General features: G+C 38.0%; 2 protein-coding genes across 3 annotated transcripts; one reads left to right on the top strand and one right to left on the bottom strand.

The window, feature by feature from the left end:
- Positions 1-30,638: 30,638 nt before the first annotated feature.
- On the top strand, positions 30,639-35,151 carry LOC110878679 (glutamate receptor 3.6). 2 transcript variants are annotated; one of them, XM_022127034.2, is made up of 7 exons: positions 30,639-30,829; positions 30,936-31,045; positions 31,341-31,551; positions 31,637-33,236; positions 33,325-33,356; positions 33,711-34,117; positions 34,513-35,151. In XM_022127034.2, the coding sequence occupies exons 2-7, from the start codon at positions 30,956-30,958 to the stop codon at positions 34,975-34,977; spliced, it is 2,805 nt and encodes a 934-aa protein (XP_021982726.1). In that variant the 5' UTR covers positions 30,639-30,829; positions 30,936-30,955; the 3' UTR covers positions 34,978-35,151. The 2 variants fall into 2 exon arrangements, with proteins under 2 accessions (XP_021982726.1, XP_021982727.1); XM_022127035.2 differs by having other exon boundaries at positions 30,687-30,829; positions 30,946-31,045.
- A 5,809-nt stretch (positions 35,152-40,960) lies between these two features.
- Positions 40,961-47,936, bottom strand: LOC110878678 (trafficking protein particle complex subunit 11). Its single transcript, XM_022127033.2, has 9 exons — positions 47,451-47,936; positions 47,213-47,277; positions 46,669-46,783; positions 46,458-46,581; positions 46,274-46,354; positions 45,629-45,961; positions 44,348-44,508; positions 43,422-44,254; positions 40,961-42,661 (listed from the first exon to the last, which is right to left on the bottom strand). The coding sequence occupies exons 1-9, from the start codon at positions 47,798-47,800 to the stop codon at positions 41,196-41,198; spliced, it is 3,528 nt and encodes a 1,175-aa protein (XP_021982725.1). The 5' UTR covers positions 47,801-47,936; the 3' UTR covers positions 40,961-41,195.
- Between the last annotated feature and the right edge of the window lie 24,153 nt (positions 47,937-72,089).

The following is a 72,089-nucleotide window of genomic DNA, read 5'->3' as shown; positions in this document are numbered from 1 at the left end:
GAATGTCTGATATACCCTTATTTGTTAAAATTGAATCAGGACATGTGTATGGCTGCTGTTGTAGCGTACATAATGTACGATAGTGAGATTTGTACCATACCTTTTACCTATATATATAATTTTTTGCATGGAGTGTTAGAAGACCACTAGAATATGTACATACATGAATTTTAACAAATATAGAAACTTTTTACATTATTTTAACATATGTGAATTTTAATCTCCAAGTTTTTTAAATTCATCAAGTTCTAGAATTATGTTAATTTTAATTTATTCGAACCCTAAAAAATTGGCCAAAAGCTTATAAAAGATTTAACATCTAATTTTATCTTATAGTTCTATAAAGTATTTTAAATAATACCACATGTTCGCAAGAAAACGGATATTTGGATCCCAAGGGTTCATATTTTCTTTTGATAGAGTATTGATTTTGAATATGTGTTGTGGTGTAGAAAGTTGTGTAATTTTGATCTGGTTTGATTTGTATTTATAAAAAACTAAGATTTTTTTTTAAATTTTAAACCCAACCCAATGGCTACCCCACCCACTCCAATGTTCTTTTTTTCCTCAATTTTCACGCCCAACGATTTGATTTTTCAACATTGCCTTCGTCAACCCATTAACCGAAACCCTATTAACGGACCCTATTAAGTTGACGATGTGGTGTTCCCACCGTTAACGGTTGAGGTGACACGTTAATCGCTCAGTCCGTTAACGGAAAATTAGTCTAACCATAAGCAAAGTGACATTGAACTGGGTGACGCCGTGACCAAGGTTACCCTTGACACGGTCAACTCAGCTAGTAATCAAATATTAATTATTTTCATTAAAAATATATTTTATCTATTTATTTTTCCTTTTTAATTATTAACTAATTTATCTAAACAGATAAAAATTATTATTATTGTTATTAGTACTATTGTTGTTGTTATTAAAACTTACTAATACTTGTAACACTGGTAAAGATTTGAACAAACTAATGAACAAACACTTTTCTACTCACATCGAATGTGTCTATTAATTTAGAAGCATGCTTGTATAGAGAGAAACACGATGATACTTTTAATCTTCCTTATCTTAGATGTGTTCGCTTTAATTTTAAACTCTATTTTTCTATGTCACGTGTCACTGGTCCACAGTTTCTTTCACGACTTCTCCAAACTTTTCACCCCCTTCTTGTGTCGACATTCCTCCTTTCGATGCTCCCATTTCATCACCAGCTAAAGTTTAAATTGCATCTCCATTGCTACCTAAATTTGTCATTCTAATGAAGCTCCCACCGCTTCATATCCATTTATCGCTTTTACTTATACAATTATACTCCTCTTCCTCCTAGCTCTACACCGAAAACCACTAGTATAATGCAAATCGTCATCATTGTATCTTGTTTTTGTGGTCTTAGTCACGACTTTGGTCATATCGACAACTTTTCTTTTGTTAATTTTATTTGTTCAGCAATTGCTTTGTCTGATCTAATATGCCACCTATATACCCAATGGAAAGTTGTTAGTGCCACACTATAAAAGTGAGAATCAAATCCTTCCACCGCATTATAAAATTTTTAAGACATCATCATTTCCATTTTGAGTATAGTGGTAAAAGAACTAGAATAAAAGGAATTAATAGTTATAAATTAGCTTTTTATGATTTAGAGTAAAGTTATTGTATAAATTGGCTTAACATATTTAACGTTGGAAATGACGGAAGAGGTTTTTTTATTTTTTTATTTTTTTTCCATCTTGTCAAACACGTATTTAGTCTCAGAATCTAAAAGAAAAAAAATCGTGTATTTATACATACACGATTTTTCTTTTTACATTTTGCAATACAACTAAACATCATGCCTAAGTAGATGAAAAAAATTAGAAAAAAAGGAAATCTTATTTCATTTCTCATGTTTCGTTTTGTTAAGACTCATTTGTATTTGATTTTCATCTTGCTTATACTTTATATGCATTTATATTTTCATAATTTTATATAAATTCTGTAATTTTGATTTGTTTTTATTAAAACAATCAAGGCGCTAATAAATGTAGGGCGAAAGATGACGTACGTAAAGAAATGATGGTATTAGCATTTTGCACATATTTAAACCCCTTTAATCGAAATTGACGAAATATTATAGTTGATATGATTATAAAAATAAAATAAATAATTAATATAAATACATATTGGAGTAGTTTCTCCAAAGTTGATATGATTAAAAAATAATAAATAAATAATTAATAAAAATACATATCGGAGTAGTTTCTCCATATTTATTGTTGTTTCATGATTGTCCCCACTCATTCGGTAATCATTTTAAGGGACCCATCACACAACGAAAGAAACAAAAACAATTATGAGAAGGCGGTTTCTATAGAAGATATAAGAAATAGATATACGTTGGGACTACACGGTATGAAGCGCGCGCTTAAAGGAAGAGTGTCGAGTGATATGTGGCAACCACGTCAGTATGATGGTGTGGAGAAGAAAAAACAGGGTAGAAAATAGCGTGGAAGAGAATACAAAAATTTAAAAAGAAAAGAAACATCAACTGTTGATGCAATAAATAATAAACCAAGGATAGTAGCTGGGCTGGTTAGGCAGAAGGGTTCAACTTTGCCTAACGCAGGTCGTGGTGTCCCCCCACGTTTGCAAGACGTGGGGAGAGGTTCACTAGTTTAATTTTGTTGTTTGCTCAAGATCCTCCACTGAAATGTGTTCAGTTTCGAATGTAGGAGCAAAGGGAATGTGTTTGTTGAATGTGAAAGAAAGTGACTTGCATGAAGCAAGTATTCAAGAACAATGACCAGAGATTTGCCAGGAATCAGAGCTGATCTTGTAATGTTTTTCACACTTAATGAAGTGTCACATTTATAGGAAAAGCCATTGCTCAAAGAGGAAGTTATTTGACTAGTGAACATGCTTGCAGTGGGGGTTTTGCCCTTTTTGGGTTTGAAACCTTTTGACCTGCGGATAAAAGGTTGTGCTCTGTGGACTCGTGTTACTTTTGCGGCTGGGGAGTTTGGTGAAGCAATCAGAGATGTGACTACCTACTGTTCACGTATTGTTTTATCTAAACTCCCGGATTTCCAACCTTTGAACCTTTTAACCTTTTAAGCTTTAATGTGTCCAAGTCATTTTATTTGGTCTTGGGCTACCCCCGTCATCAGCCCCCCAAGTCAGAGGTTTTTGGCAGTGAGCTCAAATACTTCTGACTTTTACACATTTGCTTTTATTGCTTAAAGGCTTGAAGGCTTGAACGCTTGAAGGCTTGGAGTTAGTTGAGAATTTTTGAATTTTAAAAACTGACAACTGATTTGATTGATGTGTGGCAGTTTATAGGTCGACGGTTTTTGCAGAGGTTAGGTTAATAACTATTATGTAATCATAACTTCTATTTGGGTTTTATTTTCATTTATTATTCAAGGCAAACAATCAATCTTTCATTTTCTCTCAAGTTTCCTCCACATTTCCTTTCCATTTTTCAGGTTAGTTCCAGTTTCCTTTGTTTGCTTTACTTGTTCTTTATTTTGATCATGGGTGCACGGAAGGATCTTTCCGTTAGTTTTTCACGCCTCACTCAAGAGGAAGTGGAAAACTTTTGTATTGAATGAGGCATTGGCCTTAAGTTCAATCCGGTTGCACCGGCTTGTGATAAATCCGTTGATCAATGTCCCCCTGGTTCGATTGCTCTGTATTGCCGGGACTTTGAATTTTCCAACCTTCGAATCCTTTTTCTCTTTTTGTGTTGAATGTTTTGGAGTATTACCATGTTTCCTTTGGCCAAATTCATCCGAAGGGCATGGCTAGGGTTTTACACTTCGAGGTTTTATGTCGTGCCCTTGGTTATGATCCTTCATTGTTGCTTTTTCGTCGGTTTTTTCATTTGGCAAAAAACAGTGATTGGTTCACCTTTGAGACATCCAAGGTTGATACCTGTCTCATCTCTTCCATGGTTATCACACTTGGTACATGGAAAGATCGTTTTTTCTGGGTCTCTGATTCTATTATCCCCTTCAAAATGGTGTGGAGGCACCCGGATGCTGTTCTCAATGAACCGGAACCCTCCGAATCCGATTTGAATGATGCTTTTCTTAAAGCCATCCGAGAGTGCCCTTCAAGGGTTCGTCCCTTCCCTGAACATTTGCTAGTTCTGTTAAGGGTTAGTAAATTGTGGGAAAAGAACAATCGAGATCCGGTTCTTATGAGGAATGGCCAGAGTATGCTTTTTCCTTGTTATGTCTTTTTGGAACATCTTTGTTTGGCGACTTATTTGTTTTTTTGTTTTTGAAACATTTTGCAGTCATGTCTGCTTTGGACTTTATCAAGAGTGATGATACATCTGATGTGGCTTTTACGGATGCCCAAGCCGCTGAAGGGGATGATGCTGTTGCTAGGGGTATAGAACAGAGTTTTGAGGGTGCTGGCTATGTTAGTGTCTCCAATGTTAAGGGTTTTTCTAAGCCTGCTGCTCCCAAGGCTTCAACCCGTCGATCTACTCGCCGTTTGCTGAAAGGTGCTCCTCAATCCACTTCTTATGAACCAGTAGAATTGAGTGATGATGTTGAGGTTTCTGAAGATCAAGGTGTTGATGTGGATGTTGAGAAGGAAAAGAAATTGGTTGTTCATGGCAAGAAGAAAACTCCAGCCAAGAAGGTTATGGATACTCCTGTTCATGGTTCCTCGAGCAGGGACGTTGAAGGGTTGAATGAGGATGAGGTTTATGTGCTTGATTGGTCTGTAAAGGTTGATGATAGTTTTAAGGATGCTGCTGTTTGTGAGGATGTGTTGAGTCATATTGCTCCTCCTTCGGTTCATAGTACCATTGCTGAGATGGATGATGACATGATGCTGTCTCATATGATTTTAAGTACTTGCAACCTTGCTTCCATGCTTCCTCAAGGAGTTGCTCGTTTTCGTAAAAGGATGCATGAGTATGAAGAATTTTCTAAAAAGAAGGAGAAAATGAAATCTTCGATGGCTGCAATGAAGAAAGAGATTGGTGGGTTTGCTGAGAAGGAAGAGGCTTGGGTCAAAAAGGTTGGTGAATTGACTAGAAGGCATGAAATTGAGGTAAGTGATCTTAAGAAAAGCTTCGAAGCCGATCGGTTGAACCTAAAGGCTGATAGGGAGGCTTTGTCTGTTCAACAGAGAGCCTTTGATGAAGAGAAGGCTTTGGTTGCTCAAGCCACCAGTGATAACCAATGGCTAATTGAGCAAGGTTTCCAGCAAGTTATTACTTACCTTCTTCATTCCAAGGAGTTTAATTCCGCTCTTGGTGAAGTTTATACTAAACTGCTCAACTTGGGGAAATATCAAGGTCTCATTGCCGGTTACAAGCTTCATGAGTCTGGCCATTCTTTATAAAAGTCTCCCTTATATCGTCCTGAAGCTTCTGAGGTCTTCAAGGGTTCCATTGAACAGATGGAGATGCTGACCTACCCGTATGTTAATCAGGTTTCTACTTGTTTTGGTAAGCCTCTTATTGTCTTGCAGGAGCTAAAACCGGATGGTCTTAATGAAAAAGTTTGTGCTGAAGTCCTCGGTTCCCTTTCAAGGAAGCGATCTTATTCGGGAGATAGTGATGATACCCTTTCAGGAGGACCTGCTGCTTCGAAGGATGCAAGCTTGGAAGCTTCAGCAGTAGGTGGTGATGGTGGCTTGAAAGCTAAGAAGTCAAAGAAATCAAAGAAGGTTAAGAGTGATGGTTCCGGGGCTTCCAAACCTCCTGCTGATGCTTGATGGACATTCGTAGCTTTCTTAGCATCCTTGAAAACAATTTGTGGTTTGTAATGTTAACTTAAACAATTTTAGGTTTCACAGGAACCCTTAAGGTTCTTGTTATGTGGTTGTGGTTAGGCATGTATAGCCATTTGAACAATTTTTAAGCTTACAAGTCGCTAGGGCTTGTTTTAACTTCGTTTGGATGTTTGGAAGTCTTTAAGGCTTCCTTTATTATGCTACTAAGTTTAACTATTTGCCTTGTGTTATGTTTGTTATGCTTGTGTCTATTTTGTTAAGGCAGCTTGGTTAGCTTCAAGCCTTCAAGGCTTCTGGCTGTCATGCATGTAGGTTGAAGCCTTTGAGGCTTCTGGTTGTCACGTATGTAGCTTGAAGCCTTCAAGGCTTCTTTTTACTACTTTAGTTTCATGACTTGGCTTTAGTTTCATGACTTGGTTTGTATCTTTGAGTTTTGTAACCTTTTTGTTCATGTTGTTGTATTGTTCCTTAGATTATTTCTTTTCCTTTTGGCTTTGTCTTTGTTGGGTTTGTGTTGCCTTTATGTTTTTCATACCTTAAAGGGTTCAGTGCTGCAGTCACTTAGCCTTGGTATTTTTAACAAGAAGACATAGCACCTATCCTATTCATTATTTTTCTTATTTTCATTTGATTTCGTAAGCCTGTTTGTTGATTATTTTTCTAAGGCTTAAGGAACATTTGGTGTAGGCTGTTCGGACCCGTCTATGAGACAACTTTGTTTTTTGATTATAAGTCTCATGGAGTTGTATTGATTTAGGAACACACCCCTTATATAGGTCCATTCAACCCTTGAACCTATTGAGCCTATTGAGCGATGTGGCCTGGGAGCTCATCCCCTTACATGGCCACTGCCATGGAGTTTTTTGCTAGGTTCTCAACCTGATTTTAGGATAGAAAGACAAATTTAATAAAACAACTTTATTCATTCAAGACACATTGTGTTACAAAAGGTGGTCAACTCTTGAAATACAACTTTATGAAATACAAACCAATCTTTCTTGATTAGACATGGAACCTCTTCAAGGTTTTTCCATTACAGTGTCTTGGAAGCTTTTTACCCTCTGAGTCTGCTAGCTTGTAAGATCCACCCTTATGTGCTTCAAGGATGGTATACGGGCCTTCCCATTTTGGGTCGAGCTTTCCTTGGTTCTCTTTTTTACTAGCTTCATTGTTTCTAAGCACCAGGTCTCCTGGCTTGAAACGTTCATTCTTGACTCTTTTGTTATAGTAAGCTTCCATTCGTTGTTTGTACTTGGCCTCTTGAATTGCAGCTTGTTCCTCGTGCTTCCTCTAGGAGTTATAAGTTCAACATGGTCTCCTTTTGGTTTGTTTCGGGATCCATGTTGACAGTTCGTTGTGTTACAACTCCTACTTCAGCTGGAATCACGGCTTCATACCCAAATACCAAGCTATAGGGTGTTCTTTTGTGGCTTGTTTTTTCGGTTGTTTTTATGGCCCATAGAACACTTGGCAATTCTTCAAGCCAATTGCTTTCATACCTTCCCAATCTGGCTTTGATTCCTTCAACTATGCTTCGATTCATCCTCTCAACTTGACCGTTTGACTGTGGATATGCCACTGAGCCGAAAACCTGAGCGATTCTGAATTCTTTGCACCAAACGCTGAAAGGCTTCTTGGCAAATTGCTTTCCATTGTCGGTGACAAGTACTCCCGGTAATCCATAACGGCAAATAATGTTTTCCTAAACGAAATTAATGTCACACCCTAGCTTTGCGGAAGCGTGGTTAATTTGGTGTGACTTCTTAATACCATAGCTTAATCATAACAAAGCTATATGAAAATAAAACCATGCAAGATCATCCATTGAATTAAGTTTTAAAACAAAAGTAACACAACATTGTCTTACGGCGTTGACTCATGCAACGGAAACTACAACCTGATAACATAAAACATTGTTTGAAAGACACAAACATCGACATGAAATAAACGCAGTTTAAAAACTGTGACTCGTCCAGGAATAAGTCACATCCCTTAAACTTGGATGACCTCATAACCCTTATGCAGCGGGAAAACGTAACATACCGCGCCAGATCTTTAGTTCCCTGAAATACATGTAAGTTGGAAAAATCAACAATAATGTTGAGCGAGTTCATGTGTAAGTGAGTAAGTAAAACCTTTGTAAAATGTCTGTATGTATGAAAATTCCTGGTATGTAGCAATAAGGAAAAAGAGATCAATTAATGTGTAGCTAATACATTAATAAGTGAAATGGCATAGGAAGCACTCAAACCTGTAACGCGTATTTCATACCGGTCCTTCCGGCGGAACGACATAGTCACCACATGCAGCCACACGTTGGCTCATGCGTGGGGCTCGCAACACCCGATAGATCTATCACTCATGCCTCTCGGTCCTTATACAAGGATTAATGGTCTTACGATAATAGCCTACCTATTCACATGATCTAGGTAATAACCCTCCTTACGCTATCCATACCATGTAAAAAGTACTTGTAATCATAGTAACATGTATTTCACCCCCGCAGTTTAGAAAACTGAAAACAGTTAAGAGAAAAGGGGGACATGAACTCACCGAAGTACGTCTCCAAAAAGTATCTCCCAGTCAACCTGCTGTGCGACGACCTACACGTACTAACTTCTATTAGACGGACGGCCGTGCCTTAGCTTAAGGGTTTAAGTTTTTGGGAAATAGTTAGACAACTATTTCGTAATTACACTTTGGAATTATTTGGTAAATATATTCCTTCCCAAGGATGGGGGTTTTAATACATGTGTGTTTATACAATTCCAAGACTTTATTATTAAGTCCCACTTAATAAATATACTCTAACTCTTTTGTCCAGAATATTCTACTTCCAAAATATAAATATTTTTCCCAAAAATATTATATTTATTCCATATAATTTTACCCAAAATAAAACTTGTCAAAATACACACTTATGAGTATTTTCTAAAAATGCGTAAGTTACGTTGTAAGGTTCGGGTGGTATTAATAATACCGTTGTAACTTAAATATTTATTGAAGGCGTTCGTATTATTTTGGAGCCGTGAATATTTGGTAATATTATTTTTACCCTAAAAATAATATTTACGTAGTTCACAAAATAATCACAAAAATTTACACAAGTGTTGTTATGAAAATATATGTTATAAATATATATTTTAGCAAGTTTTATTTTGTGAAAATCCCACCTCCGACACTTAGAAATTTTGTAATAAAATCATGGCGAAATTTATTTGGGAAAACAAGTTAAAAAAATATATTTATAACACTTGTGATAAAAATATTTCCAAGTGTTAGATTTTTGGAAAAATTTCGCCAGAGTTTCCCCTGTAACCGGAGGTGGCCACGCTTTCAAGCGTATCATTTTCTTTTATAAATTCAAACAACAATTTTTCTCAATCAACAACAAACAATATTCCAACATCGTACTAGTTCAAAAATATCACAAACACATGAACTTCTGGGTTGTGTAAAAGTGTGTAGTAACTTCCCATTATTTTTTGTAGATCTTTCTACTTTTATAAATAAAACCGGTTTCTCAAAAATAATATTTTTACAGAAAATGCATCTGTACATCTTCTAGTAAAAAATACAAAAATAATTCTTTGTTAAAACTTTTTGTTACACAAGTGTCTACACACTTGTGTGTTCACAAAAATCACCTTTGTTTAGGAAAGGATCCGGCTTTAAAAATATGATTTCATTTGACATTTGGTTCTTTAAAAATACCACTTGTAGATCTGTAGATCTACTAGTTTAGAACACTATTTCGTAAAAAAGGTTGATTTTACACAAGTTCATGCTTAGTGTGTAGTAGTGTTTCATCATTTAACCCTTTTCATACTTAAGCATACTCTATGTCATGATTCATGAACATGACTAATCCGGGTTAGATGATGATCCGAGCTACCACAACATAGATCGGCACTAAATAATCATCACAAAACAAGTCTTACAAGTTTTACACAACTCTTATGCCTTTATCCAACATATTTCTCATTCTTGTTAACTTTTAGTATGTGATCTTGCAAGTTCATAAATTTTAACCGACTAAGTTCATTTTAACCACTTTAGAATAGATCAAGAAGTCGTTTAGAGTCACTTACTACTAGCTCAAGGATAGGGAAGAAACTAGTCGAAAAACGAGTGGATAAAAGCAATGTAGCGAGGTCCTTCGCAATCCGAGTGCACCGAGGTTCCTTGTACGCGATCCTTAACCCTTGTAGATACTTGGAATTGGAAGATGGAAATTGAAAGTGGGTGGTGGATGTGGGTATGGTTTTGGCCGATTAGAGAGAGGAGAGAAGGAGAACAAATTTTTTTGTTGTTGTGTCTAATGAATGAAGTAATGGACTTAGAGTTCCATTTATAATCCATATTGGTGAGTTATCCATAGGTTAAAGTATTAGCTAGATATTAAGCATCAAAGAATAAAATATTCAAAAGAAGTGGGGTGTTGTCCCCTTGGGACCGAATCGGTTAGGATGGGGGGGGGGGGTACCCGGTTGGTTTCTAACTAAATGTATAAATATTAGTTAGTTAATTTAGGAGGTTAGCTAGTTACTAGTGTGTTGTAAATTGTGGCGGGTGTTAGGGTATTCGGGGACCCTAACTGGCTCAGAAAAAGAAAAGCAATGTCAATGATAATATTTTTGTGTTCCGGATAAAGTCCGGTTGTTCGGTTTGATAGTGATCCGTTAAAGTGCTTAACAAAGCTTTAAAGTGTCGTTATTATTATTTTTAGTGACACAATTTATTCCCGACACTTTGGAAAGTGTCTAGTAATATTTTCCTCATGTTTTGGCACTTTATTAGTTAGCTTAATGCTGAATTTTTATTTAAAGTGCTGAATTTTAGTTAACTAGTGCAGAATTCTGCACTTTAAGTATGTTTTAGACACATCCGGTCACTATAACTATCACCTAGTGACGCAGTCCTACAATCCTCACTTCCCTACACTTCCTACTAGTGTAGTAAACTATTTCCGGCTCATACTGGCCTTAGAGACAGTGTCTGTCTGGTGCTGGCTATGTCAGCACGTTTACTGGGTTATCCGTTCATTGTGCTACTGTGCTTTTGTGCATCAAGTTGGTCACTATAGTTCTGTGTAAATAATGGAGTGACAGTAAATAAAGTATGATGCATGTATGTGTATGTATCAGAATTCAAGTAGCAGTATATCCACAATTGTAAGCAAGCACAGTAATTAAACATCAATTAAATATTAATTAATTCGTACGGATACCTGGTTTGGTGAGGGTTGTCACATTCTCCCCCCGTTAGAAAAATTTCGTCCTCGAAATTTGTACTACCTTAACCCCCTTATGGTTTCGTCATACGTGTATGTATATGAATAATATCAAGGTAGATAATCTTCAATCTGAATCAAACCTTACCCACATTTGGTGAGTCCAAGAATATATATAACAACCCGAATCCTAGGGTTAAAAAGGTGTGTGCTCATAGCAGTTGATGTCAGAGGTACAAGACGTACTTGACGTATAGCCTAGTGTAATCCAGCTAGTAGGGGGGTTCCATAAAGAGGAGCCTTGACTAATAAGACTCTCAAACGATCGATCGCAATATGCACGCGAGTTTTCACGAAACATAGCACCCGCTATATAAATTTAAAAATCAACAATTCAATTGAAATAATAAAATGATCTGTCAACTCCTGAGTAGACGAATGGTAAGATTCAGTATTTTGAATTGCGAGAATACGTCGAGTGAACACAAGCGAATCTGGTGTATCCTTGCCTTGATTTGTAGTTGCATCAGAAATGTTAAAATGATAAGTCAACAAAAGATGATATAGTTTTACGCAAAATGGTTGACCATGATTAGCACAAGCTACAAGTTTGTAATGACACCACAAGGTGTCGCAATGACATAATTCCATAATGGCGGTGAATGAACAAGTTTACTGTGTTTGAGACCAAATGAAAGTGTACCGAAACAAGCCTGAAGAATTGATTTACACAATGTTATAAAGTTTTCAGTTGAACACGGAATCATTAAAGAGCCACTGTTTTGATTAAAGATGAAAATAAAGTATCGAGTACCGCAAGGCATTTGATTGACAATGAAAGAATCGTTAGGAGGTACATGCGGCTTATGAAATGAATCTATGTACCATTGTTTTAACACCCAATTGTGTTGAGACCGATTTAATCGTGATAAGCAAACGGATTTAGAGCGAGTCAATAAACAATTAAATCCGGGTATGAGGTGCGTAATCAAATTAGCGCAAGCTTCAATTCTGAGAAAGTATCACTGTAAGGTGCCGAAATCTATCAACAATTTAGTGGAGTCGTAGGCCAACCAAATCTACTACGACTCAAAATGAAAGAATCTCTGCAAAAATAGTTGAATATGATGCTCTCAATACATCATATGGCGTCTCAAATCAAACATGTAAACTGGATAAGTTCAAGCAATCGAACTTAGTTTCAGCGTAACCCGTCAAGAAACGTACGTATCAACAAGGGAATCTTGGCATGGTAGCAACCATAACCTTAAACGTAGCTTGAAAGAAAGCGGTTTCAAGAAAGTGTGTGTCGACTTAATAACAAAGGAGCCAACAATAACAATAATGTAGGTCGTTCGAATCACGAATCAGCAATTAGGTTTAGCAAGGTAATTTTAAATTTCAATGAAGTGTTTGTTTGAAACAAAACCACATGCGTAGCAAATGATGCATGGGTTATGTATAAGTTTTCAAGTGATGAAGCGTTGTGTTTCCACCAAGAGGGAGAAGTGACCAAGTATACGAAGCAAACGTGCGTTCGCTCTCAGCGAATGAAATCAACGTGATGCAACTACTTTGAGGGGGAGTAGAAATGCAAATATCTACTCGTTAGAAGTGAAAGTGAAGACTTCAACGGAAGAAAATTTAAGTACCTTCGGTTTTGTTAACTGCACTGACAAGTTGGTCAAGTTAATGATGTTTGATTGAGTTGACAGATATGGTTCCTAGAGGTAAGGCTTCTAGTTTCTCCGGATTCTACATCCCTTGTGGATCTGGTTTATACATTGTGTAGGAAGCTCCATCTTGGTTTTGTCTAAGCACAGTCATTGTCCCACAATTTCATCCTGGTATACTCTCTGAATTTCTCCGCTAACGATGTTCGATCGTCGATCAGTCGTGTAGTAGTAGTTGGGTCCTCATAGTCAGTTATGTACGGGGTTCGTTAATCCTTAGCAAGAGTCACTGACTCTGGTGGGTTAGCTCGTTCGGCTCCTGGTAGTTGATGTTTACTTGAAAATCATCATCCTTCTTTTTGACGAGTAGAAATGGGGTTACCCAACAGGGAGTCTTGGTCTGTTATCTTCCTTCTCTAGCAACCACTGAGGTTACACTGGCAATACCTGTATCTCCGAAGGTGTATGTCGCTAAAGTGCATCAACAGCAGACGCTGCGTCTGGAATTTAATCGGTGCGAAAATCAACTTGTCGTTGAGGAGATAATTCTGGCTAGTCTTCGAGGAAGACTCCTGGATATTCTCCGATCACGGGGGTATCTTCGAGTTTTGTTTCTTCGGCTCCCTTGTCCCCGACATGAGCCAGAGAACAACACATTCTTCCTACAACATCTTTCGTGCCTTCAAACAATTCGTGATCCGTGGGGGTGTATCCTGCTTCGTGAGTCCCGATCGTTTCTTCGTTCGTCATTTGGTTGCGAACATCAATTTTTGTTTGATCGCTTGGCAACTAACCCATCCCAGTTACCACGTTGCAGCTTTCCAACTCAACTGGCAATAGATCTAGCGTAAACCTACGCTCTCCAAGTTCTCTCTTGCCAATTCCACCTACTTCGTTGGCTTTCACTAGCTTCCCGTTAGCTAGTACTATCGTGTGCGGGTTATTTATCTTACTTGCTACTAAACCAAGTATACTCTTACTCTAGAGGTACGAAGCTAAAATTTACAGCAGTATCAAGTAGCGCAATGCATAGCATTGAGTAATATGGGACGTACCGATATCCATGCTTGGATTTCTGGCGTGCTTCCCTAGCCCGGTGTTAGACATCTTTCCCATAATTTTGTTTAATCTCCCTTGGGCAATCTTTCCTATAGTGCCTCATATCCCCGCAGTTGTAACATCCCTTATCTTTTCCTTTTCCTTTCTTTCCACGCTTCGTCTCACGCCAACACGTTTCCCTGTTGTGTCCCACTTTGCCACAGTTGCCACACTTCCCATTTTTACATCGCCCGGTATGATGGCGTTGGCACCTGTCGCATTTAGGTAGTTTACCCATGTACTATTTTCTCTTTTTGGCCTTGTTGTCGCTACTCATTTGGGTACCCTGTTTGAAATTTGCTAACTTTCTCTTGTTATCCCCAGTTGACTCTTCATGAGTCTCCTTCTCCTCCTCAGAGGTTGAAAATTTGTTCATCCTGATTGCCTCTTCAGTCAAGGCCACACTTAGATTGATGGCCTCAGCGATCGTTGCAGGCTTTGATGTTGTCACCATGCTCATGATTTGAGGTGCCAATCCCCAATGAAACGCTCAATCTTCTTAAACTCTGGATCTACCATGTATGGAACAATACGCGACAGAACTTGGAACTTCTCCACGTACTCAGCTATTTTTGGACCTTCCATCTTCAAGTTCCAGAACTCAGTTTCCACCTTCTGGCTTTCTGTTCTTGAGCAGTACTTTTTATACATTAGCTCTTTCAGTTCGTCCCATGATAAGGCATATGCAGCAGCCTCGCCCATCGTCTGAACCTGGAGTTTCCACCATGACAGAGCCCCATCCCGGAACAGCCCGGAAATGTATGTGACCTGATCCTCTGGGGCGCATTTGCTTGCACGCAAATCAGAATCCATCTTCTCAATCCAGCGCATGAAGGCTACGGCACCCCCAGTGCCGTCGAAATGTAGGGGCTGGCAGCCCAAGAACTGCTTGTAGGTGCAGCCGTTGGGTGGTTTGTTTCCGGGGCGAAAGGCCTCGTACTGTGCGATGAACTGTAAGAGGCGTTCTTGAAATTCCGCCTCTGTCGTCGGCAGAGGGTTGTTGGTATCGGTGTTCCCTAGAGTCGACATCTTCCTAGAAGAAAGTCAGTTAGGTCGGGTCTTAGTAAGGACACGAGCACATAAGTCTCTATTTAATGAATAAGACCTCAGAGGTATATTACATTTACGTAAATACGCAGTTGTTTAACAATTAATCACATATCATCATGGTTATAGCACAGCTTGCAAATAGGAACGTAGCAAGTAAACATGCGGTATTATAGTTATAGCATAAATATGTAGATCATCAACGTGCTTAGTGAGAACATAGCGACGATATTTTTCGTCAGTCATCAGTCATAAGTATTGTCGCGTGTTTAAAGATGATCGGGCTTTCATTATCCTCTGGCCACAATCACTGTGTCTTACCAAAATGCATCACATCAGAAGGGACACAGGGTCACCCTACCCTTGTCCAAACAAGTATATCAGTGCATCACAATTACGTGGTCAGAAGTGATCCTCAAAAGTCTCCGCAATCCCCGCTTATCATTAGCGTCTTTTCCCAAGCGTAATGCAATCCGCTTAATCCAGAAATCAACTATACTGGTGACTGAGGTGGAGGAGGAAAGAAAAGTATACTGTTAACGTGCGTGAGTCCCTCCTCGAGCTTGTATATACGTTGAAGTAACTATTTGCTCTGTCGCCCGATAGTTTAGAAATGAACATCAGAATCCAGGGAATGGTGAAAGAACAAAGGTCAAGAGCACAAAGGAGTCTTGGCGTATGCGGCGGATCAAAGCATGCTGGTGATAGACAGGCTGGAGAACGTGGTATTTTGCATAAACTTTTTAGACAATATGTGGTCTTGTGATGTAGACACTCAAGTCCTGTTTTCGGTTATGTAATGTTTCGCATTTGAAGTTGCCAATTGTGGCGTCAGCTCAAGCTCCAACATTCTGTGACTCATATCCTTAACTGTAGTTGATGTTACAGGAGCACTCATCTCGCGTGTGGCCTTTATAATGTAAGGGTCTAACTTCAGCACAGTGTACAATAGGAATCATCAAGATGGCTCGTCCAACGTTGTAGAGGTGAATGTAGCAAATGGTGCGACCTGTGCAGTTGGGAATATGCTGTTGTAGCAGATGAATCGTTATGCGGGTGCTGACCTGAAGTACCTCCCCGAGGTGCGGTTATATTCTGAAAGAAAGCTATAGGCATCTTGGCGCAATGGACGTTGGTCTTCATAGGGGAAAGGAGCAATGTCAGCGGTTGCGGGTGTAAAAACGAACATTTCACAAATGTGGAGATTGGCCGATGCAGGTAGATATAAGGGGTGCAATGTATGGCAGACCAAAAAGTAACAGGACCGTGATCACGTAAAGGTGTAGGTTCAGCAGGCACAGCATCAAGCTGACCCAAATGGTGTAGCAGCTGGCTCGAGTGCAGGCTCCGGGTCATGTAACGGTGTGTTGAGCATCAGTGGTGAGTGTGGGAACAAAGGTGCATCCATAGGAACTGAAACAGGGGCTAAAACAGGAGTCACAAGGGGGCGTCACAGGAAACTCGAAAGGTGGGTGACCATTAGCATCGTTTATCCACTCACTTCGGGTGTGCGCGTGTCGATGACCTAAAAGGTGCATGATCGAACTGTACGGGCACAGGGTCAGGAAGAGGGGCGACAACAACAGGCTCAATGGGAATATCAGCAATGTGAGGGGCGTCAACATGAGTATCAACAGCATGCTTATCCTCCAACAGTGGAGCAACAATAGGATGATCATCGATAGGTACATCATCAATCAAAGGATCAACAGCGGGTACATCAGCATGAATAGGTTCATGCTTGAATACGGGGTCTGGAGCAACTACTGGCTCGGGGTCACTGCAGGCTCCGGATCGTCAAACTTCATCTCAAAAATCTGCGGGATCAGCAAACATGGGGTCAACAGGGTCCCTCATGGGCTGATCTAAGTGAATAAACTCAATATCATGATCGGGGTCAAAGCCCGGTGGGAAAACAGGATCCGAATCGTCATCAACGTCATGACCATACTCAAAGCTAGGGGCAGGGGCAGGTGCAGCGAATGATGCCATATCAGGGTCCGTGTCGTGCGAATGATGCTGCCCTCCCTGCGCATGTGAAGGTGCAGATGTCACGGACTCAAAGGAGTCGGGGTCGGTGAGTGGATGGGTGCCTCCTCCGCAGGAGCATCAGCGAGAAGTAGGAGATCACCAGCAGCAATAAGGGCCTCACCCTCCAAGTCATCCTCGAGTGGGTCCTCATCAAACAAGTCGACGTTGTCGTCAGCGATTACGTCAAGGGCATATCAACAATAGGGTAAGCGGCAAGGGGTACAGGGGCAGAGATCACCGCGAGCGGCAACTCCCTAGTGATAGGGCCATCAGCGGGCTCAGCCACGTCATTGGACAGCACAAATGGCTGGAAATCATCTTTGTCCGTGCTGGTAGTATCTGAGGTATACACCTCGTGCTCTGATGAGACTATGCCGTCTGATACTATGGGCATGGGGTCTGTGGTGTCCGGCTCTCCAAGGCCGGATGAAGGCAGATCGTCTGTAATACAAACACGCATATGCACAAATAATCAATCACATAGTCAAATAAACATATTAGTCACCAATACGCAATCAAATAGTTCTCCTAGTCCCACTAGCCTCCCAGCCTCCCAGACTGATCTTCCTAGTCCCACTAGCCTCCCAGCCTCCCAGACTGCTCTTCCTAGTCCCACTAGCCTCCCAGCCTCCCAGACTGCTCTTCCTAGTCCCACTAGCCTCCTAGCCTCCCAGACTGCTCTTCCTAGTCCCACTAGACAACTACCTCGGTTTCCCAGACCGAGCCTCGGCCTCCCAGACCGAGCCTCGGCCTATCCTATTCATTATTTTTCTTATTTTCATTTGATTTCGTAAGCCTGTTTGTTGATTATTTTTCTAAGGCTTAAGGAACATTTGGTGTAGGCTGTTCGGACCCGTCTATGAGACAACTTTGTTTTTTGATTATAAGTCTCATGGAGTTGTATTGATTTAGGAACCCACCCCTTATATAGGTCCATTCAACCCTTGAACCTATTGAGCCTATTGAGCGATGTGGCCTGGGAGCTCATCCCCTTACATGGCCACTGCCATGGAGTTTTTTGCTAGGTTCTCAACCTGATTTTAGGATAGAAAGACAAATTTAATAAAACAACTTTATTCATTCAAGACACATTGTGTTACAAAAGGTGGTCAACTCTTGAAATACAACTTTATGAAATACAAACCAATCTTTCTTGATTAGACATGGAACCTCTTCAAGGTTTTTCCATTACAGTGTCTTGGAAGCTTTTTACCCTCTGAGTCTGCTAGCTTGTAAGATCCACCCTTATGTGCTTCAAGGATGGTATACGGGCCTTCCCATTTTGGGTCGAGCTTTCCTTGGTTCTCTTTTTTACTAGCTTCATTGTTTCTAAGCACCAGGTCTCCTGGCTTGAAACGTTCATTCTTGACTCTTTTGTTATAGTAAGCTTCCATTCGTTGTTTGTACTTGGCCTCTTGAATTGCAGCTTGTTCCTCGTGCTTCCTCTAGGAGTTATAAGTTCAACATGGTCTCCTTTTGGTTTGTTTCGGGATCCATGTTGACAGTTCGTTGTGTTACAACTCCTACTTCAGCTGGAATCACAGCTTCATACCCAAATACCAAGCTATAGGGTGTTCTTTTGTGGCTTGTTTTTTCGGTTGTTTTTATGGCCCATAGAACACTTGGCAATTCTTCAAGCCAATTGCTTTCATACCTTCCCAATCTGGCTTTGATTCCTTCAACTATGCTTCGATTCATCCTCTCAACTTGACCGTTTGACTGTGGATATGCCACTGAGCCGAAAACCTGAGCGATTCTGAATTCTTTGCACCAAACGCTGAAAGGCTTCTTGGCAAATTGCTTTCCATTGTCGGTGACAAGTACTCCCGGTAATCCATAACGGCAAATAATGTTTTCCTAAACGAAATTAATGTCACACCCTAGCTTTGCGGAAGCGTGGTTAATTTGGTGTGACTTCTTAATACCATAGCTTAATCATAACAAAGCTATATGAAAATAAAACCATGCAAGATCATCCATTGAATTAAGTTTTAAAACAAAAGTAACACAACATTGTCTTACGGCGTTGACTCATGCAACGGAAACTACAACCTGATAACATAAAACATTGTTTGAAAGACACAAACATCGACATGAAATAAACGCAGTTTAAAAACTGTGACTCGTCCAGGAATAAGTCACATCCCTTAAACTTGGATGACCTCATAACCCTTATGCAGCGGGAAAACGTAACATACCGCGCCAGATCTTTAGTTCCCTGAAATACATGTAAGTTGGAAAAATCAACAATAATGTTGAGCGAGTTCATGTGTAAGTGAGTAAGTAAAACCTTTGTAAAATGTCTGTATGTATGAAAATTCCTGGTATGTAGCAATAAGGAAAAAGAGATCAATTAATGTGTAGCTAATACATTAATAAGTGAAATGGCATAGGAAGCACTCAAACCTGTAACGCGTATTTCATACCGGTCCTTCCGGCGGAACGACATAGTCACCACATGCAGCCACACGTTGGCTCATGCGTGGGGCTCGCAACACCCGATAGATCTATCACTCATGCCTCTCGGTCCTTATACAAGGGTTAATGGTCTTACGATAATAGCCTACCTATTCACATGATCTAGGTAATAACCCTCCTTACGCTATCCATACCATGTAAAAAGTACTTGTAATCATAGTAACATGTATTTCACCCCCGCAGTTTAGAAAACTGAAAACAGTTAAGAGAAAAGGGGGACATGAACTCACCGAAGTACGTCTCCAAAAAGTATCTCCCAGTCAACCTGCTGTGCGACGACCTACACGTACTAACTTCTATTAGACGGACGGCCGTGCCTTAGCTTAAGGGTTTAAGTTTTTGGGAAATAGTTAGACAACTATTTTGTAATTACACTTTGGAATTATTTGGTAAATATATTCCTTCCCAAGGATGGGGGTTTTAATACATGTGTGTTTATACAATTCCAAGACTTTATTATTAAGTCCCACTTAATAAATATACTCTAACTCTTTTGTCCAGAATATTCTACTTCCAAAATATAAATATTTTTCCCAAAAATATTATATTTATTCCATATAATTTTACCCAAAATAAAACTTGTCAAAATACACACTTATGAGTATTTTCTAAAAATGCGTAAGTTACGTTGTAAGGTTCGGGTGGTATTAATAATACCGTTGTAACTTAAATATTTATTGAAGGCGTTCGTATTATTTTGGAGCCGTGAATATTTGGTAATATTATTTTTACCCTAAAAATAATATTTACGTAGTTCACAAAATAATCACAAAAATTTACACAAGTGTTGTTGTGAAAATATATATTCTAAATATATATTTTAGCAAGTTTTATTTTGTGAAAATCCCACCTCCGACACTTAGAAATTTTGTAATAAAATCATGGCGAAATTTATTTGGGAAAACAAGTTAAAAAATATATTTATAACACTTGTGATAAAAATATTTCCAAGTGTTAGATTTTTGGAAAAATTTCGCCAGAGTTTCCCCTGTAACCGGAGGTGGCCACGCTTTCAAACGTATCATTTTCTTTTATAAATTCAAACAACAATTTTTCTCAATCAACAACAAACAATATTCCAACATCGTACTAGTTCAAAAATATCACAAACACATGAACTTGTGGGTTGTGTAAAAGTGTGTAGTAACTTCCCATTATTTTTTGTAGATCTTTCTACTTTTATAAATAAAACCGGTTTCTCAAAAATAATATTTTTACAGAAAATGCATCTGTACATCTTCTAGTAAAAAAATACAAAAATAATTCTTTGTTAAAACTTTTTGTTACACAAGTGTCTACACACTTGTGTGTTCACAAAAATCACCTTTGTTTAGGAAAGGATCCGGCTTTAAAAATATGATTTCATTTGACATTTGGTTCTTTAAAAATACCACTTGTAGATCCGTAGATCTACTAGTTTAGAACACTATTTCGTAAAAAAGGTTGATTTTACACAAGTTCATGTTTAGTGTGTAGTAGTGTTTCATCATTTAACCCTTTTCATACTTAAGCATACTCTATGTCATGATTCATGAACATGACTAATCCGGGTTAGATGATGATCCGAGCTACCACAACATAGATCGGCACTAAATAATCATCACAAAACAAGTCTTACAAGTTTTACACAACTCTTATGCCTTTATCCAACATATTTCTCATTCTTGTAAACTTTTAGTATGTGATCTTGCAAGTTCATAAATTTTAACCGACTAAGTTCATTTTAACCACTTTAGAATAGATCAAGAAGTCGTTTAGAGTCACTTACTACTAGCTCAAGGCTAGGGAAGAAACTAGTCGAAAAACGAGTGGATAAAAGCAATGTAGCGAGGTCCTTCGCAATCCGAGTGCACCGAGGTTCCTTGTACGCGATCCTTAACCCTTATAGATACTTGGAATTGGAAGATGGAAATTGAAAGTGGGTGGTGGATGTGGGTATGGTTTTGGCCGATTAGAGAGAGGAGAGAAGGAGAACAAATTTTTTTGTTGTTGTGTCTAATGAATGAAGTAATGGACTTAGAGTTCCATTTATAATCCATATTGGTGAGTTATCCATAGGTTAAAGTGTTAGCTAGATATTAAGCATCAAAGAATAAAATATTCAAAAGAAGTGGGGTGTTGTCCCCTTGGGACCGAATCGGTTAGGATGGGGGGGGGGGGGTACCCGGTTGGTTTCTAACTAAATGTATAAATATTAGTTAGTTAATTTAGGAGGTTAGCTAGTTACTAGTGTGTTGTAAATTGTGGCGGGTGTTAGGGTATTCGGGGACCCTAACTGGCTCAGAAAAAGAAAAGCAATGTCAATGATAATATTTTTGTGTTCCGGATAAAGTTCGGTTGTTCGGTTGGATAGTGATCCGTTAAAGTGCTTAACAAAGTTTTAAAGTGCCGTTATTATTATTTTTAGTGACACAATTTATTCCCGACACTTTGGAAAGTGTCTAGTAATATTTTCCTCATGTTTTGGCACTTTATTAGTTAGCTTAATGCTGAATTTTTATTTAAAGTGCTGAATTTTAGTTAACTAGTGCAGAATTCTGCACTTTAAGTATGTTTTAGACACATCCGGTCACTATAACTATCACCTAGTGACGCAGTCCTACAATCCTCACTTCCCTACACTTCCTACTAGTGTAGTAAACTATTTCCGGCTCATACTGGCCTTAGAGACAGTGTCTGTCTGGTGCTGGCTATGTCAGCACGTTTACTGGGTTATCCGTTCATTGTGCTACTGTGCTTTTGTGCATCAAGTTTGTCACTATAGTTCTGTGTAAATAATAGAGTGACAGTAAATAAAGTATGATGCATGTATGTGTATGTATCAGAATTCAAGTAGCAGTATATCCACAATTGTAAGCAAGCACAGTAATTAAACATCAATTAAATATTAATTAATTCGTACGGATACCTGGTTTGGTGAGGGTTGTCACAATTAATGACCTGCTTGCCCGTGATTTTTGCAAATGGTTTAACCTCAGGCCACTTGGTGAAATAATCTATGGCCACCAACAAGAATTTTACTCCGCCTTTGGCTGGTGGGAATAGACCAACGATATCCATCCCCCATTTATAAAATGGCCATGTTGAGGTTATCGGGACAAGATCATGCTTGGGACTTTTCGGGACTAGTGCATGAATTTGGCAGGCATCACACTTCCTTAGTTGCTCAGTGGTATCTCGGTGCATTGAGGGCCAAAAATACCCAAGGTTCATTAGTTTAGCAACCACCGATCTAGCTCCAAAATGAGCTCCGCATATATCTTCGTAGATTTCTTTGACCAAATACTGACTTTGCTCGGGACTAACACATCTTAGCAATGGTGCAAGGTAACCCTTCTTGTAGAGGATTTCACCTTGCAACACGTACTGCCTTGCCTTGATCTTAACCCTTTCAGCCTCTGTTTGATCAGCAGACAATTCACCATTTTTAAGGAATTTCTTGACTGAAGTCATCTAATTTGGATCTTCTTCGGTGATTACGTCTTGAACTTTCAACTCATCAATTGACGGAGCTTTTAACACTTCTACCAGTACCTTTTTGGTAAGGTGGGCAAAAGTGAGAGATGCGAGTTTACTCAAGGCATTCGCTTTCTTGTTTTGAGACCTGAGAATTTGCTTGATGGTACATGTTTGGAAGGTGTTCATCAATTCTTTGGATTTTTCTGTGTACCTCTTCATGTTGGGCTCCTTTGCAATGTAGCTGTCATTCACTTGGCTTGACACCAGCAACGAGTCTGTGAACACTTCAAGCTTTTGGACCTTCATTTCTTTAGCCAGTCTTAAGCCGGCTATCAACGCTTCGTATTCAGCTTCGTTGTTGGTGGTCTGAAAATCAAATCGAAGAGCATACATGAATTCTAACCCTTCTGGGTTGATCAGAATGAGCCCGGTCCCTGACCATTCAACGCTTGAAGCCCCATCGGTAAAAAGCTTACAGGCTTCAAGGTCTGAGGGTTCAGTGGTAGCTGTGTTTACTTCAGTGATTGTTTGTTTTGGGACTTCCACAATGAAATCAGCCAATACTTGGGCTTTGATTGCTTTTCTTGGGACGTAGGTGATGTTATGTTCACCTAGTTCCACTGCCCACTTAGCTAGTCGCCCCGAGTTTTTCAGTTTTTCAAGCACACTCTTAATAGGTTGGTCGGTGACCACTTATATAGGGTGTGTTTCGAAATACCTTCGAAGCCTTCTAGCCGTTTGGACTAGGGCTAGAGCAAGTTTTTCCAGGGGAGGATATTTGATTTCAGCCAATTTAAGAGTTTTGCTGAAGAAATAAACGAGTACCTGAACTTTTTCTCGTTCGATGGTGATGACCGCACTTATTGCTTCTTCGGCAACTGAAAGGTATATCGAGATCAATTCTCCTGTTTCTGTGGCTGCAATGTCAGGTAGGGAAACTAGGTGTTGCTTCATCTGGTTGAAGGCTTCTTTAGCCTCCTCAGTCCATTTGAAGTCCTTCTTGTCGGAGCATCCCTTGAGCGTTTTGAAAAAAGGCAAAGAACTTTCAGCCAATTTTGAGATAAAACGCTTTAAGGATGCAAGCTTCCCGTTTAAGCTTTCCACCTCCTTTTTGCTTCGTGATGGTTTGGTTTCAAGAACAACTTTCACTTCGTTTGGATTAGCCTTTATGCTTTGTTTTCACACAATATGCCTCAGGAACTTTCCTTCCTCAAACCCAAATGAGCATTTCTCGGGGTTGAGTTTCATGTTGACCTTCCTTAGGTTTCTGAAGGTTTCTTGGATGTAATCGAGCATTTGATATTCCGTTTTGCTTTTGATCATCAAGTCGTCGACATATGCCTCCATGTTTCTACCAATTTTACTTGCAAAGGCCTTGTCAACTAGGCGTTGGTAGGTTGCTCCAGCGTTTTTGAGGCCAAAAGGCATCTTTTGGTAACAAAAGATCCCTTTGTCCGTGTGAAAGGCGGTCTTCTCTTCATCTTCCTCCTTCATGAGGATTTGGTAGTAACCCTTGTAAGCATTAAGAAAACACTTGAACGGGTAACCGGTGAGGGAGTCGACCTTGAGATCAATTTCTGGCAACGGGTAACAATCTTTAGGACAAGCCTTGTTAAGATCCTTGAAGTCCATGCACATTCTACAAAAGTTGTCCGGCTTTCGAACCATGACCGGGTTTGCAACCCAGGATTGATACTTGACTTCCCGGAGAAAGTCGGCTGACACAAGCTTTTCAACCTCTTGCATGCAGCCAAGCTTCTTTCGGGTGCTAAACTTCGCTTCTTTTGGACAACAGGCTTGATATCGGGTGGTATTTTCAACTCATGTTCAGCAATGCTTCGAGGGATGCCCGTCATATCTTCCGGGTACCAAGCAAAGACATCACTATAATGTGTCAACAACTTTTCAAGATATGAGAGAGTTTCTTGTGAAAGGCTTGGATTGACCCTTATGCTCTGCTCAGGATACCTAGGGTTTATAATTAGCCTTTGTTTGTCTCCTTCATTTTTGGAACTTTCACCTTCAACCATATAGGCCTCTTGAGTAGGTTGAAGGGTTGCGATTCCTCTCTCGGTAGGAAATTTGACAGTGCCATGGCCAACAGACACAGTCATGTAAAATGCACACTGCCCCGGCCTTCCAATGATTACGTCATAATTTGAAGGTATGTTGATGACTACAAAAGTGAGAGGTTGGATTCTCTTCTTCTGACCTTCGCTGAAACAGACATTAAGGGTCAGTTGCCCTAAAGGCTTAAGAGGTATGTCAGCAATACCTTTTATGGAGGTTCCTGAGGGTTGAAGCCTTGAACGCTCTTCATTGCTTAAACGGTTGAATAACTTTTCAAACATGATCTCGGTGGCGGCACCAGTGTCTATGTATGCTCTGTTTGTTTGTAATGTTCCCACAGTAGCCTCAACCACAAGAGGGTTTGAAACTGGGTCTTTTTCTGTTGGAGGGAAACAAACACACTGAAGCTCCCAAGCTTCCAACCGTTGTCTTTTGTGAGGAACTGTTCCATCAAAATCCACCATGTTAACTTCCTTGCCTTTTCATTCGGCCATCTTGTCCCTTACTCCCTTCCCCAAGTGAGCAAGTTCCCCGGACTTAACGGCCTCTTCAATCCTTTTCTTAAGCTGGAAGCAGTCATTTGTGTGGTGTCCCTTTTCTTCGTGAAATTCATAGTATTGGGTGGAATTCTCGTTTTTCCTGCTTTTAGGGAGAGGTCTAGGAGGCCGAAAGCTTTGTTTCACTTCTTCCGTGGCAAGAATCTCTTTAGATGTCTTGGTAAGGGGTGTAAAGTTTGTGGTCCTTTCACTGCTTGGAGGGCTTCGGCCTTCAAACCTTCGTTGCTCTGAACCCTTTTGACGTCTGTCATAGGAGTTAAAGTTTCCCCTTTTTCTAACTGGGCTGTTTCCTCGCCAGCTTGATCCCCTCTTTCTTTGTTCTTTAATGTCTACAGCCTCCTATCCCCGGATGTGGGCTTTAGCCCTTTCGAGAGCTTCTTCCAAAGTCTTGGGCAGGGATTTGTTGAAATCTCATGTGAGATATTTGGAGGTAATGGCGTTCATAAAACCGGCCACTCTCATTTTTTCATCTGCCCCAACATATGTGAGACCTTCATTTTTGTACCTTTCGATGAAATCTCGGAGACTTTCATCATCCCTTTGTTTTATCTGAAAGATTACCGTAGCATTTTTAACGTATCGCCTCTGCTGGGAGAAATTGGCCAAGAACCCCTTGCTGAGGTCATCAAAGCTTCGAACGCTTCGAGCAAGTAAATCATTGAACCATATCTAGCTGATCCAACAAGGGTTTGCATGAACATTAGACAACATTCAGCATTCGACCATTTCTCGATTCTAGCTGCACTAGTAAAGATATGAAGATGGTCTTCAGTCCCATCATATGTTTTGATGTGGGATGGCATCTTAATCTTCGTTTAAAAATCATAATCGGCTATTTGTTGTGAGAAGCATGAGAGGTTACTCGGCTTGTAAGGCTTGGCCAAATCTTCTTCAACCCTTGCACCCATGTTGCTGCTGTTATTGTTGTTCCCTTGAGTGGCCAGCACTTAATTAATAAAGTGTTGCCACAGGAAGCTGGCCATCATCTGGGGCATAAGGTTGAAGCCTTGAAGGCTTCCGGGTGCCACTGGGCAACTAACTCTCATAGGAGTGCTCATAACGGCACTTCGTGGCAAAGGGAGTACGGACAAAGCTTGTTCCCATGTAGTTGCTATTGAGGGTGGAAGACTTGTCACTGGAGACTGTAGGAGCTGGTCAAGGGTCAGCTCATGGCCCAAAAGGAGCATCGTTTGTAGCTGGTTGGGACGAAAAGAGAGGAAATGTTGTGGGATTTGGCATTGCGGACAGATGCGGGTTAGGGTTTGGAGGAGGATTACTGGGACCAGCCTCATCCCTAGATGCAAGAGGTTGTGAGTTTGCGAAAGGAGGGATGGGAGGTCCAGGAGATAGTGTTGGTTCTGGCTCGTCATAGTCTAAACGAATCCTCACTCCCTTGTCTCTCTCCCTACTCACATATTGGTTGAGGAGAGACCTCAACTCAAGGAAATTGTTGGCGACCCCCTCAGGGGTAAGTTCAACATGTGATGGGGTACTAGAGACACCGACATTAGGGGAAGGGACCCCTAATCTGGATGGAGTTGGAGTGTTGAAAGTGAGAAACTCGGGAGTGCTCCCCGGTGTCGAGAAAGACGTTGGTATAGCCACATGAGCTTGGCTAGTGCTTGGGGTAGAGGTATTTGGAACCTAATTCACTTCACCCGGAGATTCACTTTCCGACATGGCAATTTCAAGAGAATGGAGCTACACTACTAGGTTTTTTGAAGAAAGTTAGTGGCGTAGTCCCACGGATGGCGCCAACTTGTTGATGCAACAAATAATAGACCAAGGATAGTAGCTGGGCTGGTTAGGCAAAAGGGTTGAAGGGTTCAACTTTGCCTAACGCAGGTCGTGGGGTCCCCCCACGTTTGCAAGACGTGGAGAGAGGTTCACTAGTTTAATTTTGTTGTTTGCTCGAGATCCTCCACTGAAATGTGTTCAGTTTCGGATGTAGGAGCAAAGGGAATGTGTGTGTTGAATGTGAAAGAAAGTGACTTGCATGAAGCAAGTATTCAAGAACAATGACCAGAGATTCGCCAGGAATCAGAGCTGATCTTGGAATGTTTTTCACACTTAATGAAGTGTCACATTTATAGGAAAAGTCATTGCTCAAAGAGGAAGTTATTTGACTAGTGAACATGCTTGCAGTGGGGATTTTGCCCTTTTTGGGGTTTAAGCCTTTTGACCTGCGGATAAAAGGTTGTGCTCTGTGGACTCGTGTTACTTTTGCAGCTGGGGAGTTTGGTGAAGCAATCAGAGATGTGACTACCTACTGTTCACGTATTGTTTTATTTAAACTCCCGGATTTCCAACCTTTGAACCTTTTAACCTTTTAAGCTTTAATGTGTCCAAGTCATTTTATTTGGTCTTGGGCTGCCCCCGTCATCATCAACCAATCAAAACAAACCGAAACCACATCCACCAATCAAGAGCCTCCACCTCACCCACGTATTTGCCCTCACGCAGGTGGAAATCCTTAAGCCCCAAGCACAACGTGGGCCACGGGGTGGTTTTTTGGGTGTGGATTGACAACAACGCTGTGTTTCCACACCCACACCCAGGGGCAGACCCACATAGAGTGGGTCGGGGTCCCCGGACCCCAATATTTTTTTAAAAAAAAGTAGTAGATTCGGTATATAAAATTGTATAAGGACCCCATAAAAACAATTAGGTGGACACCATTAAAAGAAAAGGGAACCTGGTGTCGTGGTAAATCCCTTACTTTACCAACAAGAGGTCATGGGTTCAATCCTTGTATAGCTTGTTTTTCTTGTTTTTTTTTAAATCTACTTCAAACCTCGCTATGACCCGACCGAACGACGACCGACCCGAAAATTTTAACGTTTTGTTATGAAAATTTTGAATACCGAAAAAAGTGGACCCCATTAAAAAAAATCCTAGGTCCGTCACTGCCCACACCGTATGGTCTGAGAAGCGTACGTATAAAGTGGTCATATCACACTTTATCTGAGCCTATACGCGATATCAATTTTGAAAATAACTTGAAAAGTAATTGACTCTTAATAACACGAAGGAGCATTCAAGTCAACTGTTTCTTAATTTAAGAGAAATGTTTGAATTGAGTGTTTCGTGTTTACTAGGGTGTTTATGTTGATTGAAACCAAAGTACTACCTCACCTTTTCCTATTTGGAGGCAGCGTAAAGATGGTTTCGTCATCAAAAGCAAGTTGTACTTTTGAGTCCTTTGGTTTTTCCCCAAAAACATTGTTGTTCATAAGTTTTGTCTTGAGTTGGTTGTATTTTCTAGTAGGATTTCTTGCGTGTAAGATCCTTTTCTCATGATTGCTATTGTTGTTAATAATTGGGCACGCGATTTGGTTCTTAAATACCATTCTTCGTCCATTCGGACGTGATATATATGTCTGACCCTTATACATTCGGAGCTATTTATCCGACATTGGTACATGTGGGCCATACCTGAAACGTCCATTTGGACTTCATATGTCTGACCCTTATACATTCGAAGCTATCTCTCCGGCATTGATACATGTGAGCCATACCTGAACTGAAACATCCAGGTAGAAACAAATATTTTCATACTTGGTACCTCTATCTTTCAAGACCTCCGATATTTAAAAAGCTTTTCAAGTTTTGAATATATAATTTAAAAAATTGAATGTCCCTATCATATTTAAATTAAACGTGTTAATATGCGATGAAGAATTTTCAAAACTTCTTTGAAAAAGAGTAGTTAGAAAGTTGAATGGACTAATACTCTCCACTTGAAAATTGCTTCGAATATATGTTTTTATTTAATTTACATTAATTGTCTCAATAAATTATAACTCTTTGTGACAAAATATCTCATTATGAATCTGATTCCAATATTCGTAACTTTTAAATATGTTCTTTTTATAGCTTAAAACAAAGTTTAGTAAAATGTCGCACTAACCCTTTAATCCATATAGATAAACACATGTATCGTATATGAGTTAAATATAAAAGGTTGATATCCAGGGGAGGGGGACCCTCCCGAACCAGTGGCGAAGATTGAAAAAAACGTTCAGGGGGTCGGAAGGTTACGGACCTAAAAAAAAATTTCTATCGCATAGTTTCGAGTGTATGTTCGGGTCGGACGTCGGTGATTCGATTCGGGTCGGGTCGGGTCAAACATTAATATCAAATAAAAAATGTTCTCAAACATTAAAAAAAAAGTTATCATTTTATTCTTCCCCATAGCATAATCTAATAACAAAACAAGTTAACAAATCACCCTAAATTTCAAACTCTAATTTCTATCTAAATCAAATCACAATAAGATTAAACAAATAAAATTAGACATAGTTACAGAAAGATTCAAAAGGTTTAGGGCAAAAATTCGGACCAATTTCACCCCTAATTTCAACCTAAATCACATAATTTGTAGCCCTAAATTAAACCTAAAGATAAAAAAACACATACATTTAACCTTATGAAGACTGAAAAAGTCGAACAAGAGTACAAGACCACAACAACGAGCAGCGTTTTGGCTTCTGTTCTCGAACAAGAAGCTGAAGGCGAACAGTTCTGGAACCTGTGTTTTTCCCCCTTCTGCAGTTCTGGCTTGTGTCTTATGTTCTTCTGGTCGATGTCCCAAAGTAAACGAATTTGGATTTTTTTATAGGGTGGGCTTTTAAGTTGGGCTATATAATGATTTGATTTGGGCTATATAATATACATTCTAGTATTCTATCAAAATATAATGATTTAGGCTATAATATTTGGGCTAATTAAATATTTTATTTGGGCTATATAAATAAAAAAAAATTAAATCCGGGGGGTCGAAAACGTATATACCTAATTTTTTTTTATAAAACCGGAGGTCGAAAACGTATATACCTACAAAATCATATACGAAACGTACATATATAACACTACTGACCGAAAAGTTCGGGGGTCGGACGCCCCTCCCCGCCCCTTAAATCCTGCGCCCCTGCCCCGAACTTTTCGCTCAGTAGTTGAGAGTATGTAATTTCTGTATAGACATTTTTGGGTATATATATTTTCGACCCCTGATTCTATAATTTTTTTTTATATATACGTTTTCAAACCTCCGTAAAAAATCTCAAATTTCGCCACTCTTCATGTCACAAGATAAAATGTTGATATCACTTTAGACAAGAATACGACTTTGTTGACTTGTTAGTAGAGGAAGTTGAATTGCCCGCGTATAGTAAACGCATTTAATATGTGCTATCAACCACCCGCCCTCTTTATTAATTATTATTAATTAATTAATTATTCCATATTCCATTTGTAGGAAATTTCTACAACCTCTGCTGCTGCTGCCATTCCTTTGGCTTTCTTGCAAAAAAAAAGAAAAAAAGAATTGTTGGTTTTGTTTATTCCTCCCGCTTTTCTATATGAATTTGGAGTGATGGGTGATGTTTCATCATCTTTTGAAGTTGCTCACAAGGTGTTCGACGGTTTTCCTGAACCAGGTTTTTTTTTTTAAACCCATCTTTTTTGTCAAAATTTGTGTTTATTCGAGTCCAACGGCTTTCACCCTTCTTGTTTTTCTCATCAAATTTTGAATTTTCTGATTAGGGTTTTAAAGACTATTGGCTATGAATACAGTTTGGGGGTTATTGGTAGTGATTACTTTCTTCAATGGATGTATCATTAAGCAGCAGTGGTGGACCTATGCTAAATCTCAGGTAATAGTTGCCCTTGTGTTAATACTAGATGTTCAAATAACTCGTAATTCGAAGCTCGCTTTTAAAAAGCTAGCTCGAAATCGGCTGGTTTAGATGTTTATAAATGGAGACAGCTCGGTCGGTTTGTTTACAAACCAATCGAGCCGACTCTGGCTCGGCTAGTGAACATCCCTAGGTAGGTAAGGTGCTCCAAACTTCTTTTCCTAACGGTTAAAAAAACATTTTTTTATATATTTTCGTGATCACAGTATAACTCTGTTTTCTTTCCTTTACGGTAGTTCATATTGTATTTCAGATTACTGGGAATGCTAGTATACCTTCAAGACCGGAAGTAATAAATATTGGGTCCATATTGACTCTCGATACAATCATAGGGAAGGTTGCGAAGATCGGTTTAGAGGCTGCTGTAGAAAATGTGAACAATGATCCAACTATACTTAAAGGCACTAAGCTGAAACTAATCGTTCACGACTCCAATTTTAGCGGCTTTCTTAGTATTATGGAGGGTAGGCCTTTTTAATATATGAATCAACAAGTTGTATCATTTATTGCTCATCGAATTATGATAGTGTGGCTTTTGTTTTGCAACAGCTTTCCAATCTCTGGAGACTGAAAGTGTGGCCATAATAGGACCGCAAACGTCGGTCTTAGCTCACATGATCTCGCACGTTGTGAACAAGCTCCAAGTCCCACTACTATCTTTCACAGCGACGGACCCCACGTTATCCTCACTACAATACCCGTTCTTTGTTCGAACAACTCACAGTGATGCTTTCCAAATGGCTGCTATAGCCGACATAGTGGGCTACTATGAATGGAAACAAGTTGTTGCCATTTATATAGACGATGATCACGGGAGGAACGGAATAACGTTCTTAGCAGACCAATTAGCGACTAAGAGGTGTAAGATCTCCCACAAAGCCCCTATCAAACCTGACGCAAGACGAGCAGACATACGAGAAGTATTGCTTCAAATTGCTTTAATGGAATCTAGAGTTATTGTCGTTCACACTTATGCGAATTGGGGATTAGACGTACTTCAAGCCGCGCATGATCTTCACATGATGGATAGGGGGTATGTTTGGATCACAACGAATTGGCTCTCTACCGTCATTGATATAAGCTCGTGGGTGAATCCTACGAAATTCTTTTCTTCTATGCAAGGAGTTATAACGTTGAGATCATACATAAAAAATTCACCACTTAAACGCAAGTTTGCAACCGAGTGGAAAAACATGACGACATTGGGCTTGAGTACGTATTCTCTGTATGCATATGATACCATTTGGTTGCTTGCTCGTGCTCTTGACAATTTCTTCAATCACGGTGGAAGCGTTTCATTCTCAAAAGATCCTGAACGGAATGACTCACGAGGAGGGTTCTTGAATCTTGATTCGTTGAGAATCTTTAACGAAGGGAACTCGTTGCTTAACAACATCTTACAAGTCAAAATGAACGGAACAACTGGTCCTGTTGAGTTCACATCTGATAAAAATCTGATTTCTCCAGCGTTTGAAGTTATTAACGTAATAGGTACTGGGTTTAGGAGAGTAGGGTATTGGTCAAACTCTTCACGCCTCTCAACTACTCTTCCGGAAACACTCCCAAACAGAACTAGTTCACCGAAGCCGTTGCGTAACGTAATTTGGCCTGGTGAAACACTTAAAAAGCCCCGTGGATGGGTCTTTCCACATAACGGAAATCAGTTGAAAATTGGTGTTCCAAAACATGTTAATTTTAAGGAGTTTGTGGACCAAGTTAAGGGAACTGATATGTATGAAGGGTACTGCATTGATGTATTTACTTCTGCCGTAAACCTGCTACCGTATGCTGTACCGTATAAGTTCTATCCATACGGAGACGGTTATCATGATCCAGATGCTACCCATCTTGTGAGCTTGATAAGTGCTGGTGTCTATGATGCTGTTGTGGGAGACATTGCTATCATCACTAACCGGACACAGATGGCAGATTTTACGCAGCCATATACGGAGTCGGGGCTGGTTGTGGTGGCACCAGTGAGGAGGCTCAACTCTGGAACATGGGCTTTTCTCAGGCCGTTCACTGCGAAATTGTGGTGTGTTACTGGGCTCTTCTTTATTGTCGTCGGAGCGATTGTTTGGATTCTAGAACATCGTATAAACGATGAATTTCGTGGCCCTCCTAAACAGCAAATCATCACTACCTTATGGTAATTGTCTATCATAACATTCAATACGATGCCCATTTTGATCTAATTCTACATAGTATGGTAACAGTTTTTGCTTTGTTGTTGGCAGGTTTAGCTTTTCGACCTTATATTTCTCTCACAGTAAGTTACTCTATACGATATCGGTATAACAACTGTTACTCCTCCATCCATTTTTAAAACCAGTGCATTCTACAGACTTTATGATATGCAGTTGATGGGTTGAATCGTTGACCCGGAACGCGACCCGTATATTTATTCGTATCAAAAACATAAATCTTATCCCGGACATACTTAAAATTCATGTAACTCAAACAGGGCTCGTAACCCATTTATCTGAGTGATTCAAACGGGTTGTAATAAATGTGTTAAACGGGTTAGCGAGTCGACCAAATTAATTAAACGGGAAGAAATATTGCTTTAAGTTAATGATTTACTTTTATACCGTATGATGTTAGTTAACCATGGTTAATGCAGAACAGAACATGATGAGCTCTCTTGGTCGACTCGTACTAATCATGTGGTTACTAGTGGTTTTGATAATCAGTTCCAGTTACACTGCAAGCCTCACCTCAATCTTGACGGTCCAGAAACTTTCTTCGCCTATTGAAGGGATCAGTAGTTTAATGTCAATCAAAGATCCCATTGGCTACCAACAAAATTCTTTTGTCAGAAACTATCTGGTTGACGAGCTTGGCATTTCGGAAACTAGACTTGTTCCTCTAAACTTGCCGGAAGACTATGAAAAAGCATTAAATGATGGTCCTAATAATGGCGGTGTTGCTGCGGTAGTTGATGAACGTCCGTATATTGAACTCTTCCTTTCCACCCGCTGCCAGTTCAGTATCGTTGGGCAACAATTCACCAAAAATGGATGGGGATTTGTAAGTGAAAATATCATTACTAAACTTCGAACTCAATATAGAGTTATTAGTACGGTGAAAATTCTTGACACAGACACGAAAATAACCAGGTTTTGGGTTGTCATATCTAACCTGTTTAATAAACAGGTTGTGTTCAGGTTGACCTAGTTTAACCTGTATAATTAAACGGGCGGTGTTTGGGTTGACAACATGTTTACGACCCGTTTGAATATATGGGTTAAAGGGGTTGTGTTCGTGTTACACGAGTTTAAATGCGTCAGGTCAGGGTTGATACTTTGGACACTAATAAATATACGGGTCGTGTTCGAACGATTCAACCCGCCAACCCAACACGACTTGAAATCCTTGGTCAAAATTAGTGGACTTAATTTTCCTGAAATGTTGATTTCTTCTAGGCCTTTCCGCGGGACTCTCCTCTTGCAGTAGATATATCGAGCGCCATTCTGAAATTGTCAGAAAACGGCGAGTTACAAAGGATCCACGACAAGTGGCTAACACGAAGTGCTTGTAGTTCACAAGGAGCAAAGACTGCAGTTGACCGGCTCGAGCTAAAGAGCTTCAAAGGCCTGTTTTTCATATGTGGGCTAGCTTGTTGCATTGCTCTTTTTATATACTTGGGGCTCACCATACACCAGTATGCTAAACACAAACCCGATCTTTTGGAGCCATCTACACGGAGCCTCAAACCAGGACGCCTTAAAACCTTCATTTCGTTTGTTGATGAAAAACAAGAATCCGTTAAAGCTCGTACCCAGAAAAGGCTTGAAGAAGCTAGATCACGTGCAAGCCTTGACGGAAATGATTTGTCTGTTAACGGGTCTAGAAGCTCACGAAGAGTCTCGGTTTCAGACACGCCATAATGGTCACGAGATGGAGAATGTTCCTAGTCGTAATGTGAGAAACATGCTTTCTCTGAACAAGATAGATGATTGTATGTATATCCGTGAATGATTAGATACAACTTTCAAATGCATGTACATATATATATACATACACCTTTACAGTTGAATGGAGTTGCAGGGTGTTGTAGTATATAAGCTAAGCCTACTTGTTTGCTTTAAAGCACAAAATCATTATTACTACATTTCAATCTTATAACAAATGTCGCATAAAAATACCACTTTTTCATATTTCAATCTCCCAAAAATTCAAATCAACCAAAGTGGCCAAAACAAATCAATTCAAGTCAATATCCAAAAACAATATGAAGACACTTTTTTTGGGCAAAGTTGAAAGTTTACATAATACAAGAATGTCACCCTTCAAATTATTTTATTATATATTACTATTAAAACCACATGTTGGTCTGGTGCACACACAAAATTTACTATTTTCTTTGTCAGTTGAATTTACATGTAGCTCTCTTTTAAAGTTATAATATGGCTCTTTCAACTTTAGGCCGTGGGGTATGGGACGGGGGTTTGGGTGTGGGTTGGGGTAAAACGTCTAAGGCATCACCCCGGGTGGGCTTGGGTTGTGGCGTGGCCCCTTGGGGCTTGGCTTTCAAGCCGGGCGTGGGGCGGTTTGGCCAAGCTAGCTGGCGGACTATTATTTGCTCACCCCGCCACGTCAGGCGGTCAAAATTTCAAATTTGTAATTATAACCTTATAAAGAAGCAACAAACTTATGCATATCAAGGTTGTACAATTGGCTTTGGGAGATTTTCAAAAAAAAATTGGAATTTTCCTTTTTAACCCTAAGGTTTTAATCTTTCACAATTTAAGTTTAAAGTTTTAATCTTTGTTTCATTTTTAACCTTAAAGTTTTAATCTTTGACAATTTAAGTTTATAGTTTTAATCTTTGTTAATTTAACCCCTTTGATTAATTTTATTTTTCACTTCTAATTCAAAAGTTTTCATCTTATACAATTTAACCCCTTTGATTAATTTGATTTTTCACTTCTAATTCAAAAGTTTCCATCTTTTGCGATTTAACCACTTTGATTTTTTTTACTTATTTGTTGTAATCTTGCCTTTGAGAGTTTTCCAAAGAAAAAATGGTTATGCGTATGGTTGTTGTAACCTTGGCTTTGAGGGTTTTAAAAAAAAATGATTTTTTAACTTTTCACTCAAATGTATTTCATATGGTTATGCATATGATTGTCGTAACCTTGGCTTTGAGGGTTTTTTAAAAAAATGATTTTTTAACTTTTCACTCAAATGTATTTCATAAATTACCTTTAACGCAAAACTATTTGTTTTTTACTTTTAACATAAAACTTTTTATCTTTTGCAATCTATCCTCACAACTTTTTTTACTTTCAACTTTGGTCCTTTATAATTTTTATTTTCCGCAAATTTTTTCGCATTATGCTTCGTTCAAAAATTTTGTGACTAAACACATCGAAACGTGCGTCTTTTGTTTAACATTTTTATGTTTCGTTCTAAATTTTGCGAGTTAACACGACGCAACGTACATGTGTGGGTGAACGTTTTTACATCGTCTATTTTTTCCCGTTTGAAAGGTTCAACATAACATGCGCCTCCTAAATCGACTTAGTTATAACTAAAGAATCCCCGCCGCATTGCGGCGGGTCGTAATTCTAGTTTTTATAAATTATGTCATTTTTAGGATTATGTAATTTTAAATTTTAATGAAGTTGTAGGTTCTTTTAATAAATGTTGTGTGATTTTTTTTAAATTTTTTGTAAATTTTTTTTTTAATTTATGCCACCGGTGCACCCAACCCAAGCCCAACCCACGCCCCGCCATACCCCGCGGACACGTAACCAGGCGGTGGGGGGGCTCCCTTTACACGTGTCACCAAATGCCCAACCCAAGCCCCAACCCAAGCCCCACCATACCACACGGTCTTAACTTTAAGTAGACTTACCATTTAAACCATATACTTTATTTATTTTTTTTTTAAGAGTAGAATGTCATTTTTGTCCCTGAGGTTTAGTCGGTTTGGCGGCTTTCGCCCAAAGGTTTGTTTTTCCGCATATGGATTCAAAAGGTTTGAAATCTTGTCATTTTCATCCGGCTCGTTAACTCCATCCATTTTGCTCCGTTAAGTCAGTGATACATTTGTCTTTTTTGTTAACTTAAAGGACAATTCAGTCTTTTTCATTTTATGTACAAGTATTCAAAATGCCCTTACTAAATAAAAAAACAAAAATAATATAGGTAAAAAGACGAAATTACCCTTGACTTCACGGAGGAAATTGGATGGAGTTAACTAGCCGGATGAAAATGGCAAGATTCCAAACCTTTTGGATCCAGATACAGAAAAAAAATCGCAGAACTAGCCAAGCCTCATAGAAGAAAATGACATGTTGCTCTTTTTTTAAGTAGACCAACCAGAATTTGCCACACGACCAACTCATAACTTTTTTTTGTATTTCTTTTATAATTTATAATTATGATGTTTTATAAAGTTCCAAATGTCCCATTGAAACATGCTTATTTATATCTATGTTTTTAATAGATAATGTATTTATGGTTATTATTCTGTTCAATATTATGTTTGTAAATATCCCTAAAGTTACGGGATTGTATTTTCTATATAATGGAAACTCATTCATGCGTAGTGGTTTGATGAATACTGTCCCCACCCTAGGGCGTTTTCTGTAAAAGTGGGCGTTTTTGCAAAAGTGGCCTAGTGAAATAATGCCCAATAACGCCTCATCCAATCATTACACAATTATTTATTTTTTTTAAATTAAAAACTTAAAATACTTCATTAATTTAAAAAAAATTTACAATACTAAAAAATTACATTGCAAAATTTTAAGTTTTATAAAAAATCACAACACTTTCACTCAACTTTTGCACTTAAAAAATATACAAATTACTGCTTATTTTGAAAATCAAGATAAGAGAAGGTTGGCTAGACTAGATCTTTCACGCTCGTACACTTGTAAAATATCATTAGAGAAAAGTTGTGACGTGATGATCTCTTTAGAAAGAAGACCGTACCCTTATAATTGTTTTATAGGGTAGTTAATATTCACATACCCCGCCCCTCTATCTCTCTCTCTATATATATACATAGATATATAGTGAGAGATAGAGTGAAAAAGAGTGTGAAAATAAAATATAGGGATGTGGGAATAATGAGAGCCTTTTATAGAGAACCTTTTGTGAGTGAAGAACAACTCATGGTGGAAGGCCAGGAACAATTAGTGACAATATTATCATTGACGAATAAACATCTGAGCAGTACGACCACTATGGTGTAGGAAACTAAACAATTCATAACTCACGAGAGAATATAGAGCTCATGAGGGTAGCTTAAAGCTTACCTACAAGAATGTTCCACGAACATATCTAAGACAATAAAGGCCAAACGCATGGGTGAGTAGCCGCAATTCTCGACAAGTATATGAAAACGGGCCAAGATCATTCATGAGGAGGTCAATGGAGAGACGAGATATGACATGAGAAAAGAGGAGTGCAGTGTATGTCGTGAGAATAATATCATCAGCGTATAAGGAAAGACATATAGTGGACGGACCACAAGGATACATAAAGAGGGGTGTTATTTGATGCTAAAGAAGTTTAAAGATGCAATATAGCCATCAAACCGCTATACCTTTCATAAGGTCATGCTTAAGGTGATAAAGAGACTTTTTTAAGGTGACAAATATGATTGGGTATGTAAAGCACTTTAGTCAATCCGTCTTGGTCTTTTAGAGTTTTCGTCCAATCAAAACCATCAAGTGTGTGTATATGCATATATATGAACCATGTTTGCTCTAATACTAGTACTACTATGGATATATAGAGTTGATACAATCTATATCACCCCATGCATTAGATTCAAATCATAATACACCTTTCAAGTAAAACCCAAATGGATCTGTTTGATGAATTCAAAACGATAGCATCAAACGGTAGGGTGTTTTAGAACTTTCTTTTAAAACCATTGATGTAGGGTTGCAAGATGATTGCTATCAGTGTCCACAAACAAACTAACATTAAATGTGTTTCTAGTCAACACAAACCCCATATTGGGAACACCTTGATGAACCTAGTGAAAAATCGATGACAACCTTAATTCTTCCAAGGAGATGGGAAAAGAGAGATTATTGTTTTCGGTAAAGAAATCTTCAATGATTATGAATGTAGCCAACGGTTCTGTTGATAATAGGAAATCCTAACAATTGTCCAAAAAGTATGAAATCTTGCAGAAATTAGCTAGTATTTATAAGTATAGAATCATTTATAGACAGATCAATTCAACAATTGAAAAGTTAAAATAATTTTAAGTCTTATGAAACTATAGGGATGAAATTTGGAGATTTTTGGTATCCCACATAGGAGGTGAAACCTATTGCAAGGGTTTATAAGTAGAAGGTGCAACGCTTTCGCGTGCATTGTGACCTAGACTGAAGGCAATGGGCGTTAATTATGTGGCAGTTTTGATAGAGCACTTGGGATCACCGCATTGTGACGGTTCGCAGATAACACACTACAAAAGATGCAATGGGTTGTTGCATGGCATCATTTACACACCAAAATGGGTGTCTCGTGGCTTATAATACATACCCGCCCCTTTTTTTGCGTCAAAAATCAATACAGAAACCTCTACCCTTTTATACCAGAATTACATGCAACTATAGCAACATGTTTGGTGTAACCCAAAATTCTTGTAGCACTCACTAGTTTCGTCCAGGTTGTCTTCTCTTCATGCAGAGCTGATAGGGGGGGGGGGGGGACCAGCTATGAAGTAACAGGTGGTAGAGCTTACGGATTAGCAACTGGAAACAACAGTCCTAGCATGTCGCAGCTGTTTGTGGGTGATGAAAGACCTGTTTAACAGACTCTACCCAACCAGTTGTGTCTAAGTTACCAACTACTTTAAGAGGTGGAAAATTTGATCTAAAAGTTTTCCTGTGCTGTGTTCTCCTACTTAGTTCTCATGTGCTACTTTTATAATCCAAGTCTTGTTTATTTATATGCAATGAATTCCCTTGTGAATCTTTGAGCCCATTCTTGTATTCGAATAGAGATGTGGGCAACAAAGAAGACTTGGGGAATTGGCTCGTTCAAACCACGCCACTTTTTCCTCAAGATTATGTGTTTCCTTTTATTGGACAGCTATTTTGAAACCCATATAGCGGTCGTAGCATTGATTTTAGCGGTTTTTCTTATTTCAACCCAAAAGTAAGGTAAAGCCCACATTATTTAACTTTTTGTTTATAAATAAACCCAAAAGTAAAGGCCCAAACCCAAAACTAAACCTAAATCGAGACCAAAAGACTTTATTCGTTGGTTCTTCATCAGTTCATCATTCAACAAATTAAACCTAAATCTCTAAATTGCTAGACTTCCCCGGTTAATGTTTTGGATTTTGATATTGCTACTAATATTTTGCATGATAATATGATATTACTATAAATTTTGATATTATTATTAATATTTTTCAATATATATATATTTATATACATATAAATACATAAAATATGCATGATATAAAAATTACCGCTATACCACCGCTATGCGCTATAATCTATATATCATATAATGGACCTTGACCGCTATTTGATTTTGGACCGCTATAACTGCATAGTTTGTGGCGTGCTTAACGAGATGATTCCCATTACACTCATACCCCCATCCATGCTAGCCGTTGCTTGCCATTGATTTCAAGTCTCAAAAAGCACCTGTGCGACACTTGGATCTCAAAGTTGAACACTTCAAGGTGCAACGATATGAATTCCTTTGGACTTGTGTAGAAGCTTCTGGATTCTCGAGTTAACATGTCCGAGAGTCATGACAATAAGAACTTATGTGCTCTTATGAAACTAGGCCTTTTTCGGAATAGTTTCAGCCCGCATCCAGAATTGGCCTCGGGTTTGATTAATTTTTTGAATTGTTTTCTTGCATATAACATAACAATCAAGAAAACATTCCCACATTTGTAATTTATACTTAGTTTCTATAAACATAGTAACAAGTTTCCTTTATTAGCTATATTCAGAACAATCATGGCTAATTGCAAAATTGAGTAAAAAAATTTAGTATAGTGTACTTACACGACAACCATAAACACTAACAACCCGACCACACGAATCCTGAGCAGCTACTGGTAAATTTAGCAGTATGCAAAAACAACTAACCTCAGACAAGATCATCAAGCAGGAATCTGTTGAGGAACCTGGTCAGCTGAATTGGACTTCTTCTCGGGCTCGGATAATTGGAATTGTGGTTTTGAGGGGAAGATGAAAATGGTAGATGCAGCAGTTGTCGGTTGGAATCCCGCTGAATATCGCACCGAGGTTATTGTGACCCTCGGAAGCTGCAAAGAACCTGAACTTAGTGGCACGAGTTTATAACTTAGAATATACTCTGATAATGGTAGAACAAATGTCGTGTCGTTGTGGGGTCCAGACAAAACGAAACTTTGTGAATCTGATAGCGAGAACTTAACCTCTTGTAACAATTTCGTTTGATTGCGAATTCGGGCAAAGTATGTGAACGGTTCACCAAGAACTCCATGGGGAGGACACTCCAAAGTAATGATTAATGGCGGAAACTCTAGGTTCACATCAGGTAAACTTTGTTTTGTAACAACCTCTTTTGATGATTCATGATCCCGTCTCCATCTTAAACACACACTTCCCAGGTGAAGTTTCGAAACATTTAACTCAGGTTTCACGGTAAAAACTTTTTTAAACTCTTCCCCTGGGACAAGAAGAGTTGGATCATTGTCAATTCCTGACTGAATCATGCATGTGGTTTTACTTTTGTTTATTGAAGTAACGTCATCTTCAGAGATAGACATGGAGAGTAATCTCAACGGAACCTCGGTGCAGTTTGTGGCGTTAACGACAAGTATGCTTGTTTCGTTGACTGGAAGTGATGCTGTTTGACCAGATTCAGGGGAACGCTTAAGTCTTGAGAGCAACAATGGATCACGCCGGAAGGGTAGCATAAGACGGTGGCTGATGACAACAGGGGTTTTTCCTTCGATTTGCAGGCTCTTATGGATATGAACTTTCGGAGCGCCACTGCTTGGAGAATATCCGAGAGACACGTACAACATGATCGGTTTAGGATGGTGCCATTGGATCTCTAAATTGCATGACCATGAATCACCCACATTCAGAAACGGAACAGAAACCAATCCAAATGACTGTTGAATTTTCCGGATATTGTCATTATTATCTTGGGTGGGCCCACATGATACACCAAGAAGCTCGACGTGAAGATTGTCAGAAGACGAAGAATGTTCAGCCTCTCGTGGACTGAGCAAACCAACACCTCGGGTATCAACCAGATTGATTTTTAATTCACCCGACTCAACTGAATGGCCCTTGGAGGTGAGAGTCACTGGTAACAAGAAGTTTTCTCCAACTAAAGCGGGGCCCGCTGCCCCTAATTTAAGGTCAACTTGGGGATCTGGTTCCTCAACTTGGGTAACCTTCATACCCGAGAATGCAATAGCGGGATCTTTAGTTGGGGATGCTTCAAAACGCTCCTCAAATTTCCACAGAGGCAAATCATTCATATTGGCGGGACTTTCAGCCCCACAACAGATGCTGAAGTGGGGCCCAATTCGAGCAATTACATATGTGCATTCCAGTTTTCCACTATTTACTGCAACATTAGATACAATGTCAGTTAACAAAATACAACAAATAACAAAAGTGAAACATCGTAATAAAATAATGAGTAATTTACAAGGATGGTCCCTGTGGTTTACCAAAACTTTGGATTTGGTCTCTATTTGTTCAAAAGTACACGGATGGTCCCGGTGGTTTGCACTTTGTAAAACAATTAGTCCCCAACCAACAAATCTAAAGGTTTCAGTAGGTCCAAGTTAAGGGCTAAATGCGTTACAAAATGCAAACTACAAGGACCGTCCATGTACTTTTGGCAAACTTGGGGAATAAATGCGTTACAAAGTACAAACCACAAGGACTATCCGTGTACTTTTCGAAAGCTAGGGACGAAATCCAAAATTTTGGTAAACCACAAGGGCCATGCGTGTACTTTACTCAAAATAATATAATAATGATTAACGACAAATTTTACAAGAGGCATGTTGCGCGTCAAAACAGGTTTGGGAGGAACCAGTTTATTTTTAATACAGATCGACATGAACCAAGTTTTGCGGGTTTAACCCGCAAACACTGTTTATTTATTTAAAAATATATATAAATATATCAACACTTTAAATACGATCACAAAACAATATTATTACTACACTACTAATCTGAATCTTGGAATAATACGAATTATGAGGTTGTAAGCATTAAAATAGACTTTAAACGACTTTCAACCCGTTCACGTTCCCCTTGTTGACCCAGTTTATAAGTAACCTGGTGAAGTGAAGTGCCTGTTTTACATGTCTTACCTGACTTGATATCATACGTTAACCGTAGCCACTTATTTGTAGAGAGTTGAATTACAGGAACAGTCTCGACTCTGCGATCAGGATGGATATTAGAGAGTGATGATGACTCACGCCTTTGAGCATTTACAATTATAAAATTGCACTCAGTCTGATTAAACTGGATCTCTAACTGATCTATTTCAACTGGAGACGGAAGTTGTGATAAAAGTGACAACGTAATTAAAGTAGGCGCGTGAGGCTTAACAATCTGTTCATGAAAAGCTACTGACGTAAGAAGCGCCACTCTGAGAGGACTCACGAGATCAATTTCAAGATGAAGTGGGTGATCACCGTTTACTTTCATACCACCCATGATTTCTTCTTCGTTACATATTTCTTCTCGAACAATAGCAAATACTTCCTTGTGTATATTTTCTACTTGTTTTAGACTCGGTGAACCACCGGGCCCACAGTCCTTCAACTCTTGAAGGCCGGAAATTGATGAGATTGGCAACGCAGCCATTTCAAGTGAATATGAGATAAAATCTTGAGCTGAACCGAGTTTCCGTGAGCACTCACGGAGATAACCGAGTACCTCCCATAATAAAGTGACCCAACCCTCCTGCCTGTAGAGACTTGTGAGTTTATCAAAATGGAGTTTTGAATTAGTATAATCACTTGTAAGGAAATACTCCTTTGCCATTAAAAGCATGCAAAAAGAAGCCGTCCTTTGAGATTTTGAGTTATTGTATGCTTCATATGCGTTTTTTAGCAAAGCAATGATTTCAGTGGAGTCCCCCAACTTCTTCCTTTCAGCAGTAAGAGCAAAGAGGACGTAATCATCATCTGTGATTCTGGAAGAGCATCAAAGAATAATACATGTCATTTAACCATTTTAACGAAAAAATAATAAAGAAATGAAACAACAAAAAAAGTTTGTTACATACAGTTGCATTACAGATGTCTCCCCAAGGTCTAGTAATCGAGCAAACTGACCCACATAAAGAGAAGGCACGATAGAATCACAACTCTCATCAGTCTCGGTGGGCGCCGTGGAAACCGCACTTTCTACACACTTCTTCTTCTCCTTTAAGAATTGAGCAGCAAGCTGTGTCATGGAAACATGTAATAGATTATGTTGATGTCTGAGTGGGATGATACAGCCATTTTGATAAAATAATATGAGCAAAATGTCAAGCTAAATCAATCATACAAATATAGACTAGTAATAAAAAATGCTCACTCTTTATAATATGATACTTATGAAACACTTTGTATTTGTAAAAATGGGTTAATTGATTGAAGCTGAATGTGACTTCAGCCCTTCACCAATGTACATTTCAGTTTGCAACAGATATGGAAGCTAGGTACGTGATGACGCTAGTTCCAAAAACTATATAATAGTAAGTGATCATTTTTTGGATAGTTGATGATACATAGGTGGAGCTAAAAGACAGTTAGCTTTCCTATCAACTAAATAAAGAATTTATTAACAGATTAACTTGCTAATTCCTGTATCCATAATGGATAATTATGGCCTACAAATTAAATATTACAAATCTGTGAAGGAACACCACAGGACAGATTAAAAGTGTGTGCGCACACACACACACACACACATATAGGGTAGGTATCCTAAAAGAAACACATGCTAATTGAAAACGGTGAGAACAATTCTGGACCACGCATTTTCTGTAAGCCAATTTTTTTTGGGATATATAAAATATGTGTATTTTGTCAAATTTTTATTTATACACATGTGTATATTGTCAATTTTTAAATTATACATGTGTATATATTAAAACATATATGTACAATACTTATTTTTCAACTTTAAACACGTATTTACACATATGTACACCAGAAAAAAACATGTTTAGAACCATAATCTTCCTTTATATACATATATGTACAATCATTTATACACATCAGTACATATATGTACATTATCAAACATAGATGTACAATACTTACGTTTTAATTTTAAACATGTATATACATATATCTATAGTTAAAGATTGACAATATACATGTGCGTATATATCTATACACGTGTGTATACATCAAAAAAAACTGACAGAAAAAGCTGCGATATTTCCAAAAAAAAATGCATTTTTTTGCATTTTTGCGTAGGAAAAATGTGTGGTCTAGAATTATTCTCAAGGTTCTCGATTACCCTAGTGATTCTCACATTATCCTAACCCTATATATTGGTTAAAGCAACTTGCCTGATAATAGTATGCTGGACGAAATTCCCAATCAGACGAGGTTCTATCTGCAACAGTTAACGCGGGAGAGGAAATGGTAGCACTGGTAGTTTCAAGCAACTCAGCAAATACTAAGAACTGCCTGCTCAGCCATTCCCAATGAAGAAAATTCACTTGTGTAGGGCCTGTTAGGTTCTTATAAGAAGCATTATGCTGCCGAAACCATTTAATTGCTTCTAGAACCTTTCCACCATGTAAAAGTAATGTTGATATCTTGAAGTGGAATTGCTCTGCAACCATCTTGATCTCAACCAACCGTTGGATCGCTGGCAATCTCGTAGATGTCCCAATCATCTGTAGTTCAAGTTGGATTGTTAGTACAACTGTACCTTGTTACTCAGGAATATTTGCATGTTCACTTTAACTGATTATTGCCACTTGAAAGCGCAATAATCAGTTTGGATTGTTTGGCTAAAAGTGATTTATAACTTTAAATATTATGAAAGCAATTAGACTTGGATAACATGACAATAAGTCGCTATAAAAAGCTATCCTAAGCTTTACAAAACTGATTTATCTGATTTTGATTCAAATTTCGTGATAATCACTTTCAAAACACAACTTGCATCCAAACACCCCCTTATTCAATCTTTTTGGAAAGCGAACCTCTCGCAGTGCATGGTAGCCATCCTCGTACATCCTTAAAGCTTCCGCCCAGTCTCTCCTGAACTCTGCATATATAGCTACCTACAAGTTGAATTCAGATAAGATAGCAACTAATTAAAACATTTCTCCTCCAGATAATAGAAGCTATTATCATAAAGAACAAACTTTCCAGCTATTTTCTTACTTTAAAGCAATAACGGACATTGAACTCTATGGAGCCATAGCTCTTCTTTTCAAGCCGTGTTTTAACCTTTCTTCCTTCATCCCTGTAAAAGGTAACAGCGAGCTCCCCAAATATGTTTCCTAGCCTACATTTGGAATTAGTAAAAAGTAAAGACAACAATTTGTGACGAGTAACCATGAGTCATGACATTCAAAAAGAAAGAACTGCTTGCCTGTTCAAAGATAGGTTCAATTCAGATGCATCATCTGGAATAAAAGTAACAACGTATTTCGCATCTACTTCAGCACGCTTGCGAAGAGCAACCATGCGTTCTTCGGTTATAGATTCTGCACCAAAAACCTTATCTAACCAACGATCGTACAACACAGAGATAGCCATGCTCGAGTAATGTAAGCACAGATGGATACATACGCACACATATTATGTGTCATTGCGTACATATATTCATATTCGCATACACATTCTTGTGTATGCAATGCCATGATTTCAAGTACTGTATGTGAAGGAAAAAATAACAACTTAGTGGTAAAATACCTACGTAATCACATTCGTCTAAACCAAAAGATCTTGTAGTTGAAGCCAGTAAAATAACAGCATTCGCTAAAGTTGTACTACGTGAGTGCCTAAGCGCCGCCCTAAGCTATATTTACTTTTACCTTTAACTCCTAAACATTAACATACAATACAAAACAACTAAAATGTAACATGAAGCTCCAAATAAATCAAGCATCATACACAGGTAAAGCCACATTTACCTTTCGAATTAAACCTCACAACCACCACCACTACCAGCTTGATATTCCTCCCTCTGATCACTGCTCTGTCACGCAAAAAAAAAAAACATATAAACATAATAACACATACACATATCAATCCATAGCTAATTCACAATTTCATATATCAAACCTACTAGTTTTAAAAAGCAACATAAACATCATTTCAAATCATCACAACATAAAATTTCAACAAAATCACAACAAATAAACATCATACTTGAGGTTTTCGAGATCGGTGCAGACCTGCTGCCACTGAACAGGATCACCGGACAGCTGATCGACATCAAAGAGAGCAGCAACAACGGCCGGAACCCTAGTTCGATGCTTCAAGAGCCAATCGCGTTTAATGATGCCGGTAGAAGTGTAAGCAGACGGCAATTGATCCTCCTTATCCTTAGGGGTTCGGTCTATGACGGAGATCTTAGAGAAATCCGGCAATGCGAGTGTGTTGATCGGCGGTTGTTCGGAATGGAGGTGAGTTGAGATCGTAGCGTGGAGGTCTTGGTGACCGATGATGCATGCTAGTGTCACCGGTGGTGTACGGAGTTCTTCTGGATAATGTTCCATGGTTGGGAGAGTTGTTAGGGTTAGGGTTTTGATGGTTGTGGTGGTGGACCGGTGGTTTATCGGCGATGTTCAGGGAGCCGATCTGAGTTGGGATTGGTTGAGATGTGTTTTCTTATGGTGTGGATGGAACACTAGACTCAATGAGTTGACTCGGTTTACACACTTTATTATAGTTTTTAGTTTTTTTTTTCTTTTATTTTTTGGAAGGTGTGAATTATTTGTGAATGTCGGGAGATCTAGCATACGTTTTTTTAATCGGGTCCGTGCTAGAGAGCCCCTTCGGACAATAAATCCCCAATTTAAACCCCCTCAATGAGAAACCTCGATCACCCAGACTCGAACTTAAATACTCGTGGCCACCACTAGAGCACTAGTGATGGTTTTTAGTGTATTTACTTATTTTTTTAATTGTTTTTAGTGTATTTACTTATTTCGTATTTTTTAACGTCAAATTTGGATCAAACGGGCCACTGGACTATCATGCCACCAGCGGAAGTACCCGATCATATCCATTTTCACTAGGCAATTATGATTATATACCAATTCAGGAGGAAACCCAATAAATATGAGAGAAAACCCACTTGTAGGAATCTAACCTAGGACCTCATGGTCCCTAAGCTTTATCACACCGCGAAGATATCACTAGACTATAATGCTATAGGCATTTACTTTTTTTAACAGTGATATCTTTATAACAAGTTGCTTGCAAGTCTACACAAGGAACAAATTATGCTTTAAAAAATTCCACTTAGACCTATTTGAAATCCAAAGATAGCTAATAGAATTAATTTCGCCCACTAACCTCTCTATCTTGATTGGGTTGTTCTCGAAGATGTTCTTGTTTCTAACCCTCCAAATGCTCCAACAAATTATCAATATGATGACTTGAAAAATCTTCCTTTTTATACCTTTGATTTAGAATTTGATTGTGAGGATCCATTACATCACGTATAGGGAATAGGAAGATACGATCAGTTTTACACCAAACACTTGTATGCTACCAAATCATAATCGCCACAATTCATGATGTAAAAATGTGATGTGTTGTGTCAACACCATCACCGCATAGGCTACAATTGGAAAGGGTTGGGAGGATGTCTCTTTTGTACCAAGCTTTTTTAAGTAGGGACTCTATTTATCGATAATCTCCACCTGAACGTATTTACTTGCAATGGGGCCAAACCCATTTGTCATCGCTTTCTCCAAACTGAAACTGGTTTAACTTGTGCTCCAAATCTAAGAGTTTTGTTGTTTCCAACTCCAAGTGAGATCAACCCCATTTGTAACCTTCTTATACCTATCTCCGATGAAAAAGCTTTTGAACTTCGAAGACAAAAATAGTAGGATAAACAAACTTTAGGTGCCTGTTCTCTAACCAACAATCTGACCAACATCGTATTCTTCTATCACTTTCGACCTTTCTTTTAATCGTTTATCCAAGGGTAAAATTGGTGTAAGCATAAAGGTTTCAAGCTTTGCTATGGAACCCCATGTTCCTTCCAAGAGCTTATTGTACGTGAGCGTTGGCCAAGTTCTCAGGGTAGTGTGTAACAATCCTATAAACCATCTCCAAAGATTGTTTCCTAAGAGTGTTAGCCAAGTTTTAATGTATTTACTAGTAACCGTGTAATATTATTCGTCAAAATATTTTTGGTTTAGGTATTTTTAACTAGTGTACCTTTACCTTAAATCGTTATTACATTAAATTAAGAAGAAAAGAAAAAAGTTATTTTACAAATGGGGTGTCTCCTTTTAAAACAGGCTTCAGATAATCACACACCTTTAATCTTGTTTTGATATCCAAATATGTATACGACCCCATACGGGTCGAGCGTATACGCTTTTAGGGAGTGTTTGTTTTAATTAAGTTAGATACTTGTAAAACACAAAAAAAAAAAAAAAAAATAGAATAATGATTGTTGAATAATGGTTTGAATTCAGTTACATGTATTTGAAAAAAAAATTGTTCATTTTTTCGTATTTCTATTGATAATACTCATTTTATCACCTTTGACTTGCAATCGGAAAAGCATGGTGTGCCTTTTTTGACATTTGAAACATGGACTCCTATTTTTCTCTCTCGTCAATTCTGTCACAATTACTCTCTAGGCCTACGATACATTTGGTCATTCGGCTTAAAGTGATGTTTTTTTTCTAATGCTAGGGTAATGAGTCCTCCTTTTTGTCGTTGATTCTTATAGAAAGTTCAGCTTCTTAAGAATGGAGGATGTCGAACAAGTCACGAAGAGGCATTTCTTCAATATATTGTGTTGCTTGTAACGTAATCGTCAAACATCTCTATCCCTTTAAAAAGGTAGCAAATAAACTTAGCGCTCTTAGATTCGTTTGGCTTAACTATGTTATCTCGTTTTTAAGGTTATAACAAGAACACAAAACTAGTTGTAAGGTTGTTCCAACGATTCAACGATTCTTCTGATTGTGCTTTGAATGACTTGTCGTCATTTAACCTTTCTCGTCTCTATGCCACATTCAAATTGTCACACCCCGACCACGTGGAACAATCAAACGTGGCGGAAACGTCGGGGAGTGTTGTAACAGAATTAATTGTTTCACAACCATGGCATACAAAGTTACCTTTTATTTATCAAGAATAGAGTAACATTGTCTTAAACATGAAAACCAAGAGTACATAACATAGTTAAACTAAGTCTATCTTCATTTTATGTCTCTAAGGCACAGGTCCGCCCTAGTGTCATGATCATCGTCCTACGCAAAAGCTCCTGAAAACACATGTGAAAATAGGTACGTCAGCATAAAAATGCCTGTGAGATACATAGGTTTTGTGAAAATAGGATTCACGACTTAAGATTTAAGAACTGTTTAATGAAATTCAGTCATGAACCTTGTAAATTGTTTTGTTTTGTAAATCGTTTAAAAGCGATAAAATCAAATGATATGTATAGATAAAAGAATAATGTATGGTTAAATGAATAACCAAGTAAAATGAGTTGTATAAAATAAACTGTATTGCAAACCAAAGCCTTGTGAAAACGGGCTACTTGTGTAAAATGTATAAGTCAAAAAGGAATAATTTAAGTAATGCTATGATAGGTAATATAATACAAACACTTATATATAAAAAGTACCAGCGGCATATTTACCATGTTTGTATTATACTACTGACATCTCGTTACTTAAGTCACTCAAACCAACCAATCAATGTATAATGTCTATGTTTAAACCAATTTGTCAAAAGTCCTTGTATAAACCTTGGCAAATGTTAAAAAGTCCAAATGCAGTCGAGTAATGTGCAACAAATGTTATGTATTGTAAATAAAGTATTATCACATAACCAAATGTAGAAAATGTACAAAACAGAGTATTTTGAATATATCAAAAAGTTATGTTTTGCAAAGTAAAAGCATGTTACATTGATACATACATTTATGTGGTAAGTTAACGCATACATTCAAGCCTTGAGACAGTCGGATAACCCTAAGTCAAGGTTATCAAAAGAAATGTTTTCGGATTCAGTCATTCCTTACATCCAAACAAACCCGGGATGTCAGGAATGGGATTTGTCAAGTCCTATGGTACCACTACTTACTACCGAGCGGCGTAGCTAATGTTAATGAACGTATATAAGTCCCGCTTGTGCAAACCAAATGTTATAGCAAATGTAAACATGTTATATGAAGACAATGTACTAAGTATGCTAAGTTAACATACAAAGCAGAAAAGTCGTGTAAATCAATGTGCTAGCATGCTATCAGTCAACATACATAGCACAAATGTAAAGTAAAACAATGTACTAAGTATGCTAAGTAAACATACATAGCGAAACAATGTAATGTAAATCATGCATTAATAGTGTACTAATGAGCATAGCAAGTATATGATGTGAAAACAGGAAAGCACGAAAGTAACAAGTAGGCATATGTGTTTCACCCCAAAACAGTTTGGAAAACAGTAAAAGAGGGGTCTATGTACTCACTTGAGATTGCTTAGGAGTCCTTGTGTAACAACCAAACAATGCTAGAGATCACGGATATCAAACGGCACCTAATATAGGTAACTATGTTAATATACCGGACCTAAATCGGAGGATTGGATAGAATGAGGGTTCGTAAACCAAACGAGTATGGAAACTCATGTAATATGGTTTAACAAAGCCTACATACTAAAATGAAACCTAACCTGAGTGCTTACGACCCATTACGGCCCGTTTAGGTAGCTTATGCTACTTTAATGCGTCGTTCGCGTAAAACGCGTTCGGAACGCCTAACTAGCCCTATGATAAGTAAAATATGCCTTAACATGTCTAATATTGTTGCCAAATCAGTTTAAATATCAAAAGTTATGTTACATATGCTTAATATGAATTTTGGCGTAAAAAGGGCATTTTGGTAATTTTACCTAAGGCATATATAGTACCTATCATACAACTACTCAAATAATGTGACCATAAGGTATAACCTCGGAAGGTTATTCCCTATACAACTATGGTCACCTAATGCATTTAGTAGGATCCTAAAGATCGACCAAATGGGTCGGGTTCGAAAGTATAAGCGATTGTTTAGATCGCTTACCTTACGACCCTATATAAGCACTAAACTAAAAGTGACGAGCTAAGCATGTTAAAACATGCTTAACTAAGTTTAGAAAACAGGTTTGGTATCAAAACAAACAGTTTTGATACCTATGGTTAGTTTGATTACAAAATACACAAGAACGCGCATTTTGGCCGAAACTACGACTCGGCACTGAGCCTAGATAACGTGGTAATCAGTAGGTATAGTCATTATGGACTATAACCATCGTGATCACGCTCACGTTATGAAGTTCAAACGAACTTCGCATTAACCATAAACTGGTCAATGTAGAAAGTCGAACAAAGTTCGACTTTCGGACTCAAGAAGCGATAAAAGAACGAAAGAACACTTACGAAGGGTCCCCGAAAGCTAATCGTGATCCAGGAGCTCAGGTATGAAGCAATGGCTTCAACTTAGAGATTTTAGATCAGATTTATGGGTTTTTGCAAGAATAGGGGGGGTATTTATAGGATATGCAAGACCGTTAGGACCGTTTATCGATTTACGTGCTTGAATCTCATCCGTACAAGTGTCAAGATGTTATGGTATCACAATATGACCCAACCCCAGAGATTTGCAAGAGGCATTGCCCTTTGGAGTGTTGAAAGGCTGCTAACAGCTGTGAAAACGAGTTTCTGCATATCTAGGGGGGCCTAGCGGCCTGCGTAAGGTTCAGACAGGGCTTACGCGCCCCGCCTGGGTGTCCTGATCTGCAGCCAACTTTGGAAAATGACAGTTTCAGTCCCTGTTGGTGTTTAAAGCCTTTTCCGACATGTTTAAGGCCCGTTAAACCAACTTTAAGGCCCTAAAATGATGCTTAAACATTGTGGACATGAAACATGCTCAAAAATATGCCGGATGTCGGTTCGTTTGGTCGTACGATCACGATGTTTGGCTAATTACGACGGAATGCGCATAAGCGCGAAAAACGATCTAAAATGCATAACGAATGGATTTTTCTCATGCCAAACACTAAGGCATAATATTATGATGCTTACATAAATTTTTGGATGTCCGGATGTATTCAGAACGTAAGTTATGCGCGAAAGTGCAAACTTATGCACTTTTTGACACTTTTAGTCCCTCAATGACCCAAAAGTTTATTTTAGCACACCGAACACCTCAAAGCCTATTTCTAAGCTACGTAAAGGATATTTATGGTATGTTTAACTTATAGTCATGTTCCGGAATGTCTGTTACAGTTCAAATTGGCATACTTTCGCAGTTTGTCAAATTTAGTCCCTGTAGGCAAATTAACTTGTTTTTGCCATACCAAAGCCTTCAAAACTTATTTCTAAGTTATGTATAGGTTATTTAAGGTATGTTAGGTATATGTTGATGTTCTGGAGTATTTGTCGCATTAAACTGAGTACGTTTACGCACCAGTTTGCGTATAATTCTCTAGAAAGCGATGTAGAGTTTAAAATCGAACAAAAGTCAAAACATGAAAAATGTAAAACATAACCAAACAAACATTGGGATCAAATAACATTGTTTTATTGATAACTGAACCGTTCACAATGATTTCAAGCACAAATGTTACAGTCTCCCCTACTTGCGGAAATTTCGTCCCGAAATTTATTTAGAGGAAACTCGTGGAAAAAGATGCGGATATTTTGCCTTCATTTGATCTTCGCGTTCCCAAGTAAACTCGGGTCCACGTTCCATGATTTCCATCGGTTTCTCAACAAATTTCAGTGTTTTATCAACACGAATTTCGTCAAGCGGTATGTGGAGGTTCTCATCAGCTAAACACCTCTTGAGATTGGACACGTGAAAGGTTGGATGAACATTTCCAAGTTCAGGAAGTAGCTCAAGTCTGTAGGCTACCTTACCGATTCTTTCGGCGATCTTGAATGGTCCAACGTATCTAGGTGCAAGTTTTCCTTTCTTTCCAAATCTGATCACACCTTTCCAAGGTGAGACCTTAAGTAATACACGATCACCGACTTGAAAATCCAAGGGCTTGCGTTTTAGGTCCGCGTAACTCTTTTGACGGCTTCTAGCTGTCTGAAGGTTATCACGAACTTTCTTAACCTTATCTGTTGTCTCTAAGATGAGGGCAGGTCCAGTAAGCTGAGCCTCGCCGATCTCATTCCAGCAGACTTGTGAACGGCATTTTCGACCATAGAGAGCCTCGAAAGGAGCCATGTTGATGCTGGAGTGATAACTGTTGTTGTAGGAGAATTCAATCAACGGAAGATGTGAATCCCAACTACCACCAAAATCGATCACACAAGCTCTAAGCATATCCTCCAGAGTCTGGATTGTTCTTTCAGACTGACCATCCGTTTGCGGATGATAAGCAGTGCTCAGATTAAGTTGGGTCCCCATAGCAGATTGCATGGTTCTCCAAAAATGAGAAGTGAAACAAGCATCTCTGTCAGAAATGATGTTCAAAGGAACACCATGTCGAGCTACAATTTCATCTACATAGATTTTAGCAAGTTTGTCAGCCGAAAAATCCTCACGGATTGGCAAGAAATGCGCTGACTTGGTAAGACGATCAACGACTACCCAGATGGCATCATGACCTTTCTTTGTGCGCGGAAGTTTAGTAATGAGATCCATAGTAATGTTTTCCCATTTCCAAACTGGGATCTCTGGTTGTTCCAATAAACCAGAAGGACGCTGATGTTCAGCCTTAACCTTAAGACAAGTAAGGCATTTTGATACATATAAGGCAATGTCTTTCTTCATACCAGGCCACCAATACTGACTACGAAGATCCTTATACATCTTATCTGAGCCAGGATGAACAGAATAACGAGATTTATGGGCTTCATCCATAAGCAAGGTACGAAGATCGTCTTGGCTTGGGACCCACAAACGGTCCATGAAGTAATACGATCCATTGTCCTTCAGTTCAAGAGCAGGCGTTATGTGATAAGGAAATTCCTTATCCATCAAATCTTGTGAAACACAAGTGTGTTGAGCCTGAGAAATGCGGGCTTGGATATCGGATCGAGCTTGAATATCAGATTGGACACGAACATAATGAAGCTTAGTATGTTCCTTGCGACTCAAAGCATCGGCTACGACGTTCGCCTTACCAGGATGGTAGCGAATTTCGCAGTCATAGTCGTTTAGAAGCTCCACCCAACGTCGTTGCCTCATGTTGAGTTCTTTCTGATTGAAGATATGCTGAAGACTTTTGTGGTCAGTAAAAACCACACATTTTGTTCCGTACAAATAGTGTCTCCAAATGTTAAGAGCGAAGACAACTGCACCCAACTCAAGATCATGAGTGGTGTAGTTCTTCTCATGTATCTTCAACTGCCTCGATGCGTATGCTATGACTTTGTTTCTTTGCATCAGGACGCAGACAAGACCTAATTTAGATGCATCGCAATAAACGACGAAATCATCATTGCCCTCGGGCAAAATTAGAACAGGCGCGTCGCAAAGTTTTTGTTTCAAAGTCAGAAACGCTTCCTCTTGCTTGAATCCCCAATCAAACGGCTTGTTCTTCTGAGTTAGAGCAGTTAGAGGAACTGCAATCTTTGAGAAATTTTTAATGAAGCGGCGATAATAACTCGCAAGACCAAGAAAAGAACGAACTTCAGTAGGAGTAGTAGGCGTATCCCAGTCCTTAATCGCACTGATCTTGGAGGGATCTACATGAATACCTTGTTCATTGATAATATGTCCTAGGAATTGTACTTCTTTAAGCCAAAATTCACACTTGGAGAATTTGGCGAAAAGTTGCTCTTTCTTTAGGAGTTCCAAAGTAAGACGAAGATGTTGCTCATGATCAGCTCGCGTCTTAGAATATATCAAAATGTCATCAATGAAAACGTTGATGAACTTATCCAAATAAGGCTTGCAGACCCTATTCATCAAGTCCATGAAAACAACAGGAGCATTAGTCAAACCGAATGGCATGATTGTGAACTCATAATGCCCATAACGAGTGCGGAACGCTGTCTTGGGAATATCTTCTTCATGCACACGAAGTTGATGATATCCAGGTCGCAGATCAATCTTTGAAAAATAAGAAGCGCCCTGTAACTGATCAAAGAGATCATCGATGCGAGGTAGGGGATATCGATTCTTGATGGTAAGCTTGTTAAGCTCACGATAATCGACACACATCCTAAAAGATCCATCATTCTTTTTGACAAAAAGCACGGGAGCACCCCAAGGTGAAAAGCTAGGACGGATAAAACCTTTGTCAGAGAGCTCCTGAAGCTGCTTAGACAATTCTTGCATCTCAGACGGTGCAAGACGATAGGGAGCTCTGGCAATGGGATTTGCACCAGGTACGAGATCAATACGGAACTCGACTTGGCGTGCTAGGGGTAGACCAGGTAACTCTTTAGGAAATACTTCGGAATAATCCCGTACAACAGGAATATCTTGAATAGACTTACCTGTGCCCTTATCTGCTACAACATGTGCCAAAAATGCCACATAGTTCTTTCGCGGATACTTCCGAGCTTTAAAACAAGACATGAGTTTGAGACCACCAGCAGGTTTCTCACCACGAACTTGTAGGATCTCACCTATCGAAAGCGGCATACGAATGATCTTCTCGAAACAAACTACCTCTGCATGATGCTTGGCTAACCAATCCATACCCACGATAGCGTCGAAGCTTCCAAGTTGCATAGGCGTGAGGTCAATAGGAAAAAGATGGTTGTTAAGGTTCAACTGGCAGTTGCGGAGAACAGAATCAAGAACAATGGGCTCACCACTAGCCACTTCTACTGTCAATGGTTTACCTAGTTTCGTTCTAGACACGCGAAGAAATGGCTCAAACGATAAAGACACAAAACTCTTATCGGCACCTGAACCGAAAAGAACACATGCTGGCTGATTATTAATAAAGAACGTACCGTTCACCACATTATCATCTGCTTGTGCCTCTTGTGCGTTCATGTTGAAGACTCGACCTCGAGCCTGAGCCTGATTCTGATTTGGAATCTGATTCTGATTCTGGTCGGCTAGCCTTGGGCACCGGTTTATGTAGTGGGTCAGATCCCCACAATTGTAGCATGAACCAGGAGGAAAATGAGGTCGTGCAGCTTGACCTTGTTGCTGAGCAAGAGGCTGAGCAATTTGTTGGGCTGGGTTCTGAACTGCCTGATTCTGGTTAGCAGGAATGCGGCAGGTGGCAGCAAGATGACCATTTCTTCCACAGTTGGTGCATTGACGACACTGAAGATGTGGTGGGTGATGGCCGTTACACCTGTTGCACAAAGGTGCATTGCCAAGATAAGGCTTCTTGGCTAGTGGTTGCGCAGGCTGATTTGGTGCAGCTTGAGCCTGTGTAGTAACGGCATAGTTTTGGGAAGCCTTTCGCTTCCTAGACCCCCTTGGAGAACCAGAATCCTTTCCCTTCTTGTTTTGACCTTTCTTGCTATCTTCTCTGTCAGACGCCTGCTTCTTACCCTTGTCACCCTTTTTGTGCAGCTTTCCCTTTCGAACCTGCGACTCAGTCAATGTCGCTGCTAACTCGATCGCCTGACGGAGTGTGGTAGGGTTACTACCAGTAACGATGTCTTGTACCGAGTCAGGTAGGCCGCCGGTGTACCTTTCGATAGCCTTGTCGAGTGGGGCAACCATTGTTGGGCAAAGCAGACTCAACTCCTCAAACCTATCAGTATATGCCCGGTGCTCGCCACTGTATTGTTTTAAGTCATCAAACTCTTTCTCCAAAGCTCGCTGTTCATGACGAGGACAGAACTCCCTCATCATAAGGGCCCTAAGTTCAGCCCATGTCTGTGCTAGAGCAACTTCTGCACCATGGTCTCTCATTACCCCGTTCCACCACGTAAGAGCCCTTTTCTGAAACACACTTGAGGAAAACTCGACCTTGCGATTGTCAGGATACTGCACGTGACGGAAAGTATTCTCAATGCTCTCGAACCATTGAAGAAGCCTAGTTGCTCCCTCAGAACCACTAAACTTGAGTGGTTTAGCCGAGTTAAAATTCTCGAAATTGCATGGAGCATTGTTGTTTTTGTTGGCTTGGTTCCATTGAGCAAAGAGGTTTGGGAATTGAGCAGCCATTTGCTGCGCAATTATTTCTGCCAGTTCGGCAGTCGCTATCTGGTTTTCGCGTCGAGGAGGCATTCTAAAAGAGGAAAACATGAAAGGAAACGAGTGAGATGATTGGATGAAGAGAATGAGATAAAACAATTTCAACAAAAGTAAAGATGGTGGTCATTCGTCAGCATCGCAAAGCAAACAAGCGACACACAGTGTTTAATCAAAGTAAATGGGTCAAAAATAATGTATCGCGAAGACATGCTCGCGTATAAGCGAACACTCACCCCAAGAGTTCCCAGGTAAGAGTGACTGGTCCGATTATGTGGATTTGTACAAACACTCTAGCCTTAGACAGAAAAACCCAGGGTACATGCATTCACTCTTCCAGTTTGCACGTGTTCACACTATTAAGACCCAAAACTTTGACGAGATTTTTGAAAATTCAAAGGGGTTCAAAACCATATAACAGAGGGTTCAAAACCTAGTAATCAATCATCCTAGAACAAATGATTAATTTTTCAAAGCGGATTCGGAAATGATGTTCTCGTTGTGGTTATCACCTAAGGATAGGTGAAGTGCATGTTTTAAAAATCTAAACACAAGATAACTTGTGTTAGGGTCCTAGAAAGTTATAGTCTAGGTCAAAGTATTACTAATAAACTAATTCCCTATAACCATTGGCTCTGATACCAACTCTTCTGTCACACCCCGACCAAGTGGAACAATCAAACGTGGCGGAAACGTCAGGGAGTGTTGTAACAGAATTAATTGTTTCACAACCATAGCATACAAAGTTACGTTTTATTTATCAACAATAGAGTAACATTGTCTTAAACATGAAAACCAAGAGTACATAACATAGTTAACTCATTTTATGTCTCTAAGGTACAGGTCCACCCTAGTGTCATGATCATCGTCCTACGCAAAAGCTCCTGAAAACACATGTGAAAATAGGTACGTCAGCACAAAAATGCCTGTGAGATACATAGGTTTTGTGAAAATAGGATTCACGACTTAAGATTTAAGAACTGTTTAATGAAATTCAGTCATGAACCTTGTAAATTGTTTTGTTTTGTAAATCGTTTAAAAGCGATAAAATCAAATGATATGTATAGATAAAAGAATAATGTATGGTTAAATGAATAACCAAGTAAAATGAGTTGTATAAAATAAACTGTATTGCAAACCAAAGCCTTGTGAAAACGGGCTACTTGTGTAAAATGTATAAGTCAAAAAGGAATAATTTAAGTAACGCTATGATATGTAATATAATACAAACACTTATATATAAAAAGTACCAGTGGCGTATTTACCATGTTTGTATTATACTACTCACATCTCGTTACTTAAGTCACTCAAACCAACCAATCAATGTATAATGTCTATGTTTAAACCAATTTGTCAAAAGTCCTTGTATAAACCTTGGCAAATGTTAAAAAGTCCAAATGTAGTCGAGTAATGTGCAACAAATGTTATGTATTGTAAATACAGTATTGTCACATAACCAAATGTAGAAAATGTACAAAACAGAGTATTTTGAATATATCAAAAAGAAATGTTTTGCAAAGTAAAAGCATGTTACATTGATACATACAAATATATGTGGTAAGTTAACGCATACATTCAAGCCTTGAGACAGTCGGATAGCCCTAAGTCAAGGTTATCAAAAGAAATGTTTTCGGATTCAGTCATTCCTTACATCCAAACAAACCCGGGATGTCAAGAATGGGATTTGTCAAGTCCTATGGTACCACTACTTACTACCGAGCGGCGTAGCTAATGTTAATGAACGTATACAAGTCCTGCTTGTGCAAACCAAATGTTATAGCAAATGTAAACATGTTATATGAAGACAATGTACTAAGTATGCTAAGTTAACATACAAAGCAGAAATGTCGTGTAAATCAATGTGCTAGCATGCTATCAGTCAACATACATAGCAGAAATGTAAAGTAAAACAATGTACTAAGTATGCTAAGTAAACATACATAGCGAAACAATGTAATGTAAATCATGCACTAATAGTGTACTAATGAGCATAGCAAGTATATGATGTGAAAACAGGAAAGCACGAAAGTAACAAGTAGGCATATGTGTTTCACCCCAAAACAGTTTGGAAAACAGTAAAAGAGGGGTCTATGTACTCACTTGAGATTGCTTAGGAGTCCTTGTGTAACAACCAAACAATGCTAGAGATCACGGATATCAAACGGCACCTAATATAGGTAACTATGTTAATATACCGGACCTAAATCGGAGGATTGGATAGAATGAGGGTTCGTAAACCAAACGAGTATGGAAACTCATGTAATATGGTTTAACAAAGCCTACATACTAAAATGAAACCTAACCTAAGTGCTTACGACCCATTACGGCCCGTTTAGGTAGCCTATGCTACTTTAATGCGTCGTTCGCGTAAAACGCGTTCGGAACGCCTAACTAGCCCTATGATAAGTAAAATATGCCTTAACATGTCTAATATTGTTGCCAAATCAGTTTAGATATCAAAAGTTATATTACATATGCTTAATATGAATTTTGGCGTAAAAAGGGCATTTTGGTAATTTTACCTAAGGCATATATAGTACCTATCATACAACTACTCAAATGATGTGACCATAAGGTATAACCTCGGAAGGTTATTCCCTATACAACTATGGTCACCTAATGCGTTTAGTCGGATCCTAAAGATCGACCAAATGGGCCGGGTTCGAAAGTATAAGCGATTGTTTAGATCGCTTACCTTACGACCCTATATAAGCACTAAACTAAAAGTGACGAGCTAAGCATGTTAAAACATGCTTAACTAAGTTTAGAAAACAGGTTTGGTATCAAAACAAACGGTTTTGATACCTATGGGTAGTTTGATTACAAAATACGCAAGAACGCGTATTTTGGCCGAAACTACGACTCGGCACTGAGCCTAGATAACGTGGTAATCAGTAGGTATAGTCACTATGGACTATAACCATCGTGATCACGCTCACGTTATGAAGTTCAAACGAACTTCGCATTGACCATAAACTGGTCAATGTAGAAAGTCGAACAAAGTTCGACTTTCGGACTCAAGAAGCGATAAAAGAACGAAAGAACACTTACGAAGGGTCCCCGAAAGCTAATCTTGATCCAGGAGCTCAGGTATGAAGCAATGGCTTCAACTTAGAGCTTTTAGATCAGATTTGTGGGTTTTTGCAAGAATGGGGGGGGGTATTTATAGGATATGCAAGACCGTTAGGACCGTTTATCGATTTACGTGCTTGAATCTCATCCGTACAAGTGTCAAGATGTTATGGTATCACAATATGACCCAACCCCAGAGATTTGCAAGAGGCATTGGCCTTTGGAGTGTTGAAAGGCTGCTAACAGCTGTGAAAACGAGTTTCTGCATATCTGGGGGGGCCTAGCGGCCCGCGTAAGGTTCAGACAGGGCTTACGCGCCCCGCCTGGGTGTCCTGATCTGCAGCCAACTTTGGAAAATGGCAGTTTCAGTCCCTGTTGGTGTTTAAAGCCTTTTCCGACATGTTTAAGGCCCGTTAAGCCAACTTCAAGGCCCTAAAATGATGCTTAAACATTGTGGACATGAAACATGCTCAAAATATGCCGGATGTCGGTTCGTTTGGTCGTACGATCATGATGTTTGGCTAATTACGACGGAATGCGCATAAGCGCGAAAAACGATCCAAAATGCGTGACGAATGGATTTTTCTCATGCCAAACACTAAGGCATAATATTATGATACTTACATAAATTTTTGGATGTCCAGATGTATTCAGAACGTAAGTTATGCGCGAAAGTGCAAACTTATGCAATTTTTGACACTTTTAGTCCCTGAATGACCCAAAAGTTTATTTTAGCACACCGAACACCTCAAAGCCTATTTATAAGCTATGTAAAGGATATTTATGGTATGTTTAACTTATGGTCATGTTCCAGAATTTATGTTACAGTTTAAATTGGCATACTTTCGCAGTTTGTCAAATTTAGTCCCTGTAGGCGAATTAACTTGTTTTTGCCATACCAAAGCCTTCAAAACTTATTTCTAAGTTATGTAAAGGTTATTTAAGGTATGTTAGGTATATGTTGATGTTCTGGAGTATTTGTCGCATTAAACTGAGTACGTTTACGCACCAGTTTGCGTATAATTCTCCAGAAAGCGATGTAGAGTTTAAAATCGAACAAAAGTCAAAACATGAAAAATGTAAAACATAACCAAACAAATATTGGGATCAAATAACATTGTTTTATTGATAATTGAACTGTTCATAATGATTTCAAGCACAAATGTTACACAAATAGTTTCTCCAACTCATCCGAAATTTGTTTAGCATAGTTACATGAATTTACGTTTAGAAATATGTCACTAGAAATAACCATAATGAGGAGTGATTTGGCTTTCTTATGAAGTTATGCTTCTTTGAGCTCCTTAGCACTACAAAAGTTTATAGGTTATAGTTTTATTAAAGCATATGTAGCGGGAGAATTGTCTATGGCTGGAACATATCGCATGGTGACTATATAATTATATAAATGATAGGTCCATTATGGATAGATTCGTACAACACTCGATTCATCCCATTAGGAAAGTTGATCATACGAATCTTACATTATGGATATTCTTATTTGACTAATGTTAGAGGCTTGATTGTTAAACTAGTGTTTATCACCATGTTCCATGAAACTTTATTTATAATGGTCTATCATGTTATTGTTTAGAAACGGGCCTGGTTGTAAACTACGACAAATAAATGGTATCATATAAAACTCACAGGATATGACAAAAAATTGATCCATACAACAGTAAAACATGCAATTGTTATTAAAATTTGCAAATGTGAAGACGATTTCAGTTTTAGTTTCATGTATACTGTGTACATGTTGATATGCTTGTGTTAGTAGTGATTTTTAAGTGATACTTTAAACACGTTATCAAGATTTTAAAATTAAAAGAAATGTTTTTTTCTTAGACTTAAGACACACAACAGGCAAGTATACCTATTGTGGTGCAGTAGAGTTTAGGTAAGAACCACATATCGAACGGAAAAGACACGACTTGTAGTACTCAACTTTTCTTTTTTTACCAACTAGTTTAATTGATTGCTTTTGTTTGGTTTGTAAGAAAATAATACAAAAGACATAAAAGTAAATGCAGTTTTCATTTTGTTTACTTCCATTAGTTTTCATTATGTTTGGAATTTTCATTTTGTTTCCATTCTATTTGTAGTTTTCAAGAACAAGTGTCATATGTTTACTAGTTTCACCGTGTTTCTGATTTGTAATCCGTATTAGGAAACAATAAAGTGGTATTTTGTTTTATTGTTTGAACAATTTTCCTATACAATATGTGGACTTTAGGAGTAAATTTTAGAAAGGTGTGTGTTTGTAATTAAAGAAAAAATGTCACATGATTTTTGAATATGTTTTATCTAATAGTAGAGGAAACAAGATTTTCTCACGAGTTAATTACGTGTTTCGTCCTTGTGGTTTGTTGAAAATAACCATACAGTCCATTAGTTTAAAAATTGCTAAAAAGTCTGCGTACTTTCACTTTTGTAACAATTACAGTCCACCGTCACTAACATCATCCAGTTATTCTGTTAGTTTATTTGAAATGACCATAACGTCCCTGTTTTCATAAGCTTTTCAAAATTTACCTTTAATTGAAACGTATCAAATTTACACATACATTGATGCAATACAAATATGTATTTGGTCCATAGATACATTTAAGTGTTTAGGATTCGGGTAATAGTTCATTTAAAATTTCATGATCCAAATCCAAAAGTTTGACTAGTTTATAAATTTTCTATATACCACACATTGTAGATGCATAATCAATAGCATTCATCAATTCCATATAATTTCATTAGACACATATTTGCTCCCTTATTATAAAATGATTTAACTACATTGTGCAAATGATCTAAGCACACAACTATATCTAATCTAACTTATAATAAAAGATTTCAAATAATGCCACATGACATTCTCTCCTTCAACTTTATAAATTTTATTTATATTTGTTTAATAAATTTATTTTAATATTAATTAATAATTATTTAATAACCAATATATAGATATCACTTATTTTTATCATTATCTTTATCTAAAATTAATAAATAACTTCAATTATACAATTTAGACTCTTTGTTTTTTTACTTTTAACCCAAAGTTTTTCATTTTTTTTTCAATTTAATCCCAACTCCTTTTTTTTCAATTTTGGTCCACTATACTTTTCATTTTTCCCAAGTTTTGCGTTTCGTTCTAAATTTTGTGAGTTAACGCACCGCAACATGCGTGTGGGGTTCAACATTTTTTCGTATATTTCTCCCGTGTGACGGGCACGTCGCGTCACATCTATTTTTTTACGTTTGACAAACTCATCCAACACGCGGGTCCTGGATGGACTTAGTTATTTTTTTCTATGTTTTACGTTTCGGTTTAATTTCTCAGCAACGAGCGTGCTTGATTCAAAGATTTTACGTCTGCTTTTCGCTCGGCGTTACTTTTTTCCCGTTTTTTATTTATTTTGTTTTATGAGCTTTTCCGATGTGGTGGTCGCTGACAATGGTATAGTATTGCTACTACTTAACACAGTTTTCTGACAACCGTTGCAATGCAGGGGCTTAATACTAGTAAAAGATAATAAACTTCTCGCTTTTATGATACAACTCTAAAAAAACATAATAATGCCATACTTGAATTAAAGGAAACAAAGTTCTCAATTATATATAACAATTTTGTGTTAGAAATATTTGTATGGACTTTTTACCATTTAACATTTATTTAGACTAAATGTGTGTAGCCTTATATGTCACACCCCAACCAACGGCGGAATCATCGGAGTGGGACTAGTTCTAGATTGTAAGAGACTTCATAACATTATTTGTGGCAATATTTAATTCAACCGATTTCATTTCATAATTTAATTGTCAAAACATTACAAGAAATTCAAATAACAACATTGTTCAACATAACATAACAAAATTGATACAACACTTTAAACCTAAACGTCTAAGTGAGTATCTAGGCATCATTGCTAATCCATTTTCATAGCATCATCAATCGTCAACCTGTAACATGTTTAAAATACAATTCAATGCAAAAGCAAAGGCGAGTATACAAGTTTAAGAATAAGTATAAGTGTAAAATTTTAAAAACGAATCCACATGGCAACTTAGTTTATACAAGATCAATCTAACATGGCATGCAATATTTCTAGCCAATCCTCTGTTTACGCAAGAAAGTTTAGTTAATTCGACATGACCACAAGTTTAAGGGAGGCGGTGCGTTACTCCTATAGCGCTATACATGTCAAATGGAGGCTCGTGAAAGCTAATGACTAAAACATATCACATAAGTATGATCCACGTAAGCATCAAGTATCATAACATAGCATTCATGTATAAGGATTGTTTTCGTGCATTGCATAAAGAATAACTTTAAGTGTGTTTTAATAAAGTAACATTTTACACCCCAAAAAGTGGTAAACATAAAAAGGGGGGTTGCGAGTATACTCACGGTTTTGCAAGTCTTCTACTTGTGAATCCACTAGTGAGTTGTTGTTGATTAGGAGGTTGGAACACCAAGTCCTTCTACGCGAAGAAACAAAGTGTATGAGTAACGGAGATTATGTGACAACCCTCACCAAAACAGGTATCCGTACAAATTAATTAATATTTAATTAATGCTTAATTACTGTGCTTGCTTACAATTGTGGTTAAACTGCTTCGTGATTTCTGATACATACATATTCATGCATCATACTTTATTGCTGTCACTCCATTTATTACACACAAAACTATAGTGACAAACTTGATGCACAAAAGCACAGTTAGCACAATGAACGGATAACCCAGTAAACATGCTGACATTGCCAGCACTAGACAGACACTGTCTCTGTGGCCAGTATGAGCCGGGAATAGATTACTACACTAGTAGGGAGTGTAGGGAGGTGAGGATTGTAAAACTGCGTCACTAGGTGATAGTTATAGTGACCGGATGTGCCTAAAACATGCTTTAAATACAAAATCTTGCACTTTATACAAAAATTTAGCATTTAACTTAACTAGTAAAGTGCAAAAACTTGGGAAAACGATACTAGACACTTTCTAAAGTGTCGGGAATTAATTGTGTCACTAAAAACACTATAAAAAGCACTTTAAAGCTTTACTTGACACTTTAACGGATCAATATCCAACCGAACAATCGGACTTTACCCGGAACATAAAAATATTGTCAATGACATTGTTTATCCTTTTCTGAGCTAGTTAGGGTCCCCGAACACCCTAACACCCGTTATATTACATAACACACTAATAACCAATTTAAATCCCTAACTAAACTAACTAATCCTTAACCATCCAATTGAAATCCAACTATAACCCCCCCCCCCCATCATCCGATCGGTCCCCAAGGGTGGGGACACACCCTCATTTGTTTGATTATTTTATTAGTTTTGCCTAATATCATGAGAACACGTTACCTAGTGGTTATTAGAGGATGATGGTCTATAAATATGCTTAGTGGACAAGAACATTTCATTTACAAAACACTTAACAAAAATTGCTCTCTCTCTCTCCCTCTTGCCTAGTGTTCGGCCGAGAACACATACACACCCACCATCACCTTCAAGTTTCAATCTAGCTATTCCACATACATCCCAAGGTGCAAGGTGACATACGAGGAGACCCGGTGCTTTCGGAATCTCAAGAACCTTTCTACATTGCTTTTATCCACCTTGTTTACGCTTTGATTCTTCCCTAGCCACGAGCTAGTAGTAAGTGCTTCTAAACACTCTCTTGTTAATGTTTAAAGTGGTTAATAAGATATTTAACGGTTAAAACTCAAGAACATATAAGATCAAAACATAAAGTCTTGAAAGAATGATGAACTAGATGGATAAAGAGTAACTAGTGGTGTAAATCTTATGAAACTTGGCTAGTTATGATTATTTTATGATAGTTGCTAATAGTGGGACGAATCATCATCTAACCACCTAGATCATGTTCATGAAACATGAACTAGTGATATGTTAAGTGAAAAAGTTGTAAGATGATGAACTCTTCCACTCACAAAACATGAACTTGTGTAAATGGGATTTTCTTGTAAAATAAGGTTCTAAACTTGTAGATCTAAAGATCTACAAGTGGTTTTTCGGAAGAACCAAGTGTAAGATGCAAGTCTTGTTTAAAACCCGTATCTTACACAAACTAAGAGCATTTTAGTGAATAAACAAGTGTGTAAACACTTGTTTAACAAAAAGATTTAATAAAGAAATATTTTCATAACTTTTGACTAGAAGTTGTAAAATTACATGTTCTTTGAAAACAAAGTTTGTACGAAACTAAACATGTTTTTAAAGATAACGAAACCTACTAAATATGTTGGAAAGTTACTAAGTATTTTTACAAGACTTACAAGTTCATGAGTTTGCGATTCATACTTATTTTTTACTAGTTTGATGTTTGAATAATGAATATTGATGGTTGGAAAATTGTTTGATTGAATTTTTAAAAGAAAATGATACGCTAGTAAGCGTGGCCACCTCCAGTTACAGAGGAAACTCTGGCGAAATTTTTCCAGAAATATAACACTTGGAAATATTTTTGTGACAAGTGTTATGAATATATTTTTAACTTGTTTTTCCAAACAAAATTCGCCATGATTTTTATTATAAAATAACCAAGTGTCGGAGGTGGATTTTCGTAAATAAAACTTGTTAAATATATATTTAGAATATATATTTCATAGTAAAACGCTTGTCTAAAATTTTCAGGTATGCCGAATCACAGATTAGTTATAAAAGTTGGTATTCCAATAATGCTTTTACGAAACCTAGATCAGAAAAATGGTCTATGCAATGGTACAAGATTACAAGTCGTTACACTTGGTGATCGGGTTATTGAAGCAAAGGTCATTTCTGGAAGTAATGCTGGAACTAGAACTTTTATTCCACGCATTAGTTTGTCACCATCAGACAAACGAATACCATTTAAGCTACAAAGAAGATAGTTTCCAGTTTCAGTTTGTTTTGCCATGACAATAAACAAAAGCCAGGGGCAGTCACTATCGAAAGTTGGTTTGTTTCTAAGGCAGCCTGTTTTTACTCATGGACAACTCTACGTGGCACTGTCAAGAGTCAAAATCATGGACGGCTTAAAACTTTTAGTTTTAGATGTTGACGGGAAGATTACGAATAAAACTACTAATGTTGTATACAAAGAGATATTTACAAATTTATAGGCTACTTATTTTACTTTTAGTTTCCGAACATTGAGTGTTTTATTTTTTGTCTTATGATATTCATTTGTATTGTTTTTTTCTTAGTTTCAAGATGCATTAAAAGTTTAACTAATGTCACTTCAAACTTATACAATAATATAAATAACATACAAACAACCAAATCTTAAGTTAAAACTATCTATGAACATCAATAATCACTTATCAAAACATACCACTAAAACTTATATCCAAAATAATGGTATCCATCACTATCATATAGTGATAATTGTCTTTAACAGTAAACTACTAACCAACAAACCAAAACATCACAAGCAGTAATAACATTTCCACCAAAATCCATCATATCGCTATGGATTTTGGTTTAAATCATGGTGATATAGAAGATCTTCGGTTAAATCATGGTGATATTCTATCTTTTGAATTAAAGGATTCGACACATTTTAATATCATTATATTCAATAAACATGGTTGGAAACTTTTGTTAAACAACGCTCCTTTGATTCAACAAGAATACGAACATATTAGCAATGTCGAAGGTTATCTACAACTAAGTGATGATCCTAACTATCATTTTCTTTGCAATGACAGTAACACCTGAATTGGTATTATACTATTTGTCTATATCTTTAATTTATTATCTTCAATTATTGTTTCTATTTCATAAACTTTACAAATTTTATCGTTGTTATCAAATGTAGATCCTTCCGAAATTAATTACTAACTTAGGTGGTTTAGATGAGTTTTCTGAAATAAAGATTAAAGTTGTTGAAGGAAATAATTGGGTTAAGAGTCTTTGTACGCGGAATATTGATGGTCAAACAAGGCTTGTGAATGCATTACTCATGTTATTTACTAATTTATTTTTCCTTATTTTTAAACATATTTCCATATATTACTAACAAAATTTTCTTCATTATATTTTTCTTATGATAGGTATGCTGTTGTTGGATGGCATGATATCATTGAAGCCGAACGTATTTCATTAGGTGATGATTGTTTTTTCAATTGGTCAAGAACGACATCGAAGTTATTGTTTACGAAGCTCCAGCAAGCAGAAATGTTAGAGTAATAGGCTTTTTAATTTATATGTCACTCCAAAAAAACATATTTTCTTTGTTTACTTATCGTTTTGTTAATTTCGATCTATCGTACGATGCTTTCATTGTTTTTTAAAGTTCAATTCAGATTTGTATAATATGTCCATGCATACAGTTTCTTTTATGATCAGTTTAAACTAACTTTTTTTCCTAAAAAAAGAGACGTATCATTTATCAACAACGCGAAATTCGCGGGTATTAGCACTAGTTTCATAGTAAAACGCTTGTGTGATTTTATGATTATTTTGTGAACTATATATTATTTTTAGAGTAAAAATAATATAACTTGAAAAATATCATGAGGTTACGACCTCCAAAATAATACCAACGCCTTCACAAATAAATATTTAAGTTACACCGGTATAATTATTACTACACGAACTTTAAAATGTAACTTATGTATTTTCGAAAATACTCTTAAATGTGTATTTTGATAAAGTATTATTTTGGAAATAGTATGAAGAAAAATATAATATTTTTGGGAAAAATATGTATATTTTGGAGATAGACTATTTTAGACAAATGAAATAAAATATATTCTTTAAGTGAGACTTAAAAATATATTTTCGGAATTATAAAACACACATGTATTAAAACCACCATCATTAGGAAGGAATATATTTACTAAATAATTAAGAAGTGTAAATACGAAATAGTTGCCTAACTATTTCCCAAAGACGTTAAACCTTAAGCCAATGCACGACCGTCCGTCTAATAGAAGTTAGTACGTGTAGGTCGTCACGCAGCAGGTTGATTGGGATTTACTATTTCGAGACGCACTTCAGTGAGTTCATGTCCCCCTTTTCTCTTAACTGTTTTCAGTTTTTATACTTCGGGGGTGAAATACATGTTACAATGTTTACGGATACTTTTTACATGGTATGGTTAGCGTAAGGAAGGTTACTACTTAGATCATGTGAGTGGGTAGGCGGAAACTAGAGGCCATTAATCCTCATTGTAGGACCGAGGGTCATTAGCGGTAGATCTATCTGGGTGAGCGAGCCCAACTCCAGGCCCAACTGAACGGACCTCGGGGTGACTTTGAGCCCGACGCAAAAATCTGCTAGGTTTGAGTCTTCCTACTGCACTTCACATATATCAATGGCCTTGCAAACCATTGGTGATCTCATATTTTCTTATTTGCTACATACCAGGGATTTTATACTTACAAATGTATTACAAAGGTTTTACATACTCATTTTCACATGAACTCGCTCAACATTTTTGTTGATTTTTCAACTTACATGTATTTCAGGGAATTAGGGATCTGGCGAGGTATGCTATGCCTTCATGCTACGTAGGAGAAGTGATGTCATCCACGTTTAGGGGTTGTGACTTTTGCCTGGACGAGTCACAAGTCTTAAACGGTGTTTATTTAATGTTTGTGGTTGTGTCTTATGAACAATGTTTTTATTTTGTTGGGTTGTAACTCGTTGCATGTGCCAACTTTAAAACAATGTTGTGGTATTTTTATTTTAAAACTTGAAGTAATGGATGATCATGTTTACTATCATATAGCTTTGTTGTGATTAAGCTATGGTATTAAGAAGTCACACCAAATAAACCCACGCTTCCGCAAAGCCAGGGTGTGACAGATTAACGGTAGATTAAGGATTTAAGAAATTAAAACATGAGAACATATGTATACGAAAGTAATCATCCTTCAACATCAAGTACTTGTTCTTGACACTATGAAACCTCAAGGGTTAATGTTTTCATGAGTAGTATACTCATTAGAATCGTAACAAGTCTTATGTCTTGGATGATGTATTTCTACTACTTTGACGAATGAACACAAGTCCACCATCAAGAGTTCGAATGGTAAATATATGTATAAGTATTATATGTATTATTTAGTCCAATAATCAAGCATGAGGTAGAAGATTAATCTTCATTTAGGTACCTCTATTGTGTCATAGAATTCATGTAGGAGGTAGGAAGAACAAGCTTCCTGTAACACCTCGAAAATTCACGTCCTATAAAGTATTGATACGTGGCATAAGCTTGAACGTGTTAAAGAATACTACAGAGGGACTAAAGTTGACAAACATAGAAAGTATGTGAATTCAAGGGTACAGTAACCCTACATGATGCTCGTACCTTCAAACGAATGAATCATGGATCATACGGAACTAAATGTGGAAGAAAGTGAGGAATTACAAACTACAGGGGTTAAATGTGTCAACATGTTTAAGTTATACCTCTGAGTGACCCTTTATCAAACCCGAGGCTTTGTAATGGTAAATTATGCTCACTAGAATGCACGATATAAATTTCATAAAGTTTCGTTATCAAATGAGAAAGTTATGATCGAATTCGTACATGAGGGGTTGAAAGCGTCAACGTTGAAAGTTAAGACTTTTCGGGTAGTAATAAAGTAACCGAGGACTTAACAAGACGGG

Source organism: Helianthus annuus, chromosome 9, assembly GCF_002127325.2.
Source record: "Helianthus annuus cultivar XRQ/B chromosome 9, HanXRQr2.0-SUNRISE, whole genome shotgun sequence".
Classification (NCBI taxonomy): Eukaryota; Viridiplantae; Streptophyta; class Magnoliopsida; order Asterales; family Asteraceae; genus Helianthus; species Helianthus annuus.
This window is presented reverse-complemented; position numbering and strand designations above follow the sequence as displayed.

Coding starts and splice junctions, on each gene's coding strand:
- LOC110878678 (XM_022127033.2), bottom strand. CDS start 47,800: ATGGAACATTATCCAGAAGAACTCCGTACACCACCGGTGACACTAGCA. Junction 47,278..47,450: donor ACCGATCTCGAAAACCTCAA/GTATGATGTTTA, acceptor TTTGCGTGACAG/AGCAGTGATCAGAGGGAGGA. Junction 45,962..46,273: donor GCTACCATGCACTGCGAGAG/GTTCGCTTTCCA, acceptor CTTGAACTACAG/ATGATTGGGACATCTACGAG.
- LOC110878679 (XM_022127034.2), top strand. CDS start 30,956: ATGAATACAGTTTGGGGGTTATTGGTAGTGATTACTTTCTTCAATGGA. Junction 31,046..31,340: donor GGACCTATGCTAAATCTCAG/GTAATAGTTGCC, acceptor ATTGTATTTCAG/ATTACTGGGAATGCTAGTAT. Junction 33,357..33,710: donor GACCTTATATTTCTCTCACA/GTAAGTTACTCT, acceptor TGGTTAATGCAG/AACAGAACATGATGAGCTCT.